The following is a 72,089-nucleotide window of genomic DNA, read 5'->3' on the forward strand; positions in this document are numbered from 1 at the left end:
CAAACTATGAACACAGTGACTTTAATTAAACAATTATTATTAATACATTTCATGTTTATCTGGAATAGGAAATAAGAACACAGTTGGTGAGAAAAAATACAAAACTTTGGCACCAGAATAGTCAATAACATTGTATTAAAAGTTAGTTTTTACACTTACTCCATTTCTTTCTCATAAGCATCAATGGCAGCCTTGTTAGACGACGCAGTTGAGATTTTCTTGATGGCCTCCCCAGCACGAGCCTCCATCTTCTTAAGATTTCTATTTGCAATTAGCGTTATGTTTAGAGTGGTTAGGAAGTTATTTACCTTCACCGGCCTGCCCAAACTGACTTTCATTGCTGAAAAGAGAATTGAAAATGATTAGAACATGAAAACGAAATAAGGTCGTAGTTACTTAATAATGACGTCACAATGTATTTTCATAGAATCCATTCGTATCATCATTACATTATTAAATAACATGAATGAGCAATCAATTGGATTTAACAACACAAATGCGAAACTAAATTTGAAAACTGAATATGATGGGCACCGGAATGTTTCCTTTTATATTAAACGATAAACAAATATTCACTGGGAATGACACTTGGAATTTTAAGGGGTCTGAAAATGTGAATGAAGTCCAAAGCTCAATGGCAATTGTACAATGATTAAACATTGATAGAAATGGCAGGTTGAATAATGAATACATGCATAACTGTTCCAAGCTTGGTATTTACGTCAAAGCATGACATTCCCCTGATCTTGAGATGGTGCTGCTTTCCATAAGCAACACGGTTGACTTTTCTACAGTCAGGGTTTTCACAAACAACGTTCAAATAACCACTGAGGCCATTTTGTAGTTCGCCAACAATGTTATATATTGTCAAAGGAATGGGACACAGATTACAAAACTGACCATACTGTAATTTGTTTAGCAAAACCTTCAGCTCAACGAGTCAATCAATCTTCTTCCATCCCCCACCCACTGCTGCTTACTCTTTTCACGCCATTTAGCAAATGCGAATAGCTTTTACGTGAGTCATTTTCACACAAATCGCCATCGCAGAGCTCGGTAAATGAATAATTGTTATCGAACACAACGTTGTCGATCGGTGTTTGCTTCTTTTTCGATTTTGCAAATCGCTCGCTTTTATTTCGCTCTTTCATTTTGCTAAGAAAATGTCAACAACCGTGACGTCATGAACACAAATATTTTATGAAACGAATTTATTTAACTTATATTTGTATTGTATAGTTATTAAATCTTAAAGAGATAAGCAAATTAAACTCTTAAATAAAAAAATACAAATTTATTTCGTGTTTTTATTATAATTTCCGGCTTTTACCGTAGATATTGCTTATAGCCGAAACGCTTTCCGAATACGGCAATATCGACCGACTATCCCCGATCTCACTAGGCACCTACTGCCTTAATAAGTGACTGTAGTGTAACGGTTATCAATAAAGTAATAAACCGTGTAATCGCTGTCGTCTTGTAAAATTGAAGAAAATACGCGTTAACCAAAACTCGAACAGCAAAAAGCTGCGCTATTGTTTGAAAAAACACAAAATAAATATATTTTGATTATGTTTTGTTTTTATACAAAACCAGAAAGTTTCGCGTATTTGCCCAGTCCCTGTGATCTTTCCCCTGTGATCAGTTATTAATTAAAACAATTAGCTTTGCATCATTGGCAATATATGTTTAATAAATATAATAGGCACAAATGCAGTACTTATTTACACTAATTTACACAAAAAATCACCACTATACAAGATATTCTTAAAACAAAAATATATACATTGATCCGTAAAATAACTTCTCCTCCCATAAGCGAAAAAAACGCATTACATACTAGTCGCCGCACTCCAGTGCGACGCCAATAATTATATTACTTGTTTAACATAGATTACACGATGATATTCGTTGTATACAAGACATGCACATTTATATGTTTATACATAATTCATTAAAAGTGACTCATGCAATATAACAGTACAAATAATTAAAGACACGCGTTGTCAGTTATAGTGCTTTTGTTTCATAAATATAATTTATCATTTGGAAGTGAAAAAACACTACCGTTATCGTCCATTTCCGACTGTGAATGTTGGTTGACTTTTTTCCTCTGTGTGTGATATCTTCCAATCAATCTGTCAGTGAGCGTATACAATAAATACAGCTATGTTAACTGGAATAATACCCAATATATATTCAAATACACACGTATTTGACTGGATATTTGATATTTGCAATATGTAATTATATATTTACCAAAAGACCATCGTATTTTTAATTATGATCACTGATTTCATTCTATACACATTTGTGAATACCTAACCAGATAAAATGTATTTAAATGGCTGGGCAAAAGTGTCATTTATATGACATGTATACTGACGGTAAAATATTTTGTTTCGGAAAGTAAGATAAATGATGGTACCCGATGATTCATACATGTATAGATCAACCTAATATATAATTTTGGACAAAAATTGGTAAAAAAATTGAACCAAATAAAACGATGAAAGCGACTACTTACGAATTTGAAGTAGTTTCTCATAAGACGTTATAACCAGTACATGGAAATGAAAGAGGAATGTTGAATAAACTATATCAAATACATAATATAAGTACCATAAATAAAATCATGTCTTTTCAATGACATGATAACGACCACGTTTAATCCGAACCGACATGTGTTGTCTACTTGTATATGTGATTACACATGCACATAGTAATGAGGATTTACAAAACGGGTACATGTTTTTATACCTGCATATATTGTGTACTTTACACACTTAATAAATTTGTTATTCCATCTAACTTTTATTTCGTGGATTTTCTTTAAGTTAAAAATTTATTTAAATACTAGGGAGACGGTGGAATAAAGTATACATTAACGTATGGAGACGTACTTTATGCGCGTTAAAAGGCAGCCCTACCGGTATGCATTGCGTTGCATTCCGGAATACTATTTCAATAGTTTGAAAGGAAGACATCGAATGTTTGAGATCAGAGGTATTGGAAGGCATTCGATGGCAACAATACAGGGAACGTTACATGAAATACCCATGTACCCAATCGTCAATCAATGTGTATAGCCTAAATTAGTCAATTACTTATTAACTAGCTCTTGTGCTTTTTTTAAGACTCGCTGCGATAAAGTGAATGCGTGTATTCATCCTCACTCAAAATCACACCTCTCTGTAATGTTCGATTTGATCACGCTACAGAATTGAATTTTTAAATTAAGTGTTATAGATGTGACTGTTATACACTAAACAACTAATGTTAATCAACTGAACCGTAAATTAAACGATGCACGAAATCGCTTATTCTATCATCAATAGAATTTGTTTTTGTTGATGATGATGCTTTTTCTGTTTTGTGCTTTTTTGCCAAATAATGTTGCTGTCCTCGCATGAAGTTGATCATAACGAAACAGTTTGACAACTCCAAACATGATGTACGGTTAACGAAACAGTATGACAACTCCAAACATGATATACGGTTAACGAAACAGTATAACAACTACAAACATGATGTACGGTTAACGAAACAGTATGACAACTCCAAACATGATGTACGGTTAACGAAACAGTATGACAACTCCAAACAGAATGTACGGTTAACGAAACAGCATGGCAACTTCAAACATGATGTACGGTTATCGAAACAGTATGACAACTCCAAACATGATGTACGGTTAACGAAACAGTATGACAACTCCAAACATGATGTACGGTTAACGAAACAGTATAACAACTACAAACATGATGTACGGTTAACGAAACAGTATGACAACTCCAAACATGATGTACGGTTAACGAAACAGTATGACAACTCCATACAGGATGTACGGTTAACGAAACAGCATGGCAACTCCAAACATGATGTACGGTTATCGAAACAGTATGACAAATCCAAACATGATGTGCGGTTAACGAAACAGTATGGCAACTCCAAACAGGATGTACGGTTAACGAAACAGTATGACAACTCCAAACAGGATGTACGGTTAACGAAACAGTATGGCAACTCCAACTATGATGTACGGTTAACGAAACAGTATGACAACTCCAAACAGGATGTACGGTTAACGAAACAGTATGACAACTCCAAACATTATTTGCGGTTAACGAAACAGTATGGCAACTCCAAACATAATGTTCGGTTAACGAAACAGTATGACAACTCCAAACATGATGTACGGTTAACGTATGAGAGCAACATGTTTTTGTTATCAGAATATAATAATTCATAAATATTATTGTATGTTAATGAGTGATTGTGTATGGACTACAAATGTATCACAAGTATTCGATCATTAGTGTAAAACCGCACGATCATTGTAAGCTTGTTTGCATATTGCGTACGACACATTGCTTTTAACGTGCACTCTGATTTCGCTTTCTATTCGTTTTGTGTGCGACAAAATTGATAATGCATTTGGAACGAAAGTGAAACAAGTATTCACCAGAAAATCATCTATCAGCGACTGCTGATTGATGCCGCATTGCCGATTATTACGCAAACCTCGCATGCTATTTCAGCGAGAGAGCAAAAGGACAATATCGTCACAGGAACCGAATGATTACTGCTCATAACTGTGAAATCGACACGGATGAAATGGTCAAATATCACATACAAGTAATAACATACGAAAATGATTTCCCAGCAGTGGCGTAAGATCGGTGAAACTATTTTACTTAAAAGTGTATACTCTCCTTAACTACTGGATGTTGATATCAAGTGTGAGCACATTCAAACAACACACTTCTACAAATGCTATAAAGCCATGTATTTGCAATACAATGCGATCATGTGGGTTACTCAACATTCACCTGGCATTACTTTTTTCTTTGTCCGTCTGTTACATCACAAATACCCTTGTATCCAGTCGCAGGAAATTATTCTATACTGGATTAATTATGAAACATATACAATGTTTTCTGTCATCTACGGATAAGAACGTTTTGACTTCATCATTGCTAAGAGTTTTCGGGAGCTATTAAAGGAGCCTTTTCACGTTTTGGTAAATTGACAAAATGAAAAAAAAAATCAGATTCGCAAATTTTCGTTGTAGTTATGATATTTGTAAGGAAACAGTAATACTAAACATTTGCCATGCTCTAAAATATCCATTATATGCATCTTTTGATGATTTAAAAAACCTGAAAATTATAAAGCGTTGCAACGCGAAACGATTGAATTATTTGGAGAGTTCTGTTGTTGTCGTTATATTTTGTGATACTACGACGATTACTGATATAGAGTATAAAAAAAAAACTACTGATTGTATCAGCGCGGATGGCCAAGTGGTGTGAGCGATAGGCTTTTACTCCAGGGGTCAGTGGTTCGAACCCAGCTGCGGGTCACTTTTTCGTTCTTTAGTTTTATTCTTTTTTTTGTTAATGGATATTTTTAAATCCAATGCTTACATTTACCAATATAAAGCATTTAATGACAAACTTTCATAAATGCCAAATCTGTGAAAAGGCCTTTAAATGCTAGGCCGTTTTTAATTCATAAAACAGATGCGAATGTGAGCCCATTCGCCGATTTATCGTCGCCTTTCAAATGAATGTAATTGGCGCAATAAATGCATGTTCTAATGCCCGATGTCATTTATGCCTGAATCACTTTTCTCTGGTTTTGCTTATACTTATTATGTATCCTCATGTCGTTCTTTGTGTGATTTAAGTTTGCTTACTAATTTGAAGGAAGTCATACACTAATATTTGTCATGATCACCTCAAATCCTTTAAAAGGAAATTCATACATTTGGTCGTCAAACGTTCTTTTAAGAAACTTTTTTTATACTAAATAAGTCAACATTTAGGCGTATGGTTAAACAATTCATTCAAATTTGATTGCATCACGCTCTCTGTAAAAGAAACAAATACCGTCAAACAACTACATAACAAAGAATCATCTCTTTATTTTGACTTAAATTGCTGCAATTTTTGTAACAATTACTTCATCATAACGATCCTTCAATAGCTCACATGCATTCTGCTTAATACGTCTCGAAGCAGTATCGATAAAATATTAAGATTAACGTAAAGCGGGCGTCATTGTCCTGGCAAACAGTAAATTAGGTCTCATACAATTACAAAATGGGACACTAATTGTTCTTATCCGATTGAACCATGCCACCTAGTCCTTCATAAGATATAATTTGATTCTTTCCTAGAATTAAACCGCAAAACTCGCATTTGAAATGACTACATGTTTAAATACCGCGCTAAATAAAATGAACCATGTACATGTACTTAACAACGATCTGACGATTGATTGTTTGGTCTTGAAACATTTTGGCTCATGTCTGCGGTAGATTTACATTATACTTATCAATTACACGTTTACGGTATACAAACTACTGTGGATTCATGTTATTTCGGTGGCACGATATTTCAATGAATCGTAAAATTGACCATGTTCATTGGATTATAAAATTAAGGTTTTTATTGTAAAGTCTTAGAAAAGACTGCATACATAAGTGTTAGTTGAACTTTGTATTTCGTATTTGAGCTGAATAACGAAAATGAACGAAAATTAAACTAAGACGAATAATATCTATTTCACAGTATCATGCTCAATAATATCATGCATTAAAAAGGAAGGAATTTTCCGGAAATTAAGGTCCAAAAAAGCGTTCGCATGTAGTTGTTAAAAAGCGTGCATACGTGAACGAATTCGGAATCATAAAAGTGATGGCATATATGCAAATGTTATAATTGAAATTCGTTTAATAACATTATAACACATTCTTCTAGTAAATGATGATATCTTCTGAGAAGAAAACGGTTTGGAATTATGTACAACCTCGTTGGCGTCATTTGTAATCTTGCTGATATTATCATTGCATATTTAATGCAAAAGACCATAAGTATCAAACAGCTACCATGATCTTACGTGACTTCAACATGTCTCGAAAGTTTAATGGCCAAAGAAGACTGTCATTAACGGCTGTTTGGAGATGCCACTCGACCATTACGAAATACGCTAAAGGGATGATTAGCGCTTCAATTAATTGGCGTTGGAAATTCATCTCTTAAGATAGATCTGCGAAACCAATCTCAATAGATTGACCATGGCGCATTCAATTATACATATAAGTTCATCTTACCATATGGGTAAAGCGTTTTAAGTAATGATCTTCAATTTCGGGATGAAAAGGACTTTAAAACTCAAAACGTATTATTTTGAGAATGCACAATAAATGGACAAAAAGGGGCATTGTTCCTTATATGGCTATAGCAAAACCTTTTTTCCGCTCTAGATGCCACATTTATTGCCAGATCATCATGAAACTTGGCAAGAAGATTTGTCCCAATAATATCTTGGACGAGTATGAAAATGGGCTCGGTTGGTTAAAAAACATAGCCGCCAGGGGGCGGGCATTTTTCCTTGAATGGCTTTAGTAAAAACTTGTAAACACTCTAAAAGTCACATTTACAGTCCAATCTTCATGAAACTTGGTCAAACTTGGTCATACTATTTGTTTTTATGATATCTTGGATGAGTTTGAAAATGTTTTTGGTCTGTTGATAAACATGGGGTGAGGAAATTTTTCTTATATGGCTATAGTAAAACCTTGTTAACACTCTTGGGGCCACATTTATTGTCCGATCATCATGAAACTTGGTAAGATTATTGAACCAATGATGTCTTAGAGGAGTTTGACATTGGTTCCATATGCTTGACAAATGTTGCCGCCAGGGGGCGGTCCATTTTTTCATTGTATGGCTATATATGGTCATAGTAAAATCTTGTTAACACTCTAAAGGCCACATTTATTGTCCGATCTTAATGATACTTGGTCAGATGATTTTTCTCGATGATATCTTAGACGAGTTTGAAAATACTTTTGGTTGGTTGAAAAACATGGCCGCCAGAGGGTGAGGCATTTTTCCTTGTTTAGCTAAGGTAAACACTTATTTACACTCAAAAAGTCAAGTTTGTTGTCAAATCTTAATTGAAATTGGTCAGAATATTTGTTTTTATGGTATTTTGAATCGAATATGGTTCAGGTCTGTTGAAAAACATGGCTGCCAGGGAGCGGGAAATTTATCCTTATATGGCTATAGTAAAACCTTGTTAGCACTCTTAAAGTTATATTTATAGTTCACTCTTCACGAAACATGGTCAGAATTTGTTATAATGATATCTCGGGCTGCACTGAACAGGTCAATTTCTTTGTATATCAGGTGAGCGACTTTTGGCCTTTCAAGTCCTCTTGTTTTGATGAGCAATTTAAATGGACTGACGGACATTATGAAATATATATTTTTAATGAACGTCAAAGGCGTTATTTCCCCTTCTCTGCAATAAAACGCACTGTTTTGAATCCAGGAGCCGCGGGGTTCATCAAGAATCACGTTCTAACAATCATTCACATGAGGTTTCTTTCTGAAACAAATCCGTAATCCTCAGTTTAAAACGAACCATACGTTATAATATTTTCAAAATAGTAAAAAGCACTTCTGCGAGTGTTTGCTGTGAGCCGCAGCTTCCCCTACTGCAAATCAGTGAACATAACAACCAGAATACCAAACTCTAAATTCAAGAAGGGACACATTTTGAGATTCTCATAACGTTTTCAATTTACAAATTTGATTGATTACGTATTATTATCACACGTAATCAAGAGCTTACTGACACAAATCAGGGTAAATACAAAGGCCCTTCCTTAAATGTGTCAGTTCATTAACCGAAAGGCAAACATATGTGTACAACGGTCGACATAATTACCGAAACAAACATTTAATTGTTTTGTGGTATGTGACTTTTTAATATAGAACTTTTTTATCTTGTAAGAAGGTTTGTTGCTTAAAAAATAGTTCTACGAACCCACTCACGAAAACACATTTATAATGTATGACCATCACTTGTGTTGTCTCGTTAAATAATATTTATCTTGTTTATACATGGGCATGTTTGTAAACAGCACCAAAAGCCAAATAGGCCAACTAAGCGTGGAATTGAACGATCTATACATTGCCTTTGTGGTCTTACATATTCGAATTCTGTAAAATTATACCGCTGTTTTACAAATAAACGCATATTTATCGAATTCTACATATTAAAATGACAATTGATACATGTATAATATTCGAACAATTCTTAAAACTTATGAGTCTCTTATAGCCATTCAATCTGACTTGTCAAAACGTCTGTTTGTTAACATCTTATTAGTTTCCCCGATTGCTTTCGATGAATGGTTGGAGTCTTGGGAACATTCGGTGTCGGAACATCTACGTCTAAGGAAATATTTGTGGACATATTTAAACAATTGGTCGTTTGGAATTGAATGTAGATAAATGAAACCATAAATGCTGGCATTATTTTTTCAATCAAATGTTTTGTTTTGTTTTCAAAAACCTTGTCAGTATTGCTAGTAGGGATTTATTTATACTTTATGGTTTGTGAAAGAGAGGTTTCAACACATTTTGGAAAAGCGACAGATTCAGCATCTGTAATGTTCTCAATATCATCATACAAAATGGATCTATCCAGTCCATATGTTCTCCCAAAACGAATGCAACATAATTATTGAAAGTACAAAACGTTTTTATTTCTGTGAATTTTATAAATTATTTCGTCTGCTCGTGCCTAATCTGAGAGACGACAGAATGCCATCTATAAATAACACGAGTGCCGCTATAAAGTATTTATTCATATTCTCACGACGAATAGCATCTTACTATATCAATTATTCTTTGCTGACAGAATTCATTACTTCGCTGATGTAACGGCCGGTTAGAAAAACGCACGCTCAAGTGGCACTACTTGTGGGGTCATAAGAAGTTCTTGTATGGTTCAGGTTGATTTTTGTGCAATGCGTGCAATATGAAACTTGACTTATTGATAATGTAAATGTGAAATTAATACAAATATTTAAATGCATTAACTCTATTGATGTAACGCAGTTTCGTCATTCAATTATACTTTAACAGCACGTACTTAATGTTAAAAATGTTAATTATCAGATCAAATCAATTGTCATTTTTTAATCAATCGCCGATTAATAATGTTTTGTGTTCACAGACAAAGAATTATTATGTTTAAGAGTTATTTGCATATAGTAATTGTATTGTTCGAAGATTTAAGCGTTAATGACTTGAAATGCATTAGGGTGATGAAAACAAATTGTTAAACAACGAATGTAAGGCAGGCTTTAATTGTGAAGTACTGCCGACATATTAGAAACAGTTTTCCTAAGTGCTTTATTAAAAATTGTGTTGTTAATTGCAGATTAAATGTGCTTAAAATTACATCTTCAACCTAAATCCACCTTGCCTCTGAAAATATAATAGTTTTACTTTGAAAAACTAAGAATTAAGCTTTGAGTACCATCGAGTATCCTCAGTTTCTATAGCCACGCATGCTCATTACTGTATTATAATTTACATACTGTAATGAGCATGCATGGCTATACAAATTAAGGAAATAATATTAAGCCTTGCTGGATCATTTGTATATGATGTTTGTTACGTACTGCAGAAAATATGGAATCTAATTGAACATATAAATTACCATTAGATCTAAGTGCACGAAAATCATGGAAGAACAAATGTTGCACTATTATACGAAATTGAGAACGAATGCATTGGGAGTGTAACAATATTCAATAACAATATAAGAGTATGTGTATGAGTGAAATTTTTTCAAAAAAAGTTCAAGAGTTTAGATAACAAATAATAATAATACATACAATATCTACATAATTTAAAAATTTTAACAGCAAGCTTATATCCCGTAAATTTTCACATCTACACGAATGCGCTTGTAACCCTTTTATTTCTTATATCACCTGTCTTTAAAACGATGCGCCTCTTTCTTTGGAAATGCTTCATTTCCCATCCGTTTTCAAATGAATTACCACCACTCGGTAATCCGATTATATTAAAGATAAACATGTTCCTTGGAATTTTGGAATAGTTCTTTAAAAGATTGAGCGTATGGGATGCTTATTAAATAACACTCCAGCAAAGCATGATATATTTTATTTGAAACTGATCTGTTCTGATCTTGCTATCATTTGTATTGCATTGTTTGTTTTTACGGGATGATAAGTGTGGAGCACTTCCTTTCCCATGACGATTTTCTTGCTACGAGTGTATGCTTATAAATGATCAACCTTTGTTGTCTTGCCTAACGTCGGAAAAAACATTTCTAGTATGTTGCATTACCAATGTTAACATCGAGTTGTGCTTGCAATTATTGCCAACAAAACACACGTTTACGTAAGTTTAAATTGCACGAAATGCATCGAATTACATTACTATTTTGTAAAATTGAGGCAGTATGTATATGGCGCGAGGAAATCACACATCATCAAGATCAAAGTCGCATCCTTGTTGTAGAAAGGACCACGGTGGGTAATTGAGCTGTGGTTAAATGAATATGGTCTCCGCCAAGCGATCGGGGGTCATGGGTTCGACACCACTGTTGGAGTGTTCTTTAGATCTCCCCCAAAGACACCAAGTACTGGTTCTAAGCCCAGGAAACGGACTCGAGGGCGTTTCAATAAGCCAGAGGCTTTCGATGCACTGGAGGTAAAATAAATTGGTTTAAACTTATTAAGTGAGCTGTCGTTCCGAGTATACATGGATAAAGTTCACCATTTCATCAAAATCAATTATGGCTTCAATGAATATTTGGGTTAAGAAGAACGTGCTCTGACACGAGTTATATTTGCTTCTTCATATTGCTCAAAATGTCCTACAACCTTTCACGAGGATAGTATAAAGCCGTTGTACAATCGTACCCAACCGCTGAACTGTAAATTATTTCCTTATCAGCTAGCTCATAATATATTATGTTTCCTGGATGCTCATAAAGTTTCCCTGGAATTCTTTAAGCGCTCTACAAATATTAGCACACCACACGCATGTATTTAATGGTTATTAATATCAAACGGTTTTTCTTCTGCATCTGCTGATAATACACGACTATCTACAAAGGCACCAGTTATGGGATAATTATGGTCGTATGTCTCCTACTAGTGGCAAAGTCAATCTATGTAACGACCATTAATTTAACCAATCAGGTGGAAACCCAAATCGTTATCAATTCAACAGATTCACATAAATTCCGTGGACACAGTGATTGTTAACGCAGATTTCCGTAGCACAATGACTATCGCTTGTAAGAAATAATATCATTAAGAATAATGTCGTTAAACAACAGTTCATTACACTTTGAATAAGAATATATGGGAGAAAAACATTTCTAAATGTATTATATGCACTATTTATAAAATTGTGAGTGTAGACGTAGAACGTTAAATACAGACCCGTTTATATTCACATTGACATCAGTTACCTTTACTTGTCTATTTCCATGATTTTCATACGATTATGCGATACGTAATTGTATATAGGAGGATACGAAACAAAGGCTATGAAAGCAACATAAACATAGAAACCAAATAGCTCGCACTACAAAACCTAAAACGCAGCATAAACGTGGAACCCAATTTGTTAATACATCAAACCCAATGCAGGTCAGATAAACGTGGAACCCAAATATTACAAACAACAAAACCTATGAAGGCAACATAAGCATGAAATCCAAAGATCACATAAAAACAGAGCCTACGAAGGCAAAATGAGCGTAGAGCAAAATGTTCACATGCTTCAAAGCAAACGAATGCAACATAAATTTAGAACCGAAACATAATACACAACAATGCCTATGAAGGCAGCGTTCTCGTTGGAACTTATAAATAATTTAATACATAATGGACGAAATGGGACTTTTCATTTCGGGACTTCCATTAAATATCATGATATCCGTGTCGAATTCAATGCTTCTTCAACGGTATTGACGCTTAATTGTCGTGATATTTATTGCGATGTCAACACAATGTTTGGTAAGTTCCATTAACCGCAAACAGTTCGCGTAAAATGCGTCTCGTTCACAGAACAAAATGTCTCAAATACTCGAACAATAAACTGGAAAAGATTGGAAAGATAAACAAAGTACATGTTTAAATTGTTCATCGGAATATAAGCTATCCTACCGATAGTCATGCTGTTTTATATTATTTTGATATATTGTGATTTTGAATGCTCATGTCAATTACACATAAATTCAGATTATGCTTTTCAAGAAGAACCCTTTTGATGCACATGTTAACCGACCGCCTCAAGTAAAACACATTCAATTGCATGTACGTGAAACACGTTATAGGTTTATTACAATGTACGGAATATGTGCGGATTTTTTTAGTAAAAAACAAATCCAATTTTGCCAAATAAATGTAAGTGGATTGTAAACATATAAACCTTGCAGAAGGTATGGGTGTTTCCTGCAACATCTTCCAGTTGCATTAACGCCGTTATTCTTTTCAAAATAGAACGGGTGGGGCTGATTTTATTCTGTAAATAACATCAGCTGTTGAGACACTGAAGAGTAAACCCGCAATAATTGCAAGCTAACTATAAGTGTTCTTAAAAGTTTGGACTTTATATCTGAACGCAACTATGTTTAAATGTAGGATTACAAATTTGCGCACGATTAATGTAAGGAAAGTTATAAAACAATGCATATATATCAAACTCAACAAAATTGATTAGGTTTTAGTGAAAAACGTACGTAGACACTGACTTATTTAGAACATGACATGTTATGTAATGACGATGCCTACACATTGAACATGCTACCAAATCGTTTGCTATAAATCAAGCAATTGTGTTCCTAGACCTTATATGTATTACGCATTTGTGAATGGGCAATTTGACAATAGTTATGTAGGTTCGTGTACAATAAGTACTTGCGCGCATATATGATATACAAAGCACATGTGCTTATTTAGAATGCTTACAACACACGTGTGCATTTACAACTTTTTCTCACAACGAAACGACGAACATCCATCAAATGTCTGTTCAAGCTGGGACCTTTCTCAGCCTTTCTGCCTATCCAGATGCTAAGAATATTATTCAAACAGTTGGTGCCAATAATGGTTCAGCCTCTGTTATTCTAAGAAAACGGTAAAAGAGAAAATATAAATTGCGTATGCATTTGAATAAAAAAAAAATCCATTTCCTGAGACGTTTATTTCCGCTACACTAAATATGATTAAAACAAAATCTTAACCTTAACATATACATGTATACCTTACTTTTGGATTGCAGGTTCATATGTGAGGTAGCAAATGCATTGGGCAATAATGTAAGGCAGTTTTACAAGCAATTTATTTCGTGAAATGTGAGTGAGAAGGAACATTGGTTTGCTTGATGTTTTGTTTGAATTGTTAGTCATATTGAAAATTATTTTCTCATGAACATCTGGTAAGTTAATCTACTTGTTCAGGACAAATTAAGCCAAACGAGTGCTAATTATATATGATCAAATACTTAAAAACTGGCCTACTTGTGGTTGGGGTAAAAATGAGTGGAATTCTTCAATAACCGATCAGCACACAATTTGCCGGGCTGGAGTTCGAACTCACAAATCAAGATCCTCCGTTGCTTCAACTGCGTGAATTTGTTACACAGGCTTCATATTGATGCGTATCATTCCTGTTTCCACATGTAACAGTGCTCGAATCAATTTTGTTATCTTCGAGAAGAGACATGCCTAACCGGTACATACGTGTGTTTGTATTAGCGTATTAGCATAATAATAAACTTGAATAAAATACTATCGAGTACTTTTCACTTTTGAACAATGAACACCAAAAATATATCTTGTTCTTATAAAAGTCTACGCTCGCTAAGTTGGTGAAAAGGTATATTAAACCAGGTAACAATACATCGTTCAAACTTACCATCAATATCATCTTTCTAGAAAAGCAAAAGAAGTGTTATGTTGAACAATGGTACCTAAATCAAGAAGTGGTTTAAACGCACAAAAGCCATACATAAGTATCATGTGATTTTCACAGGACATAAAAAATATCCGTGTCACAGTCTTTTTATCTTTATTCTGACAAACTTTCCCTCAAAAAACAACTTGTCAACATGAAACGGAACGGATTTACTCATTGTCGAAATTCACCATATGTAGTTCTTTTTGAATGCTCTGAGCTTTAGTGAGTGCATGCTTACAGCTAAGATTTTTTTTTTATTAAAGCTTCTTTTTCACATAAACGAGTTATGCCTAACGTATGTCTATAAGATCGAGTTCAATCAACCTATTACATCGTACCAAAGATAATACCAGTTACCATCGACACCAATTTGCGTGTCATTTGTGGAGAAATACTCAAAATAAAAACTTGATAAAAAAAGAAAGACGCAGTTTTGAATTGACGATTTGATGTATCTTATGGAGGTTCCGGAGATAGTCGATGTATTCCGATTGGTTGATTAGACACGAGATTTTTCTCGCGGAGGATTCCGGAGAAAGTCGATAGCGCATTTTCAAATTCTCGGCAATGTCAATTACACAAAAAACATTTTCAGGAACCTTTGTTGTGTATGAAACTTTGGATTAATTCATGATTATGCGGTTACATCACACTACGTTAGGTGTTTTAATGTGCGTATAAGTAATATATACTACTCAAAATTTGCTAAGGATCACTTTTTATTTTCACATTATCTTCAATTTTATTTAATTTAATTTAAATTGTTATTTTGCAGGTTTTGATATTATAATGTGTGTTTTTTTATTTTATTTGTTTGTATTGATTTATCATTGATGTATGACGCTTGCTGAATCTAGCTAGGGGTGAACTTCAAATTAAACATACTATAAAAAGTGATCCTTGGGTTAAGGCAAATTTTGAGTAGTATATTTATGCTCTGTTTGTGTTTATTTATGCCATAAAAAGCAAGTTTACATGATTAAAGCAGTTATAAGTTGCAACTCTAAGCGACTCGGAGGGTCAATAGCTGGGAATTGGATTATTGCAACTACATATCCACGCAACAAATAAACACCTGAATGTAAATATAGCGCTTTTAAAACCTGTTAACCAAAACGGCCATATTTACCAGATAATCATTTAAACCTTGCTTAAACCTTCTATATCATACACATTCAGCTCTTTGGAAATGTTGATCAACCCGATATCGTAAATATCTGTCGAACGATGTATATAATGCTGTTGATTATTTTCGATCCTCCATTATAGCTCTTTTTATAATCACAAACACGTGTATGGACGTTTTGGAGTATTGTTTTATTACAGTCGTGACCGTCTCACATAGTTAGGGACATGCTTTCTTTGTTTCACTTATAAATAATGATCATGACTCTAGCAACACACTGCAGTTTTGTTGATTTTATGTTTGTTATGATTTATATAAAGTATACCATATAATTACACCATGGAATAAGATGAAAATTATTAGTTCGTAAGCATACATTTCACGTGTACATACATTTTATATAAGACATGTACATGTATATATGTGTACATAATTCAGTTCAAGAGATGCTTGCAATTTAACGGTACTTTTAATAAAGAAATAATTGGACCACAATAGTCTTTTTGCAATTAAACAAATACCGAATTCCCGTATTTATACAATGTTCGACTATTTTCATCTATGTATATTGTTTAAAATTGTGTGTCTTCCAGGGACTGCAATAGATTTGAACTTTTCCGTTATCAAATAAAAAACAAAACATTGTTGATGCATATTATTAAAACGCTTCACAATGCTTTGCAAATTATGATATGCATAAATTGAAGTGAAAATGAAATCTAAAACAACAACATTTGTTTGATAAACAAAATAGTAGGTCAAGGTGTAACGTTTTCATCAAAATGATGCAAGGTTGATAATTTGCAATAATGCTTGCATTAAAGAGTAGACGTGTGCTTCAATTAAAATCCCTGTTCTCTGTCAGTGATGTATTTCAATCAATTTGTCAGCGGGCGTATATAATGAAGACAATTTAGCTCGGTGGGAATAATATTCAATATATATGCAAATACAGCCGTCTTTGACCTGAAATTTGATATTTGCAATATGTAATAATATATTTCCCTTAAGGCAATCGTCTAAACAATTATGATAAATGATATTCCTATTTGAGGACATATGTTTCTAGGATATCATAATTCATCCATTTGCGAATACCTTACATGATATAATATTTATAAATGGGCGACATTGTAATGTATATGAGTAATATACTGACTGAAAAAGACTTTACTTTGGAAAACAAGTTATTTGATCATTCCTGATGATACATACGTTTATAGATCAACTTGATACATAATGATGACGTATACTTGCACACCATCGACTTGTAAAATGATGGAACCAAATGAAACGGTGAAAGCGATTACATACGAAGTTAAATATAGCTTCTTAGTCTTAAACGATTACATCATTACCAGAATATGAACGATGAACTTTAAATAAAATATATTGAACATATTATAAGGATACCATAAATAAACTAATGTGTACTTCAACAAAATTGATAAACGACCACGTTTCATTCGAGTCGATATGTTTACTTGTCTATTTGTTGAAGAACCAAAACGTGTCGGATGAAAACGTATGCACATAAAAATGTATTACTTGTTTTACTGTACAGGCGAAATTAACTTGTAATTGTTATCTTTTGTGTTTGTTGATTTTCTGATACCACTTCTTCTGAGCGTATATTTTAATGTTTTTTTATTCATCAGCTTCAAATATGTTTTAGTGGGGATACCAAATTAAAACAAACATTTTTGTGTACATGAGTCGGTTTCGACTTAACAAAATATAACTATTTGCAATTGAATTGATCTCCAATCTCGTTTATTTTGCGGTACCACTTCTCGTTGACTCCTTTTATTCATCAACGACAAATCTATTAAACAAATATTACACAAATCGTATAAACTCTTATTAGCATTTCTGAGAATACATGTTTTGCTGACAGTTATAAAGCATACCTTTATTTACAACCGACTGACTTAATACACTGTGAGAAGGAAAACCTACTTTTACTTGTGCATAACAGTTTACTTGTTTCCAAAACTCTGGAATCGACCAATACATACCTTTGTCGATTAATCCATGAAGTTAAAATAAAGACCTCATATGTTTCAGATCAGAGATATTGAAATGGCATACGATACCAACACAACAGTGAACATTACATGGAATACCCATGAGTACATTGTTAACGACACAATGGCGTTGTAATCAATTTGTAAGGCATTAATTATTCAATGACAAAACTAGCTAGTGCGCCTGTGCCCTTTTATGACTCGCTTCGATGACGTGTATTCATACTTCTCTATTTCGTATTAGGTCATAGTATCGAAATAAATTGTAAAAGAACAAACGCTAGTAATCTGTACCTTAAATTAATTGGATGCATATAATCACATGCGAGTGCTATAAATGAATATGTTGTTGTTGATGCTGATGATGTTCTATGTTTTGTTTTTCTTTGTCAAATAATGTTGACGTTCTTATGTGAAGTTGATAATGCCTAAAGCGAATGGCAAACATCCAGCTTGATTTACGTTAAAATTATGATAGCAGCACGCATTGTGTTAGCATAGTATTAACATGCCTATAAATAAATGAATGCTAATTAGTGGTTTTTGTATCAACTATATGTGTATCACAAGTATTGAATCATTAGTGAACAAATGAAGGTTCATTGAAATTTTCTTTTTGTTTTGATAAAGACCCAAGCATTTTACGTGCACACCGATGTGACATGGAAAATACATTCGTATTATATGTGCGAAATTTTTCGTATTCTATGTGAGAAAAGTGCAAATAATTTCGACACGAATGTGATGCGCGTATCCAAGAGGTAAACATATATCAACGACTCTTGATAGATGCGACTTTCCCGTTGATTAAGCAAAACTCGCGGGAAATTTCAGGGAGATATCAAAATGACATTGGCGTCATGTGAATCCCAATAATAACAGCTGATAACTGTGGAAAAGGTAAGGATAAAATGGTCGAAACATCACGTACGAGTCATAATATACGAACCCCATCTCTGGTCTAAGACAGATAAAGGTTAGAGTTTATCCTCCCATTTCTTCCAAACGTGTTTTATTATCAAAACACAATATCGCTGTATCTTAAATTTACCATGTGATGTAACATGCCTCATCATCAACCAGTTATATATTTCTTTGTATTGTGTTATATATGGCATATTTTCTTTTTCCCGGATAAAGCATATCTATCTACGTTAATGATTTCCATGCAGTGGCGTCAGAGTGGTGAAACTATGTTATTTTGCAAGTGCTGACTATCCCAACGGTTGTATATAATCGCACATGCCAATTCTCGCTGGCCCCTGTTTTTTGCTTTATTGTTTTCCCTTTATTTACACTGAAATAAATAAAACTACATATTTGCATTTGGTCGCAAAATAAATTCAATGGATTCAGTATTGGTTTAAAAGACACCACATCTGACAAATAATCAATTGTCTACTTGTATCCATTGGATGTAAATGATGTGATTTTGAACATATACGCCGTTTTGTTGTCATCTACAGTAAACAACGTTTTGAAGTCTGTAGTACTAATATTTTAGAGCTTATCCTCAGCCCTCTTATATTTCGTAAACAAAATGCAAAATGTCAGCCCGAATCACCAACTCAAAATCGCCGCTCAAAAGAATGAAAAAGCACAATAATTGCGTGTCCTTGCGCCTGCTTATACTACGGACCACTTCGTAAATTTTGTGATTTGATTTTTTTTCTTTGTAATTTGAAACACAATCAAAATTATGTATAAGGATAATTCATTACCGTTTAAAGGGAATTCATATATTTCGTCGTCAAATTTACGTTCAACAATACGTTTTTTACATAATAAATCAACATTTAAAAATATGCTTAAATGCTTCACCCACGTTTGTTGGCAGCCATTGCGCGGTAAAAGATAAAAACAGCCAAATAACTTCTTGACAAAGAATAATCTCTTTTAATCCAATTCTTGCTATTCTGATAACAATTAGTTTGTATGAATGCTCATTCAATAGCACTCGTGCATACTGCTTATTACGTCTTGACACAGTATAGTTAAAATAATTAAGATTATAGTGAAGGTGTGCATTAGTGAACTGGCAAACACTGCTAATGCGTTCATTAGCTCTTATATAATTACAAAAACGAACACTAATGGCTCTAAAGTCCATTGACACATGGCACTTAAGACTGGATAGGATTTATAATTTTAATCTTTCCCAGAATTAAACCGCAAGACTTATAAATGGACACAAATTAAAAAATCGTGTATAATACATTTACAAGTGTACTTAACGACGACTGGCTCGAATAATTGTTATAATAATACGGGCATTTGTGGTATATTGTTATATATAACCCAAAGCAATAATAAGTAGCATTGCAACTTCTGATAAACAAATTAAACTTTTGCGCTCGCTATCGTTAAAATTTCAATCATTGTCTTTATGTGCGCAAACATTATTAAAAACAATGAACGAATAATCATAATCCTCATGTAAGTTAGACTTATATAAGGTAACGTTCATTGAACCGTTTGGGTTAAAGCTAACCTTAGCGCGTTACGAACGATAAGTTTGAGTAGCAGGTCCAAGCTGACAAAAAAGGCATTCCCCATGAAGCCATTTTCTGTCTTTGAAACGCAGACCGTTTTTTTCCGATGATGCGCTGGTGTCAGTTGTTTGCTTGACGTTATTTACACAGGCCCCTGTCCAATTTTCTAATTGCATTTTTCGTCGCTTTATTCCCCATCTCGGCATCAAGGGAGGTTTTATTTGTCCACGAAAGGGGCATGCAGATGAATTGCATTTTCTAAACGTAGAAGTGCCTTCGTCTGAAGAATTATTTATGAGCGTTTTTTTTATTGAAGTAACGAATTGGGTATGTTTATTTTATATATATATAAAGCGTAAAGCAAGGCAAAACCATTAAAGATAGATCACAATAATGTTTTCCAAATGTGTAATGGTTATAGTATAGAGCTTCTTTTCTTTTACAGTCAGTCAACCAGTTTAGAATCACCCGGCAAAAAACTTAAATTCTTTTGACCACAATAATTTCTTTCGGGATTTAGTGTCAATGTGAGAACATGTAAAAATAAAGGGTTAAATTTTGTATGATATCAGGTAAGGCCAGACGGCATAGGCAATTTTTTGTCAAAAAAAGCCAATTAAACTTCACCCTTCGGAAATTTATTATAAATCATTCAATTTTACAGAAGTGTATTTCAAAACATTGTCATGGCATTTGTTTTCAATCAGCAAAACGTTTTTTTGAAAATAATAAAGCCTTCTATATCCATATGCACGTTTCAAAACATAACTCATTCAATCAGTTCCGGTTAACTTTATGCTGCATTTATCCCCCCTGAAATCATAATACAAAAGCTTTCTTGCTAAAAAAATGTTAATTTATTCCTTTACCTAATGTATACCTTAGACACTTATCATTTTGTTTTTATTGGGGATTTATGAAAAATTAAATACATATTAATCGGAACTGCTGATTATCCGGAACTGGTTGGCAAACTGTGTTTGTTTTTGTTGTTATATTCATACCTTTTTACAAATATATTCCGTAAAGCAAATATTAAACACAATCTTTAATTATACAGTGGCGAACTATAAATGTACATGTATATATGAAAACAGATTCTTCTGAGGCAAGTGTTGATGTTTTACGAAGTATTTTGAACAAGATATTGAGGTAAATAAATCTGCTGTAGTTTTATTACTTTTAAATGTGCGAATTCTTAATAAATACATCGGTTAGAACAAGTTGTACTATAATATCGTTTATTTTATATATATTTATTTCATTTGAACATTAATTGAATGCATGATTCTTGAGCAAAATATTGTTGACGAGTATTTGCACTTATATTCACAGAAGACCGTTTTTCTCCAAACTTTTAGATTAACCTACTCAACAATGATTCATTAGACGCATTTGTTCGGCTCTTGCAAGTTTTGAAACTCCGGTCCTGTGTCTTGACATTTTACGCATCTGTTTTACTTATATTTAATTAAGTTTACACGTTCAACTTTGCAACACTGTTCGATATACATCGTTTTGAATACAAATTATACAATTTATGCCGAATTCTTTAGTCAGATGGTCACCTTATATTGTATTGTAGCATTATTTTGAGTAATAGTTTCGATAAGGTCTTAAGTCAGATTTCCTTAAGAATAATAGAGACATTGCAGCCTGGTTATAAAGTGGTAATCAGGATCTTTATACGTTGTAAACAAAGCCCATCTTATCCGTAGGAACAAACAAATCTAACCCATTTTATGAATGTAATATATAATTATTGTGATTGATACGGTTTGTGATTTTTTAAGGGTTTTTAATTGGTCAGCTTTGTTGTCCTGCAAGATTTGTGTGTTGTTGTTTCCAAAATTGTAGCACAACCTGGTACAAATATATTTTCAAAGTGTCTCATTTTCCGGCGATGTGAGGATCTGATGCACAGATGTTCAGATGGCTCATTCGGATACAACTGAAAGATACTGCTACAACGCATGCGCGACACGATTGTGAGGACCATGATGTCAGCTGTGTAATATTCATTTAAGATTCAATGCCATTTGATACGTTAATCTTTTTCGAAAACAAATATTAAGAACTACTCTGTAAATAAGTATGAAATTGTACCATTGAAGGAAGATTTATAGTTGAGTTTAACACTAAATTACACTGCTGACTAAGAACGGATGGTTTTAATTAACCTTTATGTATTGATTTAAACCATAAGTTGAAAAATGTAGATTAGTCGAATTATACAATTACAATATATATTAAATCATCATCAAAATGTGCATTTCGTTTGATCCGAAAGTCAGTTGTATTACTTAAATTATCATCTTATATCAATGCATGATACATTTTCATCGGGACGTCTGCTATCTGTGACATTTTATGGTATTGAAACCATTCATAAATTATCTGAAATCGAAATCCATAATTATTGTTCTCGGTATTTAAGACATTAGCCATCTGTTTGAAGACACTGAATTTATTGGGACGTCATTTAATGTCAAATCCCCATTGAACGCATGAAGGATTTTCTATGAACACAACAGAATGCTCAAAACTCCAATCCCATAATGACATGTAAGCAGATAATGATCAGATTGGTCAGTTTAGGCGTGACGGCTTAAAGACAGATTTGACGTTCTTAATGGGAGTTAAACAAATATCAGAAATAGAAATATTCAATTTCATTTAAAGTAAAATAAATTTGAAGCTATTGAGCTTAAACGAAAAATATGGGTAAATGAACACATTTCAATTGGGAAGGCCTATTTGGAAATATCGACACAAATGAAATAAAACAAATATATAAAATCAGCGTACATACAACGGAGTTATTTTAAGTATGATTTCTTGCTTTGTCACGTTTGTAACGATACCAGGTAATCCGCATGTGCACTGAGACATCAGGGATTCACCATTTCATTTTGAGGTTACAATCGTTAACTGTGTAGCTGTGCATGCGAATTTTAAGCCAATTTCGCAATGAAGAATTTAAATTACCCAATCATTAACTGAAAATTAGTTTTTCGTAAACTGCGATATTATATAAGTTTCACAATTTCTTGATATGCGATAAAATCACTATGTTTGAAACTGATTAGTGCGTTAAATGTTCGTGTGAAAACCCATTTGTAATGGTTGTCTATTTCTGCTAAGTCGTTGTGGTGTGTTGGCGGGTTTTAAGTTCACCACTATACGCCAAAACGATTAATATACCCCTCAGTACGACACACAGAGAGACACATGTCGAAATTGTCGCTGTAGTGTCCTTTTGTCTTTTTCAGAAAACTTTAATTTGTATCAGACAATTTAAGATCAATGTCAAACAGAGGAAAAAATTATAGATATAAACCACAGTTATTTTACAAACATCAAACAATTTGAACATGACAGGTTTTTCCTATATGTCTCATGGGAGCAACCAATGGCCTTTACGCCATCTTGCTTTGAACATAGCGAACGTTTAACCATTCAAATAAACGTTAAGCACCGAGAGCAATAAGCACATTTGATCTCCGTGATGTTTTTTATTATGTTTATTTACTATTTAAAAAATGCGATCAATATTTTATTACCGAGAATATCGTGACAATTGTTGTAAAAAAAATAAGACTGTAAATAACACACAAAATGACTCATTTTAAACATTTAATTATTTGCTTGTGTTATCTGCATCGGTGCACGTAAACTTGCTTCAATAAACTGCATTGAAAGAATATTGACCGGATTGTTAGCAACCGGAAATTGAATTCCCAGGTGCCACGTGCATCGCGTCTTTGCTAAGTCCGTCTCAAGTCTGTTCGATGATAGATTCATAGAAAGATCATTCAAAGTTATTCACTGCTTGAAAGACGTACGAGTTACACTATTGGTAAAAAAATCCTTACATTTGTCAATGGACGCACGTGTCGTGTTTTGTAATTTTAAAGGTTCGAAAGCACAAACGATTGAAAACAATATTACTAGTATCAGTATTATAAGAAAAAATAGTGCTTGCATTGACGCATGCTGCTCGTCAAAGAATAAACGTTGAAAAAAAATATTGATGTATAATTTAATTTGAACAATTATATTTTCGTCAATTTATAAGTCACCAAAATTCATAATGATTGTCATTACATAATATAATTAAATTTAATTGATGTTGAATATTTAGCAAGTTAATAATTTATCAATTTTTCTCCCCATGCACTTGGCATATCGCTATCAAAATACAACGGTAATTTATTTACATGTACAACTATGCCTATAAATTAATTAGTAAGGTCACCAATAAAAGTAAGGCTTACAAAAAAGTTAATTTTTCCACTTCTCCAAAAAAATATGGTTAATTGATCGGCAAAACATTTGTTTTGTGAACGTTTTTATTATACACGTATTATTTTCAACTTAAATAATATATGCAGAAATCTTCAAAATCTTTATTGTACATTATTAAGTTAAGTTAATATATTATGTTATCGAATTTAGCAATCATGAACGCAAATACATGGGTTAATTTACCGAATATCCGCAAATCAGGCAAACAAGATTGAAAGCCAAGGCTTGAATGCTAAAAAAGCGTATGGTCGGAACCAAAAATTAGGGTCGGTCGGTTTAGCGGAAACACATAAACGTTTTTTTCCGCATACAGCTATTTAGAATTTGAGATCGTTAATATCGTATTAAGCAAGCTATGTTATTGGTTAGCATACACAAATATATATCATCCTACTTCTCAGTTAGACCAAGTATGCACAAATTTTTGACACTTCTGAATAGTAATAATAAAGGAACGCTTAGGAAGTTAGCTATTTACTGTTTAATATGCTTTAAAAAAAGAGATAATTTTATTTTTACCTGACTCAACGTCTATTTTCTCATTTGAGTATATTTTATAATTAACTGAATGCATATATTGTGTTGCCTGTTACCACTGTTTTCGGTACACATGTTGTTTATATGTCAAAATAAGAGCAGTGTTTATATTAACACAAAACACTCTCACACATACTTGTTTTCACCTATCGGATAATTAGTTAACATTTTGGTAAACTTGTATTGTATAATACAAATCTGTTATTAGTTATTTGTGCTTTGATTATTTATATATTGATTTCGAACAATTTTCACGCATGCATGTATTATTCTGAATCATCACGATGAGCTGTTATATGCTTAAGTGAAATAAAATATTTGTTCTGTTCTGTTCTGTTACTATAAACCAAGCGTGTTTGAAGGAAGTTTTCGACCCTTTGTCCGTATCATCCCCTGTCTCAAGAAGCCATGGTCATCGAAAACGCTAGCTTCAATTACCGGTTTAGGTGTAAATGCGGCCTTTTGACAACACTGTAATGACAGCGCCCCAAAAGCCGTCGGCAACATTCTGGAAATTTTTGAGACCACAGAAATGGGCAATGTCGCATTTAATTCAGAGCCAAGGACTCAATGTGTTTCTGACGGGAGTTAAGATATTAGTGAGTGCGAAATCCTGGGAAATCAGGGGATGCGAAGAAATAATGTACCTTAATTACAAGAAGCCGCGATGATATTACATTCAAAACCCGATGCCTCGAACTCGCTGCGACCGACAACAATAGTTCGAGCCATCCGGAATTCCAGCCAACCGATTTTCAATGTACTTCTGTTTACTAAGATACATCTGCTTAAGATTTACCTCTCTAGTTGAAGAGTTTTCATACTGCCTAAAATCCGTACTACTGTCTCCTTTTGAATTAAAAAGTGTTCGATTCAATCAAGTTGACATTTTACATGTTGTGAAGCGGTCGTTCCAGCAAAAATAATACTTCATCTACAAAACCGCCAGATTGTATACAAAAATGTCATCATTTACTCAAATAAATACACGACTGAATCGATGACAGTGTGCAATAATGACGTGCATTAATCAAGTGCGTCTAATCGATTAACAGCTTTATGCGACCCGAAGCGAGTTCGATCCCAACAACGGAAAAGTGTTACCGGGACTGTAAAAACAGTTCGAGCCATCCGATAATTCGACCGTCGCGAATTCGAGCCATCAGACATAAATAAAATATGAATAAAAAGCAATTAAAAGTCGGAGCTTCGTAAAGAGTGCGAGCCAACCGGAAATGTATGCCAAGCGAGTGCGAGCCATGGGGTTTCGACTGTAATTTGCGTGATCACTCGTGGATTAAAATCAATAATACATGTATATCAATTAAAAAAAACACTTTCCAAATAGTAGCATCAACACGTTGTAAAAAATGTTTTAAGCTCGAAAGTATTGTCTCCAAATGTGAAAGATTTTAGGGAAAAAATACATCTCTGGGGGTACAAACCAACGTAAAAATTCGATATCCGTTTCATTTCACAAACCATTTCATTTGTGATTATTTGAATGAAATGATATTGGTATATAAAAGAGGTCGAATTGTTAGTGTGTGCAAAATTAGAGGTGTTTGAGTTAACAAAATGTAGTTCATTTAGGATATGTCTATTTTTGTTGTTAATAGTTTTAGAATGAAGGAATATAAAGGTAATTACATATATATTAGACAGTAGATTATTTATGTCGATGTCCTTGATATGGATTTTTTCTGCGTGTTTAATGAGAAAACCTTTGTTTATAATCAGCTTGGCGAAAAACGGTGATGGTTGTATATTCAAAAAAAGCAATCACAAGTTGTTTAAAAGATAAATGTGCGTATCTTGTAGTTATATATTAAAACATTTAGTCTGAAACTTGCTAGATTTGGGGAAAATTATGTAAAGGTACAAGTCAAACTGATACAATTCAAATCTTTTCAAAGTCACAAACCCTATCTGATTGGCACAATTGGTAGAGGAAATCAACCAGAGTTGTTTGTACCAGTATGGTATTGTTGGGGGATGTGGATAACAGCGTCTTTAATTAATGACCGTATAGTAAACGTGCTGTGCAGCAAAATGAAACGAAGTATATATATCATTTGAAAGTATCTCATTTTATACCTCTTCATAGCCTTAGAACCATCGATGACATGTGTAAGTTAGCATAGTAAAAAGTAAAATCAAAATCGAAAAGGCGAAAACGACGATATACATTATACTATCAATGATTTCTTTTTGTGTTGTTTAATTTACTTCAAAATAATTGCCTCGTTTTATCACACAAATATTGTTCGGAAAAATATCTTACTCGTTTTGCTGAAAATATCGTTATCATAATATATATTGAATATAGCAAACAATGAAACTCCAGAAACGATATCAGGAGAGCAACGATTGCTCCCATTGACTTCTTATGTTACAAAACTCCAAACTATATACAAAATGTTATCAAAACTGTGATTAACTGACACAAGTGTTGTCAAACAGCAGCATTTATTGCAAGAAAATGAACAACACAGATTAACTTTTAATTGAATGTTCAGTTAAATTGTATTTCAACTCCAGCTGTCTATTTTAACTTGCAGCACACTGTTATGAGGTTAAACATTACAATATGAACTGTTGTACTTGTGGCAATGGCAATATTACTAGCTGAATGACATTCGTCGTCAAACGCATAGGCGCTCGATGGCAATGCTTTATTTATTTTTTAGTTACCCGTTGTTTATTATAATGCATACACATACGAAATCAATAAAAATCTTCCGACAAAACGTCTTCTTTAAAAAAAGATAGTTCGACTATGTACATAGATATTGACAAGGTAGGGCACTCGCCATTTAATAAGCAACGGAAGTGCGTCATTACCCATAATTAAATCGCTGTCACCCCGCTCGCTTTTTGAAATGCGCGCGCAGGCCGGGAACCTTGCTCTTTCTCTATCTACTTTCGGTTTCAACAGAAACATCCCCAGACGATGCGATAAATCGCTGAAACTATTGTTTAACTCACTTAATGGGATAATCAACAAAATATGTTGTTAATTGCATACACATGACTCATTCCTTAACAATTGTTTTACCGGGATCCTCGCTCTTTCTCTACAACAACAGCCAATACACACTATGGGCGCCAGATTTAATTTTTCACGCGCTGATTTTTGTTCTGGAAATCACCATGGCAGAAAAAATCAAGTTAAACAACTGGGTTCTGTTTCTGTGTATGTAAGAAAATAACCCATGAACCCAATAGAGTAACCTTTCGTATTAAATGATTAAGACATGATAAATGACCGCAAATGAGACGTTAAAGCACACTTCAATGAGTAATTGAACTTCTGCCTATTGATCGTAATTATTTAACAAGGAATACTTCCGTGTAGTTGAAATGTAAATTACATTAATTTAGTACACGCTTTTAAAGGCACAGCAATTTATACGAAGGTTTCTTCAGATAAGATGTTAGTTGACATATCGATAGTGGCATTGTTTATGAACCAGTTATAATCATATTCATTATTATATAATATACAATAGTGACAACAATTTTATATATGTAATGTTTATTTCACGATATTTAGTGTGTACATGCATTTGAACAGGTATCATAATTGTTATACATGTCAAGATAGGTATAAAGCTGTACAAACATACAGTTGTGACTAACTTAATTTATTGTGTAATTTTAGACGCAATCTTGCAAACATAAATTTATAACGATAATTTCACACATGTTGAGTACCGAAAAGGTAGGTAATGATATTTAAATTCCTGTAAAAATATATATTAACTCTTTGTGCTTGTGTTTACATTAGAACGGATTAAAGCGCATAGACATGTTATGTTATCACATATAAACGCCACAATATGCTTTTATTAAGAAATAAATAGAGTTTCAAAGTTAATTGTCTAATCCATCACATGTACAATAAAATACATAAAATATCACAATTTACAAACATGCATGGCCAATCTTATAGATTTATAATAGACATTTTAAGTGTGTACTTTTACGATTAAAACTATTGCCTTTTTTACAAAACCATGTTTCATTGATATGCATCATAAAACCAGATTGCCCCTGTTAACCTTTTGTTAAACACCTGCAATAAAATATTGAAGCTGATCACACACTGGTGATTGTAAAACAGGGCACTAATGCGCATAGTGAAAAATGATGTAAAAGAGCGACTACCAGCTAGGATCAGATCCTAAGTGGACTGGTTAAAAGTGGCCTTCTGTATTTTAATAAAACAGTTATTTCAGATGGTAAAATAATAGGAGATATTTATATAATACAGTAAACAACTAATTTCATTAAAGCCTAAAGAACTATAATTGAGCGAGAATTGATCATCTGTAATCCTATATAATAGAATCTATACACAAAGACACTCAATATACTATCAACTTATGACTAGAATTTCTTATTTTACACAAGTACATGATATATCAAAGATAATAAATATACTATCGCTGCTACTTACCTAAAACATGCAACACTACTACTTATTTACATATGTAAAATTTTCTTCTTTGTTACATTAAAAAGCAGGTTTTGGCTAGGATTCTTGTTAATCCTTCATTGATAAAAAGGGATTTCAGCTTATCGCTATTCGACATTTTCATTTTTTTTTCTGATATTATTATACATGCTACAGTCTAATAATTTATGACTTTCAATTTCAATTGTATTATCTCTACAAAATGGACAGAAGCGTCTGTCAGCAGGCAGACCTTTATACCTTCCTGTCTCGAGGCGAATCGGAGCAACGCCACACCTAAATTTACACAGGGCCGATCTATGACTCTTAAGGATTATTAACTTACAATATTTATCAACACCAATGTTCTGCTTAAATATACAGTAGCTTCTAAGCTTTCCACCTCTACCTGATACACCATTACTAGAGTTAATTCTTTGTAGCCAATCTACTTCATATTCATTTAACATAAACTGTTCAATGTCCTTAACAATAACACCTTTGGATATAGGTCTAGAAAAATCGTAATGATTTTTAAGATTGCAATGAGATAGATGCTTTCGCACAAAGAAAAACCAATTTTTACATCTTTCTGATTTGGTGCTAGCCCATAGTGCTATGCGCTTGATTAATCTAGAGGAATTGGTAGTGGAAAGACGGGCCCAGTAATTTGCCACCACTTTTCTTTTGCGGATAGGGACTGGAGTCCAACCCATTTCTCCAGAAACACCAAGATTTGGGGTGTATTTCCCCACTCCTAGATATAACCGCATTGCCCTGTTCTGGACAGCTGTTACACATGGAAAGGATTTATGCCCCATATAGCCGCCCCGTAAGCAATGACTGGCCAAACAACTGAGTCGTAAAAGTTCGTGAATACATCGTATGGTACACCACCAATTTTGTATTAACTTTGGCAATAAGTAAACCTAAAGCTTTACTAGCACTCTGAGCTACCATCTTAGCAGTAACATCAATATCCAAAAACTCATTCAAAACTATCAAAACTAAACCCATATATTTAAACTGATTTACATATTCTATCACTTGGTCACCACATGTGAACACAACATTAGATCTCGGCATAGATATAAATAGTGAATCTGTGGTGTCAATCGATAGGACTCTAAATTGATAGGGCATAACGCCATCTAATTGAGTTTAATCAGTTGCACTGGTCACACGTGCTCTCAAGTAAATATGACGTTTAGGTAACCAAATACATTATTATATCTAATTTATCATTATAATCGGTTTTAATCGATAGTAGTTTGTAAATGTTTCGATAGTTTTTGTTTACCATCTCCTTTTGGTGATTAATACATATTACATATCCCATATACATATATATTACTAAATAACCTTTACATATGTTGGAGTTTGTACTCTAATTGTATTACATAGCTTACCAACGAGTATACGATTAACTAAACAGCTTTGTACAAAGCAATACAGATGACATCCTTGTTGATTGTTATAGACAATAAAATTATAATGTGCAAATATTATGATAGTTTTGTTGATAACATATTTCTATTGCCTTATGTGTCATAAACATGGGCATAGCAAGATATACGTTATACATATACATAAAAACCGAAAGCAGATACATATAAATAATTGACTAATTTAAACATCTAAATGAACGTCGTTATATCAAACAATCGCGGCATTATGTCTTTCCCGGTACAGCCTCACTGCTTACACTGCTTGTGAGGTATTATTTATATATTGTAAACTGTTCGTTGAACTTTTGCGTATTGATTCCTCCTTCAAATCAGGTCTCTTTTGTATTCTCATAGGCTGACTCTTCTGAAAGCGAAAGATGGTTAAACAATATTATTTAAGATGACTACATGTATACACATGATTAGAACGTATGCATCTCTTATGCGATGTCAAGTCCGTGCATTTAATAGCATACATAATGTATAAACAATACATTGCACTACACTATGTCGCACTTTGATGTGTAAAAAGTAAGATAAATCAAATCTATAAAAAATAAACACAAAACAACCGGCTATTTAAAGGCAATCATGCAAGGGTGACCAATAAATGTTTAATATTTAATTCCATTGGCTAATACTTTCCTATAACTCCAATGGGTAAAATGTTATTATAAAGTGTTCATACAAAGGGGATGTATACCTTGCATTTCAATGTCATTTGTCCGCAAGGTCTTACTATGTTTCACCCTTCTTTCACGAGATAGTTGGATTTGAAGTGACGAATATTCACCAGTAGGTCTTAAAAGAAGTTTCAGAGTTAATAAAACAATACACGAGATTCCACAAAAAAGGAGAAGTGTTTGGTGTTTTAATCCAAGTTCAAGCACTACTTTATATAACATATTTAAATATAAAGAATCATAAAGTTAGGTCTTAAGCCGACCTCATAAAAACGTACACACAATTTACTGCCTTTTGGTAAAATAAGATCTGCGTGGTAGTATTTAAAGCCCATATTTCTTAGAAGTTACACAATATCGAATCTTAAAAGGTTGACTGTCATTTGTAAGCTTGAAATGGATATGATTGCAACAGGTTTGCTCCAGACAGGACAAGTAAAGTAAACTTACTGTACTTTAGTTTATATCCGACTTCTTCAAAAACATGGTATACACGTAGGTAACTACAGTTAATTACATTACGTATTTATAATTTAACGAGGCATTTAGACTATTTTAGTGTGCAAAATTAGCAAAAAGAGGCCTCTGATCTATATTATATTGTCTTACATGTTTAAAATGCTATTGTTTCGTATGACCTATTGTTATTTCTGTAACAATATTGAAAATTATATGTTATGCTTGTCAGCAATATTTCTATTTTGGTGTTGTGACTATATTCTTAGTATTATTAGTATATTAGAACATTATTTATATTTGTTGTGGCATAATCAGCTAATATCCTGGAAGATAAAATTGCTACTCGATCACCAACAACGTTGTATTTCCCGGTATCTAATTATATAAACTGTAATATAAACGTGATGAGAATAGATAAACAATACACTCACCTTTGGTCGGGGGCTAAAATATAATATAGTTATGTTAGTTATGTGAGAACATACAAAATACTATCATGACTATGTCATAACAATCGTTCCACTTGTCATGTAAATTAATGTATACGTAATACATATAATTAGACCCAACGATTAATAAGCAGTAATACAATTACCTATGTGGTAAAATAGATGTTAGCAACGTTTTACTTACTAAGAGCCTCGTAGTGTGTTTTGGGGGCGTTTTCCGGATTATCCTTATCTGACGTTTTGCTCCTTGTTTTAAACATAAAACACGAGTTCAATTAATACATCGAGTAAATAAATTATTTCATGTTTTGGGCGATGATTTCAACACTTTTCTGATTATATTTATCAGTAACACTTCATTGTAATAACAGCTACATGCAAGCAATTCTTTATTTTTGATCCAACCAAGCAAACATATTTAATAAATGAAAGTTTTTACACATTCCGCATTATAGTATGTTTAAGTGTAGATTTCAATACATTTAAATGCGTTAATTGTTAATGACATAGGAATACACTTTTTAAGAAGAATAGACTAAAACAGAGCGTGTAAGTAAGTTATATGATTGAACAATAAATACACTATTAAAACTATCGTTTAAAAACATATTATTTGTTCCAAACATGTTATTATATTTAATAATACATACGCATTAGCAGACTGCAATCCTTCGTAGGCTTCTGCAAAAAATGTGTACAGACGACGTGTTTTGCATTCTGAGATTGACATTATCGGTATACAATATATTTAACAGCGCAACTTTTATATTAAAGTTTAACAAATATAGTTACATAGCACCAACGAACGAGATGCAACGTGAAAACATAGCTCTTTAAAGATGTGCCTTACAGTACAACGGTGCAGGTTCAGTTTAAATTATTCAAAATCAACTCCAATAACAATACAAGAAAGTAAACTCACGTTTTGTTATTTCGTTTTTGCCGCTCACATCTTCGTAAACAGCTGCGCGGCTTTCTTCACCTTAGCAAGAAATATATTTATGGTAATATATAAATACAAATACATGGATAGTATTAAATGTATCCATCCGAAGATTTTTTCGAGATGAAACAATTATCACTTTACCATTACGGGAACAAGAGGTAAGCATTTCATATTTCAAATTTTAAATCATTTAAACGAACCCTTCTTCGTGCATTGGTAAGTCAGACGCAAGTAAACCAACACTGCAATGACGCCAACAAGAATAATCCCCGGCACAACTCCAGCAACGATTGACCCTATTTGGGACACCGCTCTCTGAGTAGCACATGTTTTGCTGTCTGAAAAATAAGTGTTATATAATATGCATCTTTTTATATTGTATTGCTCGCTTTATTGTAAATAGCGTCAGTGAATAAGTGTAGTTATTAAAGGTTCTTGATTCAAACAACGTTCACACTAAGGAACTTCTTCTATACCTAGTGTTGTAAATGTAATAGTATCACTAATATCTGATATTCCGATCTTGTTTATTGCATATATCCGCGCTTGATAGTCTGTTGCTGGACTTAAATTTTCGACTGTGAAGTTCATCAGAAGCACAGATTTATCTTCAACAACAGACACTCGATCCCATCTCGGAAACTCAATTTGTTTGTATTCGATGTACAATGTTTGCATGAAGCCTCCGTTGTAGCCAGTAAGCCAATAAAACATTGCTGTATCTTGAGGATGCAGGGGTTGTGTGTAAAAGAAGTATCTTGGCGTGTCGGGTCTAGCTGTAACCAAAGAACTGATAAGTCATTATATCAATGATTAGTCATGATATCATTGATATAAATTATATTAACTAACCACAGGCTTTTCGTAAAGCTACAATTTCTGTATTACGTTCTGTAAACCACAAATTGACTTTAACAAATGGATCCAAAATGCGGTAGGACGCATACCCGAGGGAGACAATTCACTATGCTTTACAAAGCAATAAACATGAAAGCTATATTTAAATCTGTATAAAGTTATATGTGTTTCAATATGGCACAGTAACGTAGTGTTTCGCCTGTGTTAATTGGTATCGGACTCTGCAAAATAAATTCCTTCAGTATTTGGTAAAATTGTTAATTATAAAGATTTCGAACAAGTTATCTTAGAAATGATAATTCTGTTTGTTATAACTTAACGCAATATGAATGCGCCTTTTAATATAATTTAGTAAGTTCATAGTGAAAACATGTTTCTGGACAGAATGATCGAGCAAACAATGGACGTTCATATATAAATCATCATACCTACGGGTATTCGAAAAAACGGGTATAATTAAGATATTCATGGAGACTCACATGAGGCCATGGAGAAGTAAAGCATGATGTATATCCCTCCTTGTGAGTTGTTAGCTAGTACTCGATAGCTTCCAAAATCTGCCTCCTGGATCTTAGAAATGCTAACATTTGATTGCGACTGGTCATCGGACGTAAAGATTGATATCCTTGCAGAGAGTTTAACGTCTTTCCAGCCTGATTCACCAAATTTCTGCCAAGTATAAACGGGCGCTGGATATGCGACCACCGTAACGGAAAAGTCAACAGAAGAGAGTAGACTACCAGTTACGTTTTCAATGAGTTTTGCAAATGGAGATAGCCTCGGTTTACCTGCAATTAAATATAAACATATAAACAAATAATCAGAATTTGGGAATATATGTCTTAGAATATTATATACTACAGGCTTTCGGAAATGTATAGATACTATTTTTAATTTGATGTTTACTTGTATACTTACATAACACATAGTAATGCAGAATCTTCATCTCTGGAGATTGATTCAGTTCATTCTGTGACAAACACGAGTATTCCCCCATGTCATTCTCGCAGGAGCTGTTTGGTTTAATATACTCTATCTGTCTGACAGAGCTCATTTCTTGTACCGTTACGCCATTTCTTTTCATAGTAATGTTAGCCAATGGATTACTGTCAGTCACACAGGTGAGTTTGAGCGGACTGCCTTCTGATGCTTCAGCGGTCATATTCTGTTGGGCAGGATTTACATAGAATGCAATTATCGCACTCCTGTCTGTAAAAAAAATCACAATTAATAAGTTTTAAAGTAAAACACACTTCATCAATATTTCACGTAACACATTCCAAAAGAATATATTATTTAGAAGATAACACTTTTTTCACACAATGCAAAAAGCAATATATTAACCTTACATAGTACAATGACAGAAACAGACGTAGTCCTCGTCCAGCTAGTCTCAGTGTGTAGTGCAGTGCAGGTACAGGTTGAGTCTTTATTCACACCAGCAGTCCAGTACACAGTCCGTGTTACAATGTTACCTTGCTTTGAACCATTATGTGTACCAACATAGCAGTTCCAGGACAGTGTTGGCAGTGGATTACCTCCAGTGACAGAGCATGTCAGTCGTTGCTGATTTGACGAGCCACGAATCATCGTGTATACACCAGCATCAGGTAAACCTTCTATAACTGGACCATCGGTGGGTGGATCTACAGGAACATGTAGTGAATGGCATAAATATCAACCTATACTTATTCGCCGTTTGTGTTACAACAATAACAATGTCGATGCATGTTTGAGTATGATCTTTTTCCGAAATACCCACACTTTATAACAACCATAGTCAGACTGTAAAGAGATTCATACACACTATGTCCAGTTGAGGCCTGCTAGTTGAATGCACGGTATCACCACCATTTGTTGCCCTACAGAACACTCTGTAGCCGGCGTCTTCCCTCAAAGCTGTGTATGTCAGGATACTGGTCACCTGGATTGTCCTATCTTTGTGTCTGCTTTGGGAAGATTGTATTCCTGTCGTGATTGCAACATCAGATGTCTCAGATGATTTGTACCATGTGACCATCGCAGCAGGTTTCCCCCATGCAGTTCGACAAACGAATGTATGGGTAAAGTTTTCAACAACCCGTACAGTGTCAAACGACGGTGATAGCGTCACGCTCGATATTTGAACTGAATTTATGAAGTTGTGAATATAAATAAGATGGTAATGTAATTAATATATAAAGAACTTGATTTTAATCAAATCTTCACTTATTTAAAATTAATTGTTGAAACTCTTCAGCAAACATTAAAGAACTGAAGAGATTTTTGACGAGGCTGCTTCAGCGAAGCAGCTCGTCTAAGTTATCATACCGTGAAAAAGTCTTCACAATGGCGACCTATGTAAAAGACCGAACCAGTCCGATTGAGTTAGCTAAATTTTCTCAATCGGCATAGCTCGCTGACTATCATTGATAAAGGTAAAGGCGGCTTGGTTCCCGTCCTCTTTCAAATTTATCGAGAGGTTCGGAACAGGACCCAGACACCCAACATCTTTTTCGTACCCAAAATTTTTCGTACCCATTTTTTTGTACCCATTTTTTTCTAACCCCATTTTTTTCGTACCCAAATTTTTTTTCGTCCCTTAATTTTTTATCTTTAACAATCTATGTACCGGTACTTAGGCTGAATGGGTCAAGTTCCCAACGGGTACTACTTCCCCGTACCCCGGGTACTTTGAAGTATACTTCACCGTACACCGATTTTCAAATGATATGATTCCCCGGTATACTTACAGGTACCCCATATTTCCTAATAAAAAAAATCATACCTAATTTTTCTTCGTACCCAAAATTTTTCGTACCCAGTTTTTTCGTACCAAATTTTTTATCGTACCCAATTTTTTTTCGTTTTTTCGTACCCAATTTTTTTTCATACCCAAATTTTTTTTCGCACCCACATTTTTTTGGGGCATAATTTTTTCGTACCCAAATTTTTTTCGTATACAATTTTTTTTCCGTACCCAAAACTTTCGTACCCAATTTATTTTTCGTACCCATATGTCAAAAATGTGGGTACGAAAATTTTCGATACGAAAAAAAATTTGGGTACGAAAATTTTGGGTATGAAAAAATTATGCCAAAAAAGCCTCTGTTCTTTATAAAGTTTTACAAAGAACTGTGGATTGTCTAAAAGTCCATGTACACTGCAGCTATGCCAAATCTTAAATTTAGGATGCGGATAAATGACAAGCAATAAAAATTACACAATTGTTGTGATGTAGATAAACTTAAATTGATGCTTTTATATCCATCCTCTTCAAAAGCATCGTCACACCAGTACAGTCAGTACTTTGATTTAAACAAGTTGTTAAACATGAAATACGTGTTACACTAAGAATAGGAAGATATAATGAACATAAAAATTAAAGCTAAAATGCAAATCTAAATTGATACTTAAAATTCATTGTTCTTTATTTTAAAAGAGAATTTTTAATATTTGTCAAACAATTCCAAGCATCTGAGAGTGCGTTGGTTCTACAACAGTTTCCAGTTTCCGATGTTTGCTTAAAAGATATTCAGTTTACTGATTAGTATTGGATATTGCGATTTTAAAGAAGATTTAGTTTGTTTTCATCATGCATATATTTAGGGAACAATAAGATTTTAGCAATTTCCAACATTGCTTACCCTAACGTCATGATTGAATAATTTCAGAAGAGGACCGCCATATTATAGTACAGGCCTAATACCAAACCATTAGGCATTGTCGTTTCACATGAGTAGAATTTTAAAGTTCTTACTATATACTAATGCGGACAAGAATGGCCACAGGGAGGGGACAGTTTTGAGTCCAATAAAAATGATTAGAAACAGCTTGCTAGAGGAAAATCACGGTACAAACACCAAACATCATGTAATTGCAGTTTCAGAGAAGATTTTTTGGTAATTTTACCTTATGCATAAAAGAATAACACGCGACCCCACTGGAGGGAACAATTTTGATCCTGGGGGCATGATATAAACAAGTTTGGTAGAGGACAACGAAATAATGTTCAAGGCTTTTTACCACACATGTGGTGCTTGCAGTGTCAGAGAAGAAGATTTTTAAAGGGTTAACCATAAACATTTAAGGAAATTAAGTTACTCCAGAGCAAGTTTTACTACAAACGACAACGTTTCTAGAAAGCCGCTATACATCAAATCTATGTTTAGCTCTTGTATGTTTACATAATTGTACTAATCATTTCGCCATGTGTAAGAAATACCGTGTCAATTGAACATCAACTTATTTGATTTAAAACAAGTCACTCCAGAGCAGGGTCGATTGTTCACATACAAAAAAGACTTGAGTTCAACATCGTTTGCAGAAAGCCGCTGTACAAATCAAATATCTGTTTAGCTCTGCTTACCTACACATGAAGTTAATAGGACAAAATTGTACAACTTTAATAGATGGTAACACAAGGATCATTACAAAGATGTTTTATTATCATCTGCCTGGTGAATCAGGAGGAGAAGTCGTTCGAAGAACTGATTTACGCACGCACAAACTGATTGACAAATGAAAAACGGTATCCTAAAAGCTCAACATGAGCACTTTGTGTTATACGTCAATGATAAAAAACGATAAAATTTAATTTTATTAAAAGAAAATAAATTATCCAACGGTACAGAACATTTTATTTGTAGGTATAAATAAATGTGTTAATCATTCACCAAATAACCAAAAGTCATTGATGACCTTATTGATTCCATAAACTCATTTTTAAGCCGAAAATTGCCATGCTCAAGCAATACCGTATCAATTGAAAATCTACTCAATTGATTTGAAACATATATGCTTTTCGTCAATTTATTAAGCATGCACGATTTGATTTCAAAACCTAGTAATTGGAACTTTTTGATGTTTACATAATTATAAATTGTATTTAAAACTTTATACTTATTTTTTTTTTATACTTTTCACATGTGTACATTTCTACAAGCAGAATATTCATTTTCCTTCTAGTCCAACCATGCACGCATAATGCAAGTGAAGATTTTATGAAAAAAAATACCGCTCCAGCGATGTTTTTGGTTTTGGGTGCCATCTAGTTAGAACTATTTAAAGGAATACCACGACCCTATCGTGTGTTCCACGTCGAACGTTCTTATATCTATCTAATATCTCATTCAGTGACACCGTGTTGATTTATTCACTCGATTCCTATATACACGTAGTTATAAAACAACTGTTTTACACTCATTTATTTTCACAAATGTATTCCAATTTGTTTCAGAAAACATTCAAATCATTAGTTTGTTGAGAAACAAATAAAGATGGAAATCATTTTGCAATTGTGTACGCTTTACGGTCTAAGCGAGAACACTGTTAAAACACTCCCCAAGTACGTAAATTTGCTAAAACATATTTCCAATACTAATCAAATAAGGTGTTAGAAACTGCACAAAAGTTGCACGTAATAACCATCCACGCAAAAATATTGTGCAACATACATATAAAAAGAAAAACAAATGAAAGGTGTTTAGATTATGATAGTTTGATATATATTTGTTTCGTCGTAATAACACAATTTTTGTTTCCACTAATCCGATCGACCCTAATTGTTGATGCAACGACCAGTGTTTGCTATATTCGATCAACATGTATTATTAACTTTTTTTACAGATTGAAAATATATTGTAAAGAGATGAAGACGATTTCTGTCATTTAGCAACCTTAATAAAGTAGAAAATAACTTGCGTATAGTTACAGAAAATAAGCTTCCTTAAAACTCAGATTGGACAACATACCTTCCTTACTTTTTTATAGTTGCCAGTGAAAACAAAATAATAACCTTTGTTGCCTCATGATCAATGTTTATTATTTACATTGTTTACCTTGGTAACATTTTGTCTGAGGACTTTAAATATCATGTCTATGCATATGCTAAATTAATAAAAGTTACCAAAGCTGACACGGCTTTACGATCATGTTATATTTTATCAAACCGTTCGAAATGGACATCTTTTACTATAATATTTATCGAAAGAAGAACCATATTATCAGTCCATACAATATTATCTTATTTATACAAATATCTTGAAAAGATAGTTTGACGTTATATTGTGAATTATTATAACAATCACTGCTCTGTATATAGTATTATCACTTCGAAATAAGTTAAATAGTAAAGAAACAATATTGTTTTTCATCTTACAGCTAAATGATTTTATAGAACATAATAGATTGTGTACTTAAATTTATCCCATACAGAAAAGATAAGGTTTATCTCACACATATGTTTATCCCACACCTAAAACATGTACATATGGACTACTTTTTTGACCTTTCATCCCTGTTTAAAGGTCAAATGCAGTTTAGACTTGTAGACGATTTAACTTGTTAAAATGTATTATATTTAATTAGCATTATATTCACCAAATAAAAAAATGTAGATTTTGTTATTTTATTAAATTGTTATCAATGACAATAATCATAAATATAAAATTAATAAATGAATCACTATTACACACTGAAGTACTGTCGTCTGCTTCACATAAATATTGAACAAGTGAAAATTCTAATCAGAAGAACAAAAATGTCAGATAATATTGATAATATAACATTTAACATTTTATGGGATGATATAATACAAAACGATATAGAAGATGACTCACTTAAAACTACAAACAAATCAGCGAACGGGACAAATGAAGAAAACGGAACGATAGAATCGCAAAGTGCAGATCAAATTGTACACGAGGTATCATTTGAAGATTTTATTAAATTGTACGGATTTGATGCACGGGTTCTGGACGATACATTTAAAAATGTAACTTCTAATGAAGTAGCCAGCATTCCGATTCCTGAACTAAATGAAGAATTTGAGGACATTGACATTTGCACGGTTAAAAAACGTATTTTAGAACAAAAACACACAAAGCAACATTGAAAAAAAGAAAAAATGATTTTGAAAATTCCTGAAATTAAAAGGCGAGAGCAGAGAATAGCATGTACTTGATGTTTATAGTTTAGATGAAGATATGGCAAATTTCATTCTTTCATGCAAGACTTAGTCAGGAACATATTACGAACCCTCTAGTATTAGAAACATCATGTCAAGCATAGATAGGGTACTAAAACACAACAAATATCCATATCTGATCATGTCGAACACTGGCCCCGAGTTTAGTCTATCGAGGGATGCCTTCGCAGCAAGATCCAAGGGTCTAAAGAGACAAGGCAAAGGTAACAAACCGAAAACTGCTTCTCCATTGACTGACGACGAGATTGAGGCTTTATACCAGAAACAGATTCTTAGTTGTCAGACTCCCAGTGCCTTGCTGAATACCACGTTGTATAATAACGGTGTCCACTTAGGCCTTCGGGAAACAACGGAGCAGTATAATATTTGTTTTGAGTGATTTATAATCGTTTAGCCATTTCCTTTGAGTTTTCTCTATTGCCTGAAAAAAAAACAATAAAGTAACATTGAGAGATTATTCTGAACAAATAGTAAAACATATTACACCAAATAAGTCGGCAAAGTACATTTATTGCACACGGTAGAGCACAAAGTTTTGAAGTTTATTATTTTAACAAGAATTTTGCAAATGATAATTTGCCCCATAGGTGCAATAAGGTCGCATCTGCCATTTCAGTGACACAAGGTACTTTTTTGCACCAATGAGGCGATATTCCAAGAATTTTTGTTTTTATTTCTTAAAAACCAAATTGTCTCACTTTTCAAGGTTTCCAATAATTATCTCTTCTTTTTAGCTAGGAAGACGTTACCCTCAGAACGGCAGCAGATTGCACGGAGTTCTTTGAACTGAATGAGCGCCAGACCAAAACAAGGACAGGTGGTGACATTTCAAACATCAGGAAAGTGCCACCTAGGATGTATGCCACACAAGACGACATATGCCCCATCGCAGCGTACAAGTTGTTTGCCTCTAAGCGACCCAGTGGATATTGTCAATCAGGATGTCCAATCTACATTGCGCATAGGACCCGGGCTTTGACAGGACCAGATTGCCAGTGGTCATGCAGATGGTCGGCCTCAATAAACTGGGACACATGGTTCAAAGGATGGCTGAGCAGTGCGGGCTGGACCGTCAGCGCCTGACTAACCACTCTGTTCGGAAGCAAATGGTCCAAATGCTCAGGAACGGAAACGTTGCACTTACTGACATTATGCATTTCACAGGCCACAAAATCACCCAATCTGTATTGAATTACAGTGCGATTTCTGAATCAATACAGTAGGCCGGATCACACATCCTGTCTGGGAAGCGACGGTATCCAGTCACTGCAACTGTGACGTCCCCACCATCACCATCAAGGATTGAAAAGCACGATGATCACGATGCAGCACCATCTCTCACATCTAGCGCTTTCAAGGAACCAACATCCGAACCCAGGCCCGTCAATATTCCGAACATTGATGTTCATTCTTTTCCCATCCACTCGGAACAGAATTACGTGTCAGTCTCATCTTCGATGAATCTCCTTCAGACACACTCTCAGTTTTATGGGACAGTCTTCAATGTGAACAATTTCAACTTTTACACCACGTAAATCCATCGATCGTTGTAATTCGCGTGACATTTGTTTAATTTTTTGTTCCAGTTCCATTCGTTGTGTAGTAAACTGCCACATGTGCTGTACATGATTCATTTATGATTGCAAATGGCGACCTTCACCTTTTTTGACGGAAAATTATGTGTTTATTCTCATTTAATACTTTATATTTAATTATAAAAATGTGTATTGCAATAAATTGATTAAATTTGAACCTAGGTCTATGATGTTTAATCCCTTTTTTTTTCAGCAATCGTACGTTTAAATTTAGACCTTTTCGCGTTCATGCGCAAGAAGATCGACATGTTTGTATATTAATACGCGAGTAAAAATAGGTTAAAACATTAAAGGTACAACCCCCGATTTTTAATACATTATCGTTTCGTATAGATTCGTAACATTTTTTAAAAATTATTTTGTATGATAAATAGAATACTATGTAAGTGTGATTGTGTACTTAAATTTATCCCAGTCGTCTCAGAAAGGCTTACAAGGCTTTAAGTACACAATCACACTAACATAGTATTCTCTATTTACATAACAGTGCATTTATATCACAGAGCATCAAAAATAGAAGCTGTGTTAATATGTCTGCTAGAACAATGCTATCATTTAAAAATTCTTGGTAGATTTCATAAAGTAAAACACAGTTGAAAGTTAATTACTTGATACAATGCAAATTAAAACATAAAAAAGATCATTACCGCAAAAATTGTACTTTTTATCCAGATGATTAAGTAAAACCCATAAAAGCGCTTCTTCCTGACGATTAATGTATCTTATGTAAAATAAACTTGCTTGAAATTAAAGCGCGTTCAAACACGTGTTGAGCATCTTAAGGCCCGGTAACACAGCGATTTACGGCTTAATCACGGTCACAACTCGTCACAAATTGATCTCCCGTGAAGCAGACGATGTTGTTCGCGTTGATGTCGAGTTTAAGACTGTATACTATATTTCAGATTGAATATTTAAAAAGTGTATTTATGTAAAATAATAAAATAAGGATTTATTGTTCTAATACACTGCAATTCCTATCCTTAAGATATATCTATATATTAAATGTAAAGTTGCAATTTTGTATTGTTGAAAAGATATGCCCCATGCACAACTTGAAAGTAATATAACAGCGAAGCGAAATAACTATCAAAATATGGAAACAAAAGTTATATGTTAGTTTATGCTGAAATTTAATCAATTACAGGTACTCACTTCTCATGTTTAAAGTAAATATCTCTCAAAGTTTTCAAGATACGATGATTACATCATTTAAGCTCAAATGGTTAACAGTAAAACTATGGACGCAAGAATTGTACTTCTTACGCGCTATATAATGAGATCTACTTACATGCCAAGTTTAAAATATATACCACTTTCATATTATAAGATTTACTCCTAAAACAATGTTAGTACATAATAAACAAAGGGCAAAGGAAACGTCATTGTGCAGAGCACATTCATACAATTTGATCTACATGAACAATAAGTTTCAAATTGATACCTGTTTTGGTTTGTGAGATATGCTTCGGACAAAATGTAAGAGCACAAATTCCCAAAGGACAATAACGCAAACACTTGGTGTGCAAGATTTATAGTTCTAAACAATTACCCATTTCCTACGTATTTAGTTTTAAGTTGAAATCCCTTATTTACACTTTTGTAATATTCTCCGGACATAATTTACACAAAAGTACAACATTAACAAAATACAATATTAAACCAAGAGAAAAACGAGTTAGATTATGGTTCGATGTCTCTTACCCAAGACCTGAAAGACGCTTTTGAGTTTTAAAGGACCAATTTAAATGTTCGGCAAAGATTTTATAAACACTGGTTTTCTGAGCAAGTATCATGGCGATAGGTTAAAAAATATTTCAACGTTAGTGTTTACAAGGTTACATGATGGCAATAAGCAAAAGTACCACGTCCCCATTTTAAATGGAAAAGATCCTATTTTCGAACTTCGCCGAGATTTCTTTAGAAACAAGATGTGTTTGTGAAACACTATGTCCCCCTCCATATATTTTAACTTTGACCTTGAAGGATGACCTTCACCTTTCACCACTCACAATGTGCAGCTCCATGAGATTCACATCCATGACAAATATCAAGTTGCTATCTTCAATATTGCAAAAGTTATGGCTTATGTTAAAGTTTGACGCAAAACAACAAACCAACAAACAAACAGACAGGGCAAAAACAATACGTCCCCCAGTATAGCCTGGAGGACATACAAATATAAAAACAAAGTTTCACGACGAAAATACTAAAATGTGACTTTTAGAGTGTTAACAATGTTTAAATGTCCCATAAAAGTAAAACAACCCACTAAATAGGAAGCTTGTTTTTTGATGGACTTCAGTTATTAGTATACTATGCAAAATAGTATACAAAATAACAAAAGACGATAATTCTCAAAATAGGGTAGTAAGAGTTATGTCTCTTATGCAATGGGTATCCCCTGAACGAGATCAACCTACATATTAAGTTTCATATTGATACCATGTTTACTTATCGATATATATTGTAGATAAGATATGAAAACTAGAGGGCGTAATCGCTCTCGTTTACTTACCTGCGATCTGACGGCATTGAACTGTTATGTACAGGTTTTGTAATATTTATTAAATAATTGTTTCTATAAAACATAATGCAATGATTCAGTATTAGAACAAATTATCATATATTTCATCTGACGCGGAATGTGTTGAAATCAATATTTTACATTCTGCTGGTGTTGGGTATGGTAAATTAGAATGTTTGATTGCATTTGCATTGAATATTTGTAAGCATGTTTTATTTATATCTCGGCGTGATGAGTTTGAACATAACCTTAACATTGTGAGAAGCAAGTGAGGAGCACATACACATAATTATGCCAAATTTGTTTTATGTGATACTTATCTATTGCAATAGCAAAAACTGTACTACTTACTAAATATCTGAAAAGTCAAATAACTGCTTGACACCTGCTGTTGAGCTATAGAACTTGTACATCTCCATTGATCTCCATCCTGATCACGTGTCAGGTGTTTAATGGTGCAGGTATACTCCATGGATCTGCAGCTACACACAATATAATCGGGAGGAATATCTGGATCGTAGATGCACTGGTCAGTGCCCTTTATCAATGTGGTAAGTACGGTTGTATCGATAGTTTCACCATAGCGTCTCCTTCTCCAGATGGCATAATCCTCAACAGGTGACTGTAGAGTGCATTTGATTTGTAGGGAAGAGTACTCGGTCTGCACGGTGGAATTAGAAGTGATTACAACCTGGCCATATGCAACTGAAACATTTTTACAAATTAATATAAACACACAGGAGTAATTGACCTGATGGAATAATTAATGGTCGCGGGTAACCAACATACGAGTTGCAGTGAGGCGTGCAAAGCCCGGAGAGTGTGGATGGTAGTCAGGACTACACTGCTGTGGGCCACTGAATGACCGTCTTACATACGGACACGACTGTCAGCTTATAAGATGGTAATCCTATTTTGTACGATACATCTCCTATGTTATTAAATCAAATATTATTTAATTTAAATTTATAATGACTCCTTATAGAAAATATCAAACATATATATAATCAATATTCGTGTACTTATTTTAAGTATTGATCATTTTAATACATTGGCCCGTATAGGAGACCTGCGCCTGCTTTGTTGTAAAGAATAGCTCACTTACTTGGATATACTTCTGGATTCATCACATATGTTTTTAAATCAAATATAATTAAATTTAAATTGATATTGAATCCTCATAGTAAATATCAAACATATACATGTATATAATCAATATGCATGAACTTATTTAAAGTACAGATCATTTTAATACTTTGACCCGTATACGATACATGAAGTTGCACGCCTGCTTTGTTGTAAAGAATAGCTCACTTACCTGGAAAGACATCTGCATATCCTAAAAGGTAGGCATTCCAAATGAGTATATTTGCTATTTTGAAAGAAAATTTGATCGCATCATGTGTCAGCCACGGTGTTAAACTTCTGTCTGTTCGCATATTCTGCTTTTAGCGTGTAAATAATATCTGTGTTAAATTCAATTTATTTACAATTAAATATTGATGACCCTATAATTTGTATGTACAAACACTTATTTTAGAGTATGCAATTAAACTTCGATTATCATATTATTTTACAAATTGACTCTTTTCATAATTTCTCAAATGCAAAGTGAACAATAGTCACACCAGGAAGTTTTAACAACTTACACGTGTACCCATTTCTTAAATGCAAAGTGAACAATATTCACACCAGGAAGTTATCATGTAGTTTTAAAACTTCCTCTTCAAATAAACGTGTTTGCTCCTGCATATGTGTTTATTACCAAATAAATTTCACAACGGAACAAGCCGAGCGTTTATTAAAGCCACTGGAAGAACTTTGCGAAATTGAAAATTTTCATATAAAATTACCTTTTTTCTATTAGATTTGCATATTTAAAATACAGTATTCGATACAATGATTTGTTGTGATCAATTATTTATGTTTTTGTCCCACAAATACAATCGATTTCTATCATTATAAATTGATTGTTTTTGTTTTTAAAAAGTGATGTTTTGCTTTTCCTCGGATTAACAAAATGTCGAATTGTGTTTAGGTTTTAAACATAATTTCAAGGGGCCTTTTCACCGATTTTGGCAAGTATGGAAGTTTGCCATTAAATGCTTTATATTGATAAATGTAAACATTGGATCTAAAAAGCTCCAGATAAAAATCAAGAATAAAATTTTAAAAAGCAAAAAAGTAACACCCAACAGGGCTCGAACCACTGACCCCTGGAGTCCTGGAGAAAATTTGTACCACTTAGACCACTCGGCTATCCGTGCTCACACAATGACGGATGTATTATATACTTTATATAAGCAATCCTCGTAGTTTCACAAAATATAACGACAACAACAGAACACTCCAAATAATTCAATCGTTTCGCGTTGCAACGCTTTATAATTTTCAGATTTTTAAATCTTCAAAAGATGCATATAAAAGCTATTTTAGAGCATAGTCATTGTTCAGTATACTGTTTCCGCACAAATATCATAACGAAAACGAAAATTTGCGAATCTGAAACAACTTTTTTTAATTTTGTAAATTTACCAAAACGTGAAAAGGCCCCTTTAATGATAATAAAACTCAGGTGAATTGAAAAGTATTTGTTAGAGGATTTGGTGCGTTCCGTTTAGCGTGTAATATTCTAATTATATTCATATATTGTTTCACTGAGCTGTATTTCTTTGTCTTTGCTAGATAAGCAGCGTAACGGAAACTAGTTTGTGGCTTAGCTGGCACAGGGCAGTAATTCATCTCAGAACAAAAGGACATGTAAGCCTTTTGATGTACGTTGTAGGCATTCTTCTTATTTTCCGAATACGTATTACTGATGCAGAAATTCACCTCTGAGTCAAGACCGCTTCTCTTTTGCAGCCTGTAATTTAAATGCAACACAGATATAGATTGCAATACCTCAGCTGTGTCATTGTGTGAAGATGGCGTTGACTAGCTCCATGTTCATGTAATCTACTAACACAATCGATTCCATAACAAAGGGGTTTTGCATGTCCTCTTATTGATATTAGCGCAAGCTGCCATATTGTCGCAATGTACAAAAAAACATTTATTTTTCCACAAGTGTGACCATCTATGTGTCCAGGTAGTTTATAAGTAAACTAGTCATTGCTTTTTGCCACGGTGTATACGTACACAAAATCACCATGAAACAATGCCCCCTGCAAGTTTACAAGCATCAATGGAGAGTGACGTGGCGGTTCTGTCATCCACAATCGGTATTATGCCATTGAACGTTTGCATGAATGATAGCCACCACTCCATATCTTGTCTCATTTCAAGCGTAATGCGAGTACGGTACCAAGGTTTCTCTAATTTATTACACCGATCTATAAGCCTTCTTAAATGCGTACGTCCACCGTGAATGCATCGTGAAAGCCAGTTTAATTTTCCAATAACACTTTGAACTTGGCGCTTAATAATCCATTTACAATTAAGTGTCCTCTTTAACTCTGAGCGTATTTCAAATATTTTTTCCTCTGGCATGGAACGAGTATAATGTACGGAGTCTACTGTGACTCCAAGAAATAGTAATCTTTGAAGCGGATCTTCGACTTTGTTAAAATTTATCTGGAATCAAAATTCCCGCAACAGACGAATAAGCTCGTGTAAAGCAGTTTGACAATCGTCGTACGTTTGGGCGATGATAAAACAAAATCGTCTAAATAACAAATAATCGTCTTAAAACCCTTTCTTGCCATAATTGCTCGTACGGATTGTATTACACGATTTAATATCTGGGGCGACATTGATACACCAAATGGAAGACGTTTATCGATCTTAAAGGTTTCATGAGTGTCTCCAGAGAATTTCCACTTAAGCCCGGTTGCTTTGTTATTTGATTGATGCAGTTTCACACTTCTGTAAGCATTGGCTAGGTCTACCTTTGCTAGGAAAAAGTGAGGTAATATGTAATCCATGGAATTTTTTAAAGTTCGGTATTTGAAGTATTCAGTTATTGCGTAATCGTTTAGCGCTGAACCGCTTGGTCTGCTGCAGTCATGAATCAACCTGACTTTAGATGAGCCTTACTTAGGAATCGCGCATAGAGCTAAAATAATACACGTTTTTTATCTACAACTTCGTAATGCTCATTTTCAAACTCTGTTCAAATTTGGGATTCACAACGCGCGCGCGCATCAGCATTTGTTTTCGATAGGTAATTATTAACTTCAACATTTTCCTATATTTTTCCGGGTCGACGATGTTAAAACCATGTTTTATTCCATTAAGAATTAACTCGCGATCACAATAATCCACAGGTAAATTCCGTTCCCACGCTTTGAAGTTCAGGCCCGTAGATCGTGTTAAAATGTTTTTGGCTGGTCGGTGGTTGTCCCGGCTTCTTGGTGACGGTACCGACACTTGGGTCCAAATGGGCACGATCCCTTTGCCTTGAATATCCGACAATCTTCTCGCGAATTTCTTGAAGTGTAAGACGGTGTTTGTTGCGTGACGCTACGCGGTCGTTTTGGGAGTAGAATTTTAAGCTCCTTACAGTCATGTCACTTGGAGACTTTTATAACGCATCACTTAATCATATCGATCATGAACGGATTGTGTTGAAATTTGAACCAAGAATAATTCAACACTTATCTGACAACAAAATATCAAACTTAACAAAGTAAAAACGTCACTTCAAAAGTCAAATTCGCAAACTCGTAAAATGTAAATAAATAACAATTTGAAAAGTAAAACGCATAAACTTACACGTCTTAATAACTGACCGGTTTGCAACATGCCGATTGAGCCGTTGCGCTCCTGAATATTCATACGAGCCATTTCGTTTTTCTTTTGTTTATGTTATGTTTTTCTTGTGTAAAAACTCACCTAGAATGATGAAATTGAAATTAAATTGGAATAACATGTATATCGCGTTTTACTACACTTGGTGACTTTTCTAACGCAACACTTTTAAAACTTACATATCTCAGTAATAAGTATTTTTTCAATGCACATTTGATCATTTGACTACATTATGTGCAAGCTAACGATAAAATCATTCATCCGTTACGATCGGACGCTTTAGCAAGTGGGGAAGGTAGCCTGCAAAATGCAAAGTGCTGAATATTCATCAGAGCTGTGTTGTTTTTAAATTCATTTTATGTTTTCCATGGGTAAGAACCCACCTAAAATAACTAAATTGATATAAAACTAGAATTATATCGCTTTTCGCCATTTCCACGTGCAAAAATATGGATTCACACCTACCCCACGTGCTAAAGCGTCCAATCGACACGGATGAATGATTTTATTGTGAGCTTGCATAGAATGTAGTCAAATTATCGTATGTTAAAACTTTAATCAATATCTTAACTCATAATTGAGATATTCAAGTTTGAAAAGTGATGCGTTAGAAAAGTCCCCAAGTGTATGTGGGGAAAACGTCCCCAAACGAAATGGATGCTCGGCTTTGAGCTCTCAGTAGCTGTAGGCGTAGTTGGGGACGCTGTTTCATTCGTAGTTTTCTGTAAATTCAATGTTTGTCATGCTGTACGCTAGATAGAACTCGCCGTCGGTACGTTTTATCTGACCGGTGCTGAGACGATGGTAAAGGAGTCGCACGTTGGCGCCCCTCCCATTCTTCGATGTAGATACCGAGGTACGGGTGGTCCTCTGATGCTTTGAGGACAACTGTTTCCTCCCGGTCGCCACTTCCGCTTAGCACGTATTCCGGCGGCGGCGTTTGGTCTTTTCAGTGAGAAATTATATGTTATATGTGTCGCCTTATGGTAAACTGATTTAATAGTTAGTATTGTTCTTGGATCCATGAAAGACGTGTCACCGTGTGTTGAAATTTCTTTGTCTGCTGGGGCACTTAAAAGATTGTCCAATGCCTTTCCTGCCACTTGCAGTTTTTGGTCATTGGTCCCTGATACTTCTGATGAGGCATTGTCTTGCTTTGTTTGAATATTCACCATGATCACTTTAACAAGTGTCAATCCTATTTGTTTGAGATCGCTCTCTGTTAAAAGTATAATTACATCCCAAGTCACAATGTCTTCCTGCCGAAGTATTTGGATAACTTTCGTAGCTGTAGCTGTGAACACCACGAATCAAAATTAAAACGCTCCCACGATTTCATTTTCAACTGTTATTTCTGTTTCTTTACTTCGCATTGTTAATATGGCTATTATAATCACTTGTATTTACAATTTTCATCACAAGCAAAATATTGCCAAGCAATCCCGAGGAAGAAAGCCGCGCGACTTACCAGGGAGCCCGCTCCCTGTTACTAACAGGTCATTACCTCGTCACTTGATGTATGGCGCGCTACATGTTTGTAGTGTTTAAACGATATTGTTTAATTTCATAGAGGATATTTGTTGGATTCGGTGGATTATCAAGTGATCATAGAAAATAGTATTTTCACGAGTGGCGCAGGCACGAGTGAAAATATATATTTTATATGATCACGAGTGAATTAAAATCGATAATCAACCGAACCTAACTAATTTTCTTTTTATTTTATGCTTTTTTCCCAGTTTATATACATTGTTAAAGAGTTTAACTAAAAAATTTCGCTGGGAAAATGACGTCATTTCGTCAAAAAATGACGTCATTTAACATAAACAGTGAAAATTATCGATAATTTTCATTGTTTGAAACAGTGAAATTATCAGTTTTAATTCACTGATATTTCTCTATAAACCACCGGAAAGCATAAAATAAATACCACGTAAGCAAATACGATCTATGTGACGTTAATCATGTGACGTACACCGTTTGTGACGTTTATGACGTTCACGAATACCATATATTTACCGGTTATCTGTAATTAACAATGCAAATGAATAGTATACTAAGCAAATGACAATCGTTCATGCAGGATTTAAGTACATGTGCTTAATAATATCATTTGATATTATAAAAACCACACAACATTGATTTCAACTGATACAGTAACACACAATTGAAATGAAATCTGCATTCCATTAACAAATGACTGTGTGGTTTTACAACAAGTGTCGTAAAAGGTGATATACATGTTATTCCAATTAAATTTCAATTTCATAATTCTAGGTAAGTTTTTACATAAGGAAAACATAACATTAATTAAAGAAAAACAATATGGCTAGTATGAATATTCAGGAGCGAAACGGCTCAATCGGCATGTTGCAACCCGATCAGTTATTAAGACGTGTCAGTTTATGCGTTTTACTTTTCACATTGTTATTATTTAACGTTATACGAGTTTGCGAATGTGACTTTTGAAGTGGCATTTTTCATTTGTTAAGTTTTATATTTTGTTGTTTTTCAATTTCAATTACATTTTCAGGAATTATCAGATATGTGTTGAATTATTCTTGGTCCAAATTTCAACACAAGCCGTTCAAAAATAAGGGAGCTATATTGATATGATTAAGTGATGCGTTAGAAAAGTCTCCAAGTGTAGATGTCATACTGTACTTATATATTTGAAAAAATATGAATTATATTAGATATTAAATTGGATTATAATTCACATATGGTGTTGTTGTTGACATTTATAGAAAGGGACGGCCCTATTCGGTATGTAGCAAAATGTAGTTATTGCGAATCACGTCATTATGGTAATACGCGCATGCCGTGAAATCGAACGATAGGTTACACACTATTAAATGAAGAGAAATGAATTTTGTTTGTTACTGTGTGTTCTTGTTTTTTAATGCATTCATGGTTGACAGGTGTCAGTGTTTATATATCTCAAGAAACGTACTTTGCGTCAAAAAAGGCGCAACTACTTAGGATGGCATATCGAATTTAAAAAGCACGTTAAGCGTTATACAAACTCATCTACATTAGAATAATTTGCAATTCAATGTTTTGACTAGTGTTCATACTTTACAACTTCCGGGAAATAGTTCTTCGACTATCATTTTAAACTTTAAATATGTCTTGATGAAAGGCAAACGCAATTCAAAAGTTACTCTAACCCTATTGCTTTGGGCATTATTGTCCTTTTTCATTGTAATCCTAACTTTTTCCTTAGCGTATCTGTGGGTCTATGAACGCTTTCAACTTCATAGGAAGAGTTTTGGATTTATTTTCCTTTGATTAGTATTGCAGTTATATATTATGTATCATTACCGTGATGCTATGAAAGCTGTAAACTTGAAACGTCATCGAAAGATAAATCAGGGTGCAGAATCAACGGGGCTTTCGGGGATTTACGCACAGGCTGGACAGCATGTTATTACATCGTTAAGAACTTTATTTTTGCGAATAGATCAAGCTATTGAAATACATTTGCAAAACTCTTTAGTGCATAAAATACAGTTTTTCTTGTAGTTTGTGCCGATATCTTAAGGTATAAGAATAAACCCAGTCACTTCCTATAAAATGTAAGACCTTTAACACTTTTAAATGTTATATATAAAATAGCATCTGGCACAATTGCCAACAGACTTAAAACTGTTCTTGATACTCTGATATCTGAAGATCAAACATGATTCATAAAAGGCCGTTATATTGGTGAAAATACTAGATTATTATACGACATAATGAAATATACAGAAGATAACAGCATCCCTGGGCTCTTGATGACCATTGATTTTGAAAAGGCGTTCGATACCCTAGAGTTTGATTTTATTGAAAAAAACACTTGACTATTTCAATTTTGGAGTAACATTTAAAAAGTGGATTTCCTTCTTCCTCAACAACACCAAAACAGCAATTCAAATAAATGGTTTCCTATCAGACTTTATAACAATAGAAAGAGGTTGCAGACAAGGGGACCCCATCAGCTCATACATTTTTATTATATGCGCTGAAATCTTAGCAATTAAAATACGGCATTCCAATACTATCAAAGGAATTGAAATTGATAGCACTGAATATAAAATATCTCAGTTTGCTGATGATACATCACTTTTTTGGATGGCACAGAAGCTTCACTCAATGCTACTCTTGATCTTTTAAATGACTTTGCATTATATTCTGGATTGAAAATAAATTACGACAAAACAAATTTAATATGGATTGGCTCCAAAAAGTACAGTACACATTCCATAAAAACAAAATACAAACTAGTTTTGGGTACAACTCAATTTAAAGTTCTAGGAATTCTATTTGATGTTGATTTAAATAGAATGATAGATATCAACTTCACAAATAAAATAACTAAATTACAAAATACTATACACTTTTGGAATAGAAGAAATTTAACCCCCCTAGGGAAAATAACAGTCATAAAATCTTTATTACTTCCTCTATTTACTCACTTATTTATCTCCCTTCCTAGCCCAGGAGAGAAAATATTGAAACAAATTAATACCATGTTTCATGATTTTGTCTGGGATGGCCCTGCGAAAATCAAGCATAGTATTGCTATTCAATCTTTTGAGGAGGGAGGAATATCTATGATAGATGTATATGCATTTGAAAAAACTATGAAACTAACATGGTTAAGAAAAATTGTCTTATGCACTGGAAAATGTTTTCAACTTGTTTATTCAATATTTGATGTCTAAAAAAAGATGAATTTAGGAAAGGACTATGCTGAGAAAATTTGTAAAGTATTAAAGAATAGTTTTTGGAAAGATGTTCTTACATGCCACATTATGTATATCAGTAAGAAAGTTATTTGCAAATGTGAAGATATACTTAACATGCCTTTATTTTATAACCACAATTTTAAAATAGGTCTTAGAAGTATATATAATAAATTCATGTATGACAATGGAATTCGATTTGTTAGGGATATTGTAAACACCTCTGGACAATTTTTACAACAATCTATTTTAGAGAATCATATTGGCACAAAGATCAACTTCTTATTTTATGAAGGATTGATTAGAACTGTGAAGAATTTTCTCAGTCATTCTGACTTCCAAGTTATTAAAAAGCCAAATACAGAATGTGCATTTATATCGTCTTATTGAATAACATAGTTTTTACGCAAAACCCAAACCAAAACGTTTATAAAACTTTTATTATCAATTCTGATATACCGACTAGCCAAACAAAGTGGAATACATTTTTCAACAACATCGAATGGAAACAGTACATAGTCTCGTATTTAATATTTCCAAAAATACTTACACTCAATGGTTTCAAACAAGAATAATACATAGAATCCTAGGAACTAAATCTCTGTTGTATAAAATGAACATTTTGCAAGATAACATGTGCACTCTTTGTAAAGAAAATGAGGAAACTATAAAACATCTGTTTTGGGATTGCTGTTTTACGCAGAGAATTGTGAATTATGTTGTTGAATTTTTAAGTGCACATAATGTGCAAAAACACTCAGAAATAAGTTGTAAAACAATGATATTGGGAAGTACAAAAAGTAATATGACTGATATAAATATTCTTATGCTAGAATTGAAGAAATATATATACCTTTGTCAGAGAAAGGGGATAATGCCATCCATACAAGGGCTTACAATGAGCCTGACTTTGTCTTTTAAAATCCAAAACAATGTTTAGTGTCATGAAACAGGACTAGAGTCTTGGGCAATTGTAAGTTTGTTTGCTGAACCAATATCATAATATGAATATTATTTATCTTTTAAAAACTCCACAATCAACCATTTGAAAATACTTAATAAATTGTCACTTGTCCGATGCTTCTATACTTCCACAATGAAAATAGTTTGTGCATATGCTTAACCTAACATTGTATTAATTGCTTTTATTTTTTTATAATATACTTTATTTGCTTTTTTAAGATGTTTAAACATATGTAAATGGTATAGTGTATATGTATGTATAAGGATGTTATATTCTAACAATTGATTACAACACTGGTTACTGTTTACTCATACTAACACAAGAAATGTATGTACGGTATGGAGCATGATGACCTCGACATGCACATACCTATGGACGAGGTAAATAAAGTATCATTAAAAATAATGAAGCATAATCGTGCAGTATACATGGAATGATTTAACAAGAACACTTATTAAATAAAGTAATGTAAAGTTCTGGTGTATTTCAAATTGCCATAAGCAGCATAAGAATCGGTATTTGCACTAGTTGAAATTCTTAAGAAAAAATGTTTTTAAAAGGTTTTTCAGAAAAAAAGCATCACTTACCGGCATGTTAACATCATTTAACGTTTGATTGGGAACCCAACAAAGTCATGTGATCCTGCATCCTGCAATTATTACATATTTTATGATGTATGCACGTAGTTTTGCCCATATTTAATTTGTGCAAGGTAATACTTTCGAGATTTCTTATATTTCTTCGTAAATGAAAACAATTGTCCTGTTTTAAGTTAAATGGCATCAACTGGTAGAGCTTACTTCACTGCAGATATATTAAACGTTTTTATTATATATTGTCTGAGCGACGGTCTTTTTTACAGTACTAGCTGCTGTTACATACCATATAGCATCATACACCACAGATTTCGATTTTGAACAAATGACCAGACCTTGTGACCAATAGGAAATTATCCGTTTTATTACTCGCCCACTATGCGTCAACGAAATGGTCAGGGTGACTTATTGCAACGGACACATGATGAATTGCCTCGATAATGACCGTGATTGCCTATTAATTTGTTCACCGTGAGCGTATTGCCTGCGCTCGCGTGAGTATTTACAAATGATTACTTTGAACAAATTAGTAGTGTTTTACGGAAAAGTATGTGGGCTTTTCTGTAAATTAAAGTGAACATAAGATCGATATGTACACGTGCATGCTATGACTGTTTCATAGAGGCATTTTTGCAAACGATTGACAACCGTAATATTATGCTTTAAATACATGTACCTCCTACAAAAATGACCTAATCCGATTCGCTCAGAGCGGTCACGTGCCCATGGAGTATTTTCCATACTGTATTGTTCCACTTTTCAACTATTGTCCGTTTCCGATTTAAAATAACAATGAATGAAATTAATGTTTTCCGGTAATGTGTTGATACTCGCCGTGATGCAACAAATTTCTACGAAGAGCGGAAAATAAATAGTTGTGACTTCTTGAAATTGAAACCATATTTTTCACCGACTTTATGAGACTGGAAATGGATTGAACTGTACAATCTAAATAAAATTTATTTATTCATCAGCTTTTCACATTAAATGAAATGTTTCAACAACTTAATAGTTAGTTCTTGGAAATATTGTTAAAATTAATTTTTAATACAGGAAAATACGAATGACTGCATGTAAGAAGTTCCTGCTAGTACTTGGGATATGTCATGCAGTATTCAGGAATAATGAATGGATGCAAAAATGGCATGTACATAGACATTATGTAGAGAGAAAACTTCGTGTGTAATTTTCTCTATGTACACTATATTTAGAAAATATTAAACAATTAATGACTATTCTGTTCACATACACATTTTTCATTTAACTAGTGCATAAATCCTGGCTGTCGCGTTATTTAACGTCATAGCATATAACCAAGCAACGTATAAACATAGCCGTGCGATTCCTCAGACAAAGTAAATAATCCGCAGTCAAACCCTTTATTAGATCAGAGAATGGGAGTGGGATTTACATCTCGTATCGTTTGTCTGAGAATTCCACAGAGCAATATCAACATCGTAAAGTCGTGCTGAAACGATTCAGATCAATCAGCCATCAATATTTAATAAAACTTGCTTCATAAATTACCTTGTCTCTGGCGGAGTGCATGGCCCTTTCTTCCCTTTGTCAGACAATGCTGAGTGCCCCGGGCATTCAATTAAATAAATGTTTCCATATTAATTAAAAAGTTCATAGACGGAGGTGTATCAACGACCAAATGCGAGTCATTTCGTAAGCAATATATCTTCTTTTTTTCTGTCATATTGTTCTGGGGAGTTGCGGGGGGGGGTGGGGAAGATTGCTAACACGGTTTTAATAGCCACATCAAAAATCATGAGTGTATAATTACAACTTCTGTCACTTTCATATGAATACTGCATTCTGATTGGATAATTTGTTCACGTGACCGGTTTTTCATTTTCCGATGAACCCACTTCGTATGCAAATTAAAAAATGAATATTCATGACGCTACTTTCTGGTCATAAACAAGTTGCCAAAATGACGTTATGTTTTTCGCGAAACTTAATGGCGTTGTTTTTGATTGGTCAATAGCGAAATGACGTTATATTTTTTGCGCGAACTTCAACGATATATCCATTTGACGGAGATGAAACCGAAACTGAAAATAGATTCATACGCTAGATGAAAACGCACTTTTATGACCCTTACCACAATATAATTTCAGCTTTAAGATCATTTTGTGTTGTAATTATAAGAATTGAATAGCATTTTTCTGCATTTCATCGGTGTATAAACTGTCGGGGAAAAATACACCTAATTTATGCATAAACGTCGTCGGCGTTTATGCAAATTAGGCGTAATTCTCCCGACAGTTCATACACCGATGAAAAGCAGAAAAATGCTATTCAATTCTTAAGTAAAGATAATTTAATCGCTTTTTACGTATAAGTCAGCACTTATTCAAGGGATGTTCACTTTACTGTTGTGGAGTTCGATACAATGCGCGTCATTGCACGCAATCAATAAAACATGGTTCAATAATCAGTGGAACGATGCTATAATTACCTGTTTGCATTGAAACTTTTGCATAATTGCGATCATTTACGCAATGACCGGATACACAGATTTTAAAATTATGCTCAACTTTATGAGATAGCATAAATCATGCAGAATATTACAACATGGCATGTTACAATGAATATAATACTCTCAACGTTCACAAAATATACAATATAACATTTCACCAGTTTGTCGTGCAAAAATGGACTCAATTTAACATAGTAAAGCATTTACGTCGACAAAATGCGTGCCCATGTTTACGCCTCACATCGCGTCAGATGTGTGATTAACTCTTCGCCAATCATACTCAGGGAAAACCACGGGTCCGAGGCACGTCGTAAAAGCTAATTTCGGATGTGCCTCAGCTTCATCTAACAAAAGGATGAAAAGAACTGCGACCCACCAGAGACTTAGTTATTTATCAAGCAGCTTATCAAATATTGATGGCTAACTTATCTGAATCGTTTCAATAGGACCTTCCAATGTTTTGTAATACTCTGTGGAATTTTCGAACAAACGCTACGAGATGTAAATAACACGTCCCCCCTCGCCCTCATGATGTAATAATGTTTATGCTTGCGGGATATATACATTTTTCGTAGGATTCGTAATGTTATGGCTATACTTTACTTGGTAATATGTTATGCAAGAAATACTTGTAGGTCTACACGATTGTTTTAACTTGTTAAATTACAAATGTGTATTTTAACGCCATGTTCAGTTATTTTATTATATATGCTAAATATTTTGTCTCAATAATGTCAATATACTTTATTTTTTAAATACAATCGAGATTTCTGAATTTTGTTTCTCATATTTTAAATATGACCATGAAGTACCAACATGCAGCTAAATGCCTTATTCTATATAAAAAAAATCAACATTTGTATTGTTTTATATATATATTTGAATGCATGGATGACTCAAGTTATTGTAAGTCAACCTCAAGGTGAGCAAAATAATTCGCACTCTCGATCAATATTGTAGGAATTTTTCATAATTCCATTGCAAACAAAAACTCGCTAGAGCACTGATAGCGAGATAGCTGGGTTTTCCTTTATTTCGTTATATAGGAGAATTCAAGTAAAACAACCATTCCATAAAGTCGGAAAGTGTCGTCAATGATTAGCCTGTGCGGACTGCATAGGCTGATCTGGAGAAATACTGTACTCACATGCAAGCACAGTTTTCCCATACAGCGGCTTATATGAACAAAACTCATGCAAGATGATAATATTTTCTCTGTTTTGTTTTTTTAATTTGTGTAGAAGCAATGTCGAACTGCACAATGTAAAACTAAACAGAAATTTAAATGCTTAGACAAATAACCACGGATAGGTTTATGACAAAATGATAATTTTAAACTAAGCATCGAAACTGTTAATCGGAAAATCAAAGCCTTGATTATTTGATCGTTGGCTCATTCCCAAAACGGCAAACAAAAAAAAAGGTTTAATCAATGTTTAAATGTTCATATATTAAGCTAGTTCGCTAACAAAGTAGATACAGTGTCGTGTGATAAAATGCATCTGGTGCTTAACAATCATACTGTCACAACATTGAAAACTCATGATAGTTGTTCATACTCGACTCTTTAAAACAGTCGGGCGATTGAAATGTCCACATACTAGCCGGGTTAGCTGTAAGGTTTGATAGTGAAAAACGAAAAATGGTCCATTCAAATTACGCTTAAATAGTATTGCATTAGCACATTAGATAATTGTACACAGGCACAAATGATAGGGCAAACACGTGCGTGGTGCCATTATGACTGTGAGATCGGAAATCATAATACAAACGTCATGTCACTGCAAGTTGATACTATTGTGAATGATACATGCAATACAATTACATGATCATAAAGATACAATGAATGCACATTCAATATTCCAGTGACTCATATGGAGTTCAGGACGCTATCTCGTGATTAAGAATAATTAATATTAATATTAACGCGTAATGCTTGTGTAAACAGCAGTAATAAGATTATTTATAAATGTATGCAGCCATTTAATTTTGTGCTAGAAACAGTACATACAATTGCACTAACACAAAACTGCAGTTGTAAAGTTCATTTTACATGTACACTCACAACAACTTAGGCAAATTCGTTTTAGGTTGTCTTGATAACACTTTTCTGTGTTTTGATGATGTTAAGATTATCAAAACATTATAATTGTATATAACGTTCTAACATTATTAAAGTATACATCCATGTTCTTTTAGTAATCACTTCAGCAACTAATTAAAGTAATCACTTAAATGACTATTTATTTGTTAAGTCGAAAAAGGAGGAAACAAATCTCAATGTTCTGTCTGTATTAACGGTCATTGGAATTTGCATCAAACATATCGAATAAGCACATGACACAGTTCAATGAAACATCATTCAGGTGATATATCTCGGCAACTCGTCCATACTCCATTGTCCTGCGACAGAAAATGGAATTGATGCGATGACCATTTCTTTTAGCAATACAGGTTTCATTATGCATCATCTAATAACATCCTAAATCGAATAAATTGTACTGACGTTTTACATTCGTTTAATTCAGAGCATCGTTACACATAAGCCTCTCTCTGGAAGAAATGGGGCTTAATAAATGCATGAGACAAAGCCGTGTTTTTCGATCAGAGTGAAGACATTTAAGACATTTGAATGTACCATGTTTTCAGTTGAGTAGCATAGTTACACTTCATCTGAATAAGTCGAACATGCAGCGAAGGAAGCATGTGTTATGCATAACAATCACACTGCGAGCAATGCAAATTATTGCAATATTACCATATACACGATGAAGTATAGTTCGGACAAACAGTACTTGGGAAAATTTTGACAAAAGAACTCTAAGTATAACCTTTACCTTTTAGAATACTTAACGGGTCTTGTACTCGACACGTCTTCTCGACAATGTGTTCATCTAATGAATTGTTTTTTAAATTGCACATACTTAGATGAAGCTAATATTCGGATAATAATTACAACGTTTAAGATAGTGTATCTTACGTTGACTTGGACACACTTCGTTCGACGTTCGAACTGTACTACAAGAACGAGAACGGTGAATTCCTTAAAGGGGCCTTTTCACGCTTTGGCAAATTGACAAAATTGAGAAAAAAATTGTTTCAGATTCGCAAATTTTTCTTGAATTTATGATATTTGTGAGGAAACAGTAATACTGAACATGTATTATGCTCTAAAATATCCATTATGTGCCTTTTTGACGATTTAAAAACCTGAAAATTATAAAGCGTTGCAACGGGAAACGATTGAATAATTTGGAGAGTTCTGTTGTTGTCATTGTATTTTTTGATACTACGAGGATTGCATATATGAGGTAAAAAATACATTAGAAATGGTATGAGAGCGGATGATCTAGTGGATAGAGCGGTAGACTTTTGCTCCATGGCTCCAGAGGTCAGTGGTTCGAGCCCCGTTCAGGGTTACTTTTTTTAAATTCTTTAATTGTATTCTTGTTTTTTTACTGGAGATGTTTAGACCCAATGTTTACATTTATCAATATAAAGCATTCAATGACAAACTTCAAAACATGCCAAAATCTGTGAATAGGCCCCTTTAACCCATATATGCCTAGTCAAAGACCTATAGATAACACAGATTGGAATCTCTCGTCTCCGCTATAGCGATATGCGATAATATCTATCGGCGGACGCGGGTCACGTGACATTGATTTTGGAGATGCCGGTGTACCTGTAGATTATTCCCTGTTCCAGCTGCTGTCGGCCATTTTCTTATAAAGCAAACAATTATTCTTCGTAATTAGTCGTTAATATTTGATGTCGTAGGGTATTCTGAGCATGATCTGGTTAGTTTATATTATTTTGATATTGTTATTAACAATATTAATGTGTTAATTAGTGTTTTTAGCGCTCGGTTGTCAGTTTGCAGAGCAATGAATGCCTGAAGCGCAACGTTACGAACTTTACGTAGTGAGCAAAGTCGGTCTCCGAAAAAAGACACATTGAATATTTTTTGTGTGATTAGAAATAAGTATTTATTTTCTGTCTTGATAATTCTTTAGGTTTTGGTAGTTATTATTCTAATTAATTATTAATTTATCGGAATTTGAAAGAGAACACTGGATTCGTTCATTTTCGATAATTTTTGAAAAATTGAAAGGCCCGAAGCATTTTTCTATAAACTTCTTCATTAAGCATCACATATTGATAACGTAAGATTTTTATGCTAGGTGAGATGTTAATCTATGTATGATTTATAAAAAGTAGACGAAAATGAGGTATTTTAAAGGATTTTGCCTTTGTACAATTTGTACTATTTATCTGTTATTTCATTCAATCAAGTGGTTTGTATTTTGTTGAAACACTTTTTTATTTTATTTCTCATCCCATATATTTGAAGTAAGATTTTTATGCTAGGCAAGCTGTTAATCTAAGTATAGATTTAAACAAACTACAAGAAAATATTCAATTTAAAGGATTTGGCCTTATACAATGTTGGTACAATTTTAAGCTCTTTTCTTCTGTTGTACAAGATTGCTGTCAAACGTGTTTTTGTTCTTATTGATAAACTTTTTCATTTTTCATCCCAAATCGATTAAGTCAGATTGTTATGCTTGATGATATGAAATTCTAGGTATGATTAATTAAAAGTAGACGAAAATAAGTCATTTTAAAGGATTTTGCCTTTGTACATTTTGTACAATTTTATACTGTTATTTCATTCAATATTTGTTCATACCTGTCGCCAAAGTGGTTTGTTTCTTTGTGAAAACTTTTCCATTTCTCATCCCATATCGTTGAAGTAAGATTTTTATGCTAGGCAATATGTTAATCTAAGTATAGATTTAAACAAACTAGAAGAAAATATTCAATTTAAAGGATTTGGCCTTATACAATGTTGGTACAATTTTAAGCTCTTTTCTTCTGTTGTACAAGATAGCTGTCAAACGTGTTTTTGTTCTTTTTGATAAACTTTTTCATTTTTCATCCCAAATAGATAAAGTCAGATTTTTATGCTTGGTGATATGTTAATCTTGGTATGAATTAATCAAACTGGAGGATAATGTTCATTTTAAAGGATTTTGGCCTTGTACAAAGATGGTACAATTTTGAGCTCTTTTACCCAATTATACACACATGTTGTCAAACGTGCTTTGGTTCATTGTGAAAAACTTTGTCATTATTCACCTCAAATTGAAGAAATAAGATTTTTATTCTGGGTAATATGTTTATCTTGGCATGAATAAAAGAACTAGATGAAAGTACAATGTATGGGTTTAAATTCTCATTTAATATCTTATTTTATTAGTATTACCAGTTTTCCTGTCAATGTTACACATGCAAGTTAATATACAAACATATTTTAACAGATAGCTGTGAGCTTACTATTAAAACACAAACAAAAGCTGTGAGATGACTATAAAAACCACAAATTGTCATTGTTAAAAGCGTAAGCAATAGCAGAGCACACGTTATTAGTTTCAATAGTCCCATACTGATAGTCCTGATGTTAAACTTCTGGTACAGACCTATAGTCCCAGTTTATTTCAAATTACCGGTATTAAGTGACTTTTAAGCATCTCTCAGGCTGGCGGATGTTTTCTTTTCATTTTTTGCACTTTTCTCAGTTTTCTTATTTATTAGTTTTGTAATTGCAAAACCTCTTACAGTAAGAGATATATATAGTCTTGTATTCTCGTGAACAAATTGGACACACATATATATCTTTCTTATCAACACTAACACTATGTTTATCAGCACAAACAGAGTCATTGTCAGTATAGTCCCCTTCAAAAAGCTCATCAAGGTCTAAATCACTATCACTCCAAGCGAAAAAATTAGGGTCTCTGTTACGCGACATGATTGCACAAATGATACAGAATTTAAAAATGTAAAATCCAAAATATGTACTAGTATGTCCAACTTATAAGATACACAATCGAGAATAGCCCTTTTTTTAAACAGTTTTATACAGCATTTCATTGTGTTTATAACGTACTATTATAAACAAGTATATTAAAATCTAACACATTCACAACAAAGACTTACCTTAATTGGACATCACAATGACACATAAAGAATGAATTCGCCGGCCGCGGTCACTGATCACACAATTAAAATCAATCAACAACGCAAACTGATAATTGAAGTAAGAATCCCTTCTTTTAATTAATTCTCAAGAGTAAAGAAAAAACACACAAAGCATCTTCAGTTCGCTAATTGATCCGACGATTAACACGCGCGTGAAATGTTTTTGTTTTTTTCTTTTCGCGAAATCCTAGCCCACGATACTGAAAGCTTAATTTAATTACCAAAAGAAAAAAACTCAATATTGAAATAGGTCGAACTAAAACCGCTTTTGGATCGAACGATCATAGCATTTATTATACTGTAATGTTGTTTTAATCAGAGACCTAGATCTATGTGTCCACATATATCTATCCGTTTTGAAATAATAATATTTTATAAGGTTTTAACTGTCTGAAATACCAAATTATACAAGAATATTTTATCAGCAAAAGCCTTTCAAATAAACTATTCAACAGCATTCTCGCCGCGATTTGGAAGTTCTTAGCGCAATTGCTTCAATGATCGCGGCATTATGAATTCTTATTGTAGGTAAATAAAATCGAGATTTTATAAAAACATAATTACTCATGTTTCTATGAAACTTAATTTTATGAAAATCGGATCATTATTGACCAAGTTACAGCCGCCTTTCTACAGCGCCGTAACATTTTCGCATAACTTTTCTCGATAATCGTAGCCGTTGCTACTGACGCGTCGCTATCTTATCGCAATCGTGATACACCGGCTATCTCCGGACTACTCCGATTGATTCATGGAATAAAGCGTCTGCTGATCCCAAGTGTTCTTATCAGTTTCTCGACCACGTGACCCCGCCGAGAGATAGCCCGATAAGGCGCGAAGTTTCCAATCTGTGTTATCTATAGGTCTTTGGCCTAGTGGACTCTCCCATCCTTCTAAATTGGATCAATTTATTTCCAAAATTAAGGATGTCTAGTATATTTATTACTATATTTAGAATATTTCTTACAGAAATTCATTTAAGCAAACAGCACAGACCCTGATGAGTAGCCGCATCATGCGGCGTCTCATCTGGGTCTACGCTGTTTGCCAAGGCATTTTTTCTAGACGCTAGGCATAAATGGGTTAAAAGCCGAATTCGGACGTGTCTCAACATATTCGACGAAAGAAAGGGTCATACAAACAACCATGGACGCGGTTATCGTTTTAGCAAATTAATTAAATATTGATGACTGACTGTTCTAAATCACCTCAACATGCCATACCAATGTCTGATATTGCTTAGAGGAATTCGTGAAACGTGCGGGCAAATTTGAACAAGGGCTACCAGATGGAAATCAGACGCCCTTTTTGTGATTTAGTAACGGCTAGTCACTGTGAAGTCCGAACAGGCTAATCAGGGACTACACTTTCCGCTTTTATGTTTTTTTCTGTTTAAAGAAAGTCTCTACTTAGCAAAAATCCAGCAAAGTCTCTGTGGGACGACACTTTACGCACATGCATTAAACCCCCTTTTCACAGAGCACGACCCAATTGTAACGAGTTTTGAATGTATACGTTGTGACAACAAAGCGTATAGCTATTGTTTATTAAATGTGCTTAATCAGGTAAGAACAGCTTGGCTTATTCTGAAATAAACAATGAAATAGTTGTAACATAACGCACACAAAACGCACATTTGGGGCATTGTTGGATTTATATAATGATCGAAATTTGTACCACATTTCATACAATCTTAAATAGGCAGCCATCTGGATCAACAAATCATTAGCCTCGGGTTATAATTACCGGACACGAATATTTGCTTACCGTATGTGCCAATCTTCGGTCATTTCCGTATGTATTCGTTAGGTGTCCGTTGCATACGTATATTTAAGTTGCAGACACGTGACTTAACAAACGGCCAATCAGAATTGTACATGTAGACACGTGACGTTACACAGCCAATCAGAATTGTACACATAACAATTATCAAAGCTTTCGTTGTTTATATCTATATTTATGGACAGTCTTACTTAAACGGCCGAACATACAAGTCGCATTATTGCTGGCTTTCGCGGGATGGGCCCATTGCGGGCTTCGCATGTATCTCGTATTTGACAAACATTTTGGAAACGTTGTGTTGTGTTAATAAGCAGAAATAAAACGCAAAGAAATCAGAAATGAACTTTGTTGGTTACTGTGTCTTTTCTACGAACAATACGCAATTACGCTACACAGTACATTTAATGGTGCCGTGTACCATGGATACGACCGAAGTACGATCACAAGTGCGATCACGTGCCGAAAAAATGAAAACATCACAACCACAACGCGACATGAATTCAGGTCAGTTGTTAAAAAAATTATGGCAAACTTGGAGAGGGAATTTCAAAATTTATAAAGTAGAAAATGAAAGTAAAAGGCGTCATGACAACGAAATTTTTAAGAATTGTTTTAAAGAATTTAATTTAGTTAGATATTAAAAATAATAGTGTTGATAATAATTTATGTACAAACAAATTTTACAAAAAAAAATCAAAATCATGCCAATTTTGCATTTATCAGTACATTTTTATAAATAGCGGCGAATTGAGAATAAAAAGAGATATTTGAGTTTTACATTATTTTTATGAGTTATGGGAATCATTAAATTAAAGGTGTACACACAGAGAGTATTTAAAGAATTTTTATAAATTTTTGGTATTGTTAGAATAAAGGATTATGTACGGACTTATGGTTTTTTGCATACCAATACATTTTAAATTGTTAGAATGTTTGTAAATTTTCATTAAATTAAAATGTACGAGAAAAATAAGAGTATTCAAAACAGTTTTGTTTATTATTTTAATTAAGAAAATTTGTGGATGATTTTATTTATTAATATAATAGAAAAACTCGAAGAAGGAACAAATATAAAAAATATTCAAAGAATTTACCTAGTATTTTACATTTGCAGAATTAAGAATTTAGGAATTTAGATTATTTAAGACAGTTTTGTTTATTATTTTAATAAAGAAAATAAGGCGGGTTTTGTTTATAAGAATGATAAAGAAAATTAAAGAGGACGAATAAATAAAATTATTGGAAAATTTAAAAATAGTTTTCCGAATTGTAAAAGAAAGAAAATAGGAAATAAGAAAAATAATGTTGATTGCGAATATGAATAGGGCAGACACACAAAAAAAATATTATGTAAATATGTATAAACGTCATTGTGTTGATGCAAATATATGTAGGATATCGGTAATTTTGAAGGTCTTGAGTAATTTTAAGTAAGAATTTAATGCGATCTGACGCGTATAGCGCAGTGAAAATATAACGATATGTACGCATTAAATTTCTAATATAATTGTTTAAGGGTTACAATTATATTTTATGAGCACGGCTGACTGATCAGCGTTCGGACATACCGAGCCCGAGGTTCTGATAACCTTAGCGTCCTCATGAGTAAGAGAATTTATCCCTGTGCCATCGAAGCAAATTACGCTATGGACAGAAGATGCGATGTCGCATAAGAATTATTTGAGTAGTTCGATTAGGAGCAAAGACCTGAATTTTGAAGTATACTGATACGTGTTCTTATATTATGAATGCATATATATAAAAGTCTGCCTTGTCATATTTGCGCATTTTTACAAGTGCACAGGTCAAACATGTCAATAAATCTATGCCCAACGGCAAAACTATAGTGATAAAGACGAGGTTTTTGAAACCATGATATGAACAGGTACGTCTATCATTACCCATTACTCTAGGTCAATAAAGTGGCGCGCGCCTGTCAAAAATTTACTGGCTGCACGTGCGTAAAATGACAAAAAACCAAATAGTCGAAATAGTAATGATATTATGCCTAAGGCGGTACACAGGTCATAGTAAGTAAATGACTTGTCAGATGTCAAACTGTCATGTACTTATCCGAAGTATGTTTTGAGGAATTGAATAATATTTTTTCGTTGTAAAGAATTTATTGTTTTGAATAAGATATCACAGTAAGTTGTCATGACGATATTTAACAATAACTAAGGGGATATTTATAAATGTTTGCCATGATTTTGAACAACTGATACTTGTATCACCACGACGCAGATAAAAATATCGAGATTTGAAGACAACGCCGAAGAAGAGCGACTTCGCGAGACAACGCCTTCCACAACGAATAGAAGAAACAAACAACATAATTAGAATGGAACATCACGGCGTTTACTCTCAAAGTGAATACCTGGTTCTATCGCTAAAAGAAGACCAACGCCAGAAGATTTCGAAGGACAACAAGTGACGCAACACTGGACACAATACTTGTGACGTTAAACACTATAGAGTAGATGCAGCCGTTCAACTGTTTGACGTGCGTAGATAACGCATTTGGAATGACACTTCCGAGGCCTAAGACATCAAGGAGAACACTGCTATAGTTAATACCTCGTGAGCATTATGGCCAATAGAAGATCTTAATGTCCCGAGAGAAATGAAGACGCTGGGGCCATCAACGAAAGTACAAACGACAACGAAAACAACAACAACGATGAATACAACGGAAACGACAATCGACGACGCAAGTTAAACATCGGAAAGCAGAGCTGAATCAACAAACGCATTCCAATTGCCACGGACGAATCCACAATCGGCTTATCTTCATGACGGCGGCAATGACTTCAATGAAACATCGTATTCGCCGCGAGCTACAACTTCAAGACAACATGGACGACACCAGATGTACAGATGGCCAACGATCAACATATGATGTTCTACACAACATTTCGATTGACATTTAAATTGTATATCAATAACTAATGTTATTTATTTCAGCAGAGATGCTTGTCAAGGAAATTATATTGTTACCCGCATATTTTCCATCATTTGAGTGTGTTTATATGAATGTAGTTTTTGTTATTTAATTAGTAATTCAATAGTAAAATTTTAAAAGATTTTTTTAAATCATAAAATATAAAAAAATCAAATTAAGGGGGAAAGTTGTGTAACATAACGCACACAAAACGCACATTTGGGGCATTGTTGGATTTATATAATGATCGAAATTTGTACCACATTTCATACAATCTTAAATAGGCAGCCATCTGGATCAACAAATCATTAGCCTCGGGTTATAATTACTGGACACGAATATTTGCTTACCGTATGTGCCAATCTTCGGTCATTTCCGTATGTATTCGTTAGGTGTCCGTTGCATACGTATATTTAAGTTGCAGACACGTGACTTAACAAACGGCCAATCAGAATTGTACATGTAGACACGTGACGTTACACAGCCAATCAGAATTGTACACATAACAATTATCAAAGCTTTCGTTGTTTATATCTATATTTATGGACAGTCTTACTTAAACGGCCGAACATACAAGTCGCATTATTGCTGGCTTTCGCGGGATGGGCCCATTGCGGGCTGTTGGTTATTACTGTGTGCAACAACGTGTAATTACGTGACATATTTTATAGTATGTTAGTCATTAATAGTTTAATATATTGGACTAATACATATGCGAATGTCTACATCTAAATTGTTTAATTCACGCTAGAATTTTGATATTTGAATTTATTTCATGGATTTACAACTAACGTGTATTTCATCTTGAATTTGTATTCGTCAATAAAACATTTATTTAGTGTAACATTTGAACACCAATGACATCGAGATTTCACAATAATACTAAAAATGGTGAAACAATCAATAACATTAACATCAATCACGCAAAATCAAATTAATCATTAAATAGGGCCAACACTGACCCATGTGATGGACCCTTCGGTGTAAAATGAGCGTGCGTCGTTTGAATGCATGCCCTTTGTAAAATGCCTTGAGCTTTTATTTTGCCACGCGTGTTGTATTCAACCGGGTAAGATGATGGTAATACAATTTCATTCAGCCGGCATGGCCCAATTTCCACCGCAAGCACTTTTGACGATAAAACATTCAGCCTTAATCGTCCTTTCCGTCAGTACTCTGATACGTTGTATTGGCATCTTAAACAAGAGAGACTATCTGGAATGTGTCGTGAGGTATTGTCACCATGTACGAGACTTTCTCTGAACGGCCCAAGTTTGAATGCGCCAACACTTTATTTGAGCTCTATGACGAATTCGCCAGTTGTTTATGCAAATACTGTTACATTATTTTTATTCATGGTTAATAAATTTTATTGATTTATTGGGTCGACCGATCCACGAATTTCAGAAAACTATTTTTTAACAAGTTGTTTTAAAATCCCGCATTATATGGACAAGTTATGGATGAGAAAAGTATGTTCATGTTAAATAATGTCCAAATAAGACCTTTAACAACCAAGTATGACCTTGAACCATGAGGTTGAGAAATGGGTGCAATATGTGGCAAAGTTATGTCTGAAACAAAACAAGAGGGCCATGATGGCCCTGTATCACTCCACTGCTGAAAAAAGGCTGAAACAAATATTCTCTGCATGTGCAAATACTTAAATATAGGCCCTATTTAAGCACATGTACACTTTTGTGACCCCCTGGGCTTTGTCAAATTTAACCCCAGGGGCATAATTTGAGCAAATTTTGTAGAGGACTACTATATCTCACTACATGTACATACAAAATATATCTCGCTACATGTACATACAAAATATGGTAGCCCTAGGTCCTAGAGTTAAGGACAAGAATATTTTTAAAGTTTCCACAAAATAAGCAAGATATAAGCGTATATAATGTTCAATTTTGTGACCCGCGGGTCTGGGTCAAATTTGACCCAAAGGGCATAATTTGAACAAACTTGGTAGAGGACTATAAGATGTTACTGCATACCAAATTTGGCAGCCATAGTCTGAATGGTTTTCGACAAGAAGATTTTTAAAGATTTCCCAAAATAGGCGCTTTATAAGCGTTTATTCAATTTTGTAACCCCC

General features: G+C 33.7%; 1 protein-coding gene and 1 long non-coding RNA gene across 2 annotated transcripts; both read right to left on the bottom strand.

The window, feature by feature from the left end:
• Positions 1 to 29,168: 29,168 nt before the first annotated feature.
• On the bottom strand, positions 29,169 to 32,145 carry LOC127873614 (uncharacterized). The gene is made up of 2 exons (XR_008046297.1): positions 31,916 to 32,145; positions 29,169 to 31,576 (listed from the first exon to the last, which is right to left on the bottom strand). It is a non-coding gene; the product is annotated as an uncharacterized LOC127873614 (long non-coding RNA).
• A 584-nt stretch (positions 32,146 to 32,729) lies between these two features.
• LOC127873998 (hemicentin-1-like) lies at positions 32,730 to 47,307 on the bottom strand. The gene is made up of 11 exons (XM_052418099.1): positions 47,015 to 47,307; positions 46,048 to 46,401; positions 36,411 to 36,734; positions 35,957 to 36,253; positions 35,526 to 35,816; positions 35,087 to 35,395; positions 34,226 to 34,525; positions 33,950 to 34,087; positions 33,726 to 33,785; positions 33,454 to 33,484; positions 32,730 to 33,049 (listed from the first exon to the last, which is right to left on the bottom strand). Exons 1-11 carry the CDS (start codon positions 47,133 to 47,135, stop codon positions 32,980 to 32,982), a joined length of 2,295 nt encoding a protein of 764 aa, XP_052274059.1. The 5' UTR covers positions 47,136 to 47,307; the 3' UTR covers positions 32,730 to 32,979.
• Positions 47,308 to 72,089: the final 24,782 nt, after the last annotated feature.

This window comes from Dreissena polymorpha, chromosome 3 (assembly GCF_020536995.1).
Source record: "Dreissena polymorpha isolate Duluth1 chromosome 3, UMN_Dpol_1.0, whole genome shotgun sequence".
Taxonomy (NCBI): Eukaryota; Metazoa; Mollusca; class Bivalvia; order Myida; family Dreissenidae; genus Dreissena; species Dreissena polymorpha.

What these genes read in the sequence shown, in the direction of transcription:
- LOC127873998 (XM_052418099.1), bottom strand. Translation starts at nt 47,135, where the DNA reads ATGCGAACAGACAGAAGTTTAACACCGTGGCTGACACATGATGCGATC. An exon ending in TGTTTCTGTCATTGTACTAT is followed by an intron (nt 35,817 to 35,956) that starts GTAAGGTTAATA and finishes TTTTTTTTACAG; the next exon opens with ACAGGAGTGCGATAATTGCA. An exon ending in TATTACATTTACAACACTAG is followed by an intron (nt 34,088 to 34,225) that starts GTATAGAAGAAG and finishes CTTATTTTTCAG; the next exon opens with ACAGCAAAACATGTGCTACT.